Consider the following 68,230-nt stretch of genomic DNA (forward strand, 5'->3'; position numbering starts at 1 on the left):
ATTTCATTTTACATATTAGATAGGTTACCATCCTCATCTAAAGTGAAGATGAACAACCAAGTCCCCCCCCCCCCCCAAAGCAAATCCAATACATAAAGATTATGATGCTATTTTTTGGGATGTCACTATAAACCACTCTACTGTAAATAACTGCTTTAGTTCACTCTGGTGTGTCTCCAGGGCTACTTTGTGGTCCCCGGTGCCATGACAGCAGAATCAGTTATTCATATTTACAACACGTGTTACATGACATGAATAAATTTGGACAGCACTGCTTGAAGACTTTCAGAGCCGAGTACCTCAGATCTTTGAACAAAGTGCTTTGTCACCCGCAACATGTGTGTGTACTCTGTCAGCTCCAGAAAGTTTCTCTGTAACTTCTCCTTGTTCTTATTTACTTCTCTCAGCTCAGATTCCAGCTTCTGCAGCTTCTCCTGGAAACAAAGGGGACATGCACACTTGCTATATTATTCCTGTTGTGACCATAATACAGTAAACAGCTTTTCCTTTAGAATACATTCACTTCTGCTTTGTTAAAAACAAAAAAACAACTATTTACTAGTCCTGGTAAATTGCAGCAAATCATACACGCATGTGTATATAAAGCAAATCATTTTGGTGGAGATTGCATTCGAATAAATTTGTTATGGCTTGAAACATAGTAAAAGTTTACAAAGAGCGAATAGCCTTTATGAATGTCTTATGTAAAATCAAACAATTTCAATGCATTGCAGTAAAGTGTTACAGAGCTATAATGATCTACTTGTTGTTGCTGATTTGGGAGGAGGCAATAAAAGAACATTGGTTATAGTAAACCAAGTTCAAAGGGCAGCTATTTACTTATTAGTTCTCATAGAAATGAGATACAAAGCTTGGATCAGGACATTTAAAGCTGTCTTGGCCTATGAAAAATATGCTACGAATGTGGTATATGAGATCTAATGATAAGCAGAAAAGTAATGAAACAAAAGCTGAACGTATTAAAAATCAAAACACAACAAAACACGGATGCGGAAATGGAAAACAGGGATAGAATCATTACAGATGTGGAAGCAATTCCCATTCCAAAATCTATAAAAATACCCTTTTGTTTTTTCAAAATTTATCTCATTCATATTCAGTTGATAAGATGACTTGGAATATGTTTAAATGCGTTTTCCTATAACAGATCAGCAGAATTTTTATTTTTTTTTAAAGATTTTCCAGTTATTAATTGGGGAGGTCAAGGTGTTGAGATTAAAATAAAAATATTTGTAGTTCATTCAGGCCCAGACTTATATTAAAGATGACCTGCCACATGATTGAAAACTTTTTAATGTAACTGCATATCCAACTACTTATCATAGAAGCATTTTATTCCAGAAAGACAAGTATTTTATGCCTCCACACTCACTCTTTTGCTGAAAGCAGCTTCTTATTGCCAGATTAAAAAGCGTAATGGCACCAAGCCAACTCTATTGATGTACTTTACAGTACAGTAACAGTATGCAGCCCTCTGGTTAATCCTGCCACCATCATGTCATCAGGCCATTCAAAAAGCTTTTATTACAAAGTTTAAACCAAATGATGTTGGATATTGTGTGTTCCCCCACTGGCTCATCACATCTCTAACCAGGCGCGGGCTGGGAGAGGCGTGGCCGGGGGGCACACAGGCGGCCGCATCACATGAAAAGGGATGCGGCCGCGTCATTGATGACGCGGCCGCATCCCCTGTCATGTGATGCGGCCACCTGTGCACTGACACGGTCGCATCTGATGTCATCAGATGCGGCCGCGGGGGAAAGCATAGTATTTTGCGGCCGGCCGGCCTACCCCCCGGCCCTAATAGCGGCCTGACCGAGCGGCCCGGGGGGCCGATGCCCCCCCGGGCCAGCCCGCTCCTGTCTCTAACCCTGGAGAATAAGATCTAACGCAGAGAGATGCTGAAACACAGTCCTTAAAAACTACCAACAGCTTATGCTATCAGGATTTCCATCTGTAGAAACAAGTGGGATAATTACTGACCCAGAAAATTAGATTAACTTACCTGTTCAAGATTAAAGAAATCCTGAAAACATGGACTGTTGGTAGCTTTTGAGGGCTGAGTTTGGGCACGGCTGATCTATAAGGTACTTGTCTCATAAACTACTCTCTAACCAACAGTTAGATATAGACCCTGTTGGGTCTATTTTGCACATTTAACCAATAAAAGAAAATCAAATAAGAAATATCATTTAAATATATCAATGGCACTTTAAACAGAATTACCACCTATACTTAATGACAGGTGACCTGACTCTAGATGATTAACTATACACTCATTTGTGTAAGTCAGGTGATCAGTTTGTAGTCTGATAACTCACATTCCGGACAGGCAGAGTAAGAAGGTACAAGGACAAATCTCCTAAGGTAGAATTACCTGAATTTCCAACACGTGCTTTGGAAGTGGGGCTTCTGGCAACACATTTCCTTCTGGGACAGGAATGTCAGCTTTTTGGATTTCATGGACTAGATATCCTAGCATTAGCATAAAAGAGCACATTTAAACATCTGATTCTGAATAAAACAAAGAACAGCTCTTTTTAACAGATCTTACAACTTTATTACTTCAAAGTTCAGAAAGGACGTTAATAAGCAAAAGAAAAGCACGAAGAGTTTAACAAATAACCAGGGCTCGATTACAAGAACATACTAGGAAAACGGATAAAAACAAATGTAAACAAGTGCTTTAGACATGTTTTATACATACTTCTACCAATAAAGTCTATTGTACGGGAAACACGTTCTAACACATGAGAAACGTTGGGGTCATTTTTCAGGCTTTAGTTATCCAATCAGCACATTAACTGCAGATACGTGTGAGCAAGGCCTCAATGGTCCTGGACCCACTAGTGCATTCTACATTTTTTAGACAATATTTAAATGCAGCATCCATACAAACGATTGTATTGGTAAAAAGTGCTACATATGAAAAGTACACTATAAAAATGCTTCACTAACACGTCTAAAGCATTTTTTTTCATTTATTTTTTTTACCCATCTTCCCATGGCACGTGTATGAATGAGCCTTAAAATATTGCTTTTATTTTGTACAACCTTTGATCCTCAAACACATCCCAGTAAATCAAGAGTCTGGACCAGTCTTGGCAGTGTGGGCAATGTCTAATATTTTATACACTGCAACTTGTCTAAAATGAAACGTGCCCTCTATTGTCCATGATGGGAAACAGGGAAGTTGTGGTGAGCAAATCTACACCAGATAAGATGTAGCAAGGTCTACTTGGATTTATGCCTGTATCTGGGGGATGTTGGGTGGTCCTCTCATATGGAGTGATATTACTGGTTAAAGTCTTATATGATGCTTTATCTACATATTAGTTTGTGGTTGTATGGCATAAAACGCTTGCAAAGTTAATATGTAATCACCATTGTTCTTAATGAATTGAATGGTCTGTATTGCGCATACAAGAATAAACTGAGCAGATTCTGAAGAGACTTTGTCTTTGAATTATTCCTGAAAAACCTTCATAACACAGCCGGCTGGAGCACCCGGTAAATAGGTGCTGGGAAGAACACTGCATGTGTTAAAGCTAATAAGCCCTGTATGTTTTCTTTAGATTTACAATTCTTTTTTTTATCCATCTACAAATACCTGCCAATAATGAATGGGTAGTTACTATTTCCACTGTTTGATATGCTCAAATTCCAATCAGCGCTTTACTATTTATCTCCCTTCTGCTGCACTGTATAAATAAATGTTGACGATGGATGATGATCATGTCCTTTTATATGGAGATAAGTAGAAGTAAAAAAATATAAAAAAAATAGCAATAATCCTGGTCTAGACCTTATTTACACGTTGTCAAAAGCTTCTACACAAATACATTCCTATACTTACTATGTAATTTCTAACAATTATGTGAATTACAAACATGTACCTTACTAGAAGTTTGATCTACAAACTAAACAGAATGGCAGATATACAAAATAAATAAATAAATAATTTTTAAAAAAAGCGTGTACATGTGTGTCTCTTCTGTTCTGTACTTTGCAATGAAAAGGTTTTTGGGCATGCTTCCCATTAGGAAACAATTTTTGAGAGGGAGCTACACAAGTACACGTGAACGCTCTTTAAGAGAAGATTAGAAGAGAAATCTAAATACTGTCACATGGTCTACCTTTAGGGATCATAGAGTGGTTCTATGCCTTAGTACACTAAAAAGCTCCCCATCAGACGTAGGAATCCTGTCTATAATTTTAATGGGGTATTCAAATGATGCTCTAATACAGCAACATGTACAGAGCATTTTATATTCATGATCTAAGGAATGATACCTTTTAATGGTTCCCAGCCATTGCACAGGAACCAGATCTCACTTTGCACAGGGTTGTGCAAAGTCAGGATGTTTCCATATTTCTGTTTTGAGGAGTAGCGAAGGGAGATATGCAAGTCAATGGGAGGGCAAAATGAACTATATTATTGAAAAGTTCATTATTTTAAAAACAATACCAGTATGTAGACCTGTTATGTAAAAGCAACAGTCCTTCTGTTAATATGTAGGTTTCAAAAGTAAATGCTCTAAAGATGCATGCAAACAAAAATGCTAGTTGCTCTAAAACCAGTTAACAATTATCCTAAAGATAGAACTACTGCTTTAAAACTTGCTTGATTTCCATATGCTCCCATTTACACAATAACTAATATCTTATAATTGCTTACAAGTTGCCATTCACAAAGGAAGCAATTAGATAACACAGGTCACGAGTTTTCTTCAGAGATTAAGTTAAAACTTGTGACTAATGATGTTGAGAGAATCACTGAAAGAAATATTTCAAGCAAAGCTGCATTGAAAAAAATGTCGAGAACACTCAGAAAAGCAAAGTACTTTGCTGAAATAAATAAATCTCTGAAAACATTATTGTGGCAGCGCTGAACAGTGGGGAAAACGAAGCAAATATAAAATAGACATATTATACAAGGTAAACTGTTTAGAGACAGGCCAGCCTCCCTTTTGCGCATCATACAGAACAAAAAGATAATTTGAATGGTGTACATCTTTTGTTCTCTGAATGTAAATCTGTAAGGCAGGTACCAGCCTGTCAGATGAGCTATTCTCAATTTTGGGAATATCTTGACGAAGAGCTGAAACTACAACTTCCTTGTTCAGGTTGGACCTGGAAACGACCTTCTGTTTAAATAAAGGTTTTATTCTGACCACCTCTCAATCCTCACGGAACACCAAGAAGGGATATTTGCAAAACAATTCCGAGACCCTGTGAGTTGTAGAGATCACTAGGATGAAAGCAGTCATCAAGGAAAAATATATTAAATCAACAGATTATAAGGACTCAAAGGATGGCTGTTTTAATGCCCTGAGCACAAGATCGAGATCTCACAGAACCACTGGATGGATGTAGGGACGCTGTACATGCAGTACTGCCTGGAGAAAAGTTTGGACCCGAGGCAAGGATGTCAGCTTTCTATGAAGAACACGGACAAGGCCGATACTTGGCACTTTAAGGACTAAAGCCCTTACCCAAAGCTCCCTATAAAAAGGAGAGAAGATGTGAGCCTAAAAAATGATGTTTGGAATGCTTTCTGCTAGATCAGGAAATGAAAGTCTCCCAGATCCTCCAGTATTTTCTGACAGAGACTGGCTTATTGGCCCTCAGCATGGCCTGCACCATGCTATTTGAGAGACCCTTGGCTTTTAGGATTGCTGCTGTAATAGCCACCCATGCTAAATGTTAATGTCGGAATGGGCCTTGAAAGAGAAGGTCTGGACGCAACAGAAGTTTCCACAGAGGAGCATTTAGCACCAGATCAGGTCAGAGTAACAAGAGTCCTGGCCGTCTCTGTTTCATGGTTGAGGAGTAACACTGGAGAACTAACCTTTATCAGAAGGTCGTCCAGGTATGAGATCACAATTATCTCTCTGGTTCATAGCAAGGCCATCATGACAGCCACAAATTTGGTAAAGACACTCAAGGACAAAGACAATCCAAATGGTAAGGCCCTGTATTGGAAATGCTGACACTGAACAGCAAACAGAAGGAGACACCGATGTTCTCTATGCTCTTCCTCTATTGTGGGATGAGAGCACCATCCAATGAACTCTCCCCTTGAAGTGATTGGAATCGTGTGGGGCAAACAAAATGGCAGTACCCACTGTACAAACTGCCCTGTGGTGCATCTTATGGCCTTAATATACACCAGCTCTGCCCTCCATGGATCCTACAAACATCGCTGCAATAACTGATCCAGGTAATGTATGTGACATTTTGGGGGTCAGGGGAGAATTTTCTTCCCTCTGTAAGTCTACATCTGTAGCTTTCATACTGTGGATTGTTTATTGCTTTACCCTGGAGTAACAATTATAACGTAAGAAAAGATGCCCTTGATCAGAGACTTTTTTTTATGCAACTTTACTAATTATGTAAATTTGACCATGCTGTTTAGTATGTTAGTTGTCCAAGCCACAAAGTAAAACTTTCAATGTCTCATATGGAAAACGTAACTTTTGTAGTTTAGGTACTCTTTAAAACGCTGGTGCCTGTGTGACACTAGGTCTCAGTTTATTAGCCTGTATATATGTGAGAAAATGATTACTAACGTTGTAGCACTTGCCACCACCAACAGAAAATCTTAAAGGTATGATTAAAAACTGCAGAGAACACATTTCAGACTAAGCAAGTAAAACGTAACCAGTACAAGTCATACTGGACACGCACCATTTACATTACACACACAGGAAAAAAGAAAAAACAGTGTTCCATTTACATACCTAATATTCGCTCCAGCTCCTCACACTTCTTTACTTCACCAACAAATTTTCTCTGGAAGGCACTTACATGAGGGTTGAGCTGTATTAAAATAGGTACCCGTTAATAACAGATACAAGTCTTTTTTATGGATCAGTAGAGTAAAAATGCACATATTAAATGATAGATGGTATTCTCAGCCAACAAATACACTGTTAATAGGACATTGCTTAACTAGAGAGTATCCCACCACTAGATTGACAGCTCTCACAAACAGGGCCCTTCCTACCTTTTGTTCTCACATTTGCACTTTTGTCTAACCTGTATGCCAGTTTTATGTGTGCTCCATTTTGCACAATGTCCGACACTGTAACAATAACAGTACTAATCTTTTGTCATTTGGTATTTGAACAATAACAGATGGCCTAGGTGAAATATTCTGCTGGGTCAGAGATTCTCAAACTGTGAGGTGGGCTAGGTATTACTTTAGGTGAAATCCATTTACCTAAAGTATAAAGTGCTGAACCAAAAATGGAATTAAAACTTATAAACAAACACAAAGCCACCAGTAACAAGACAGAAGTATGATATGGGGATACAGGGATGTACAGCCCATGTCTACTGTCTGCACAGGAGTAGGCACTGACCAACAGCCAGGTCCAGCACCATAGAAGACCATAATAAATACTCACATCTCTGAACTCTGCCAGCCCCATCTCCCCCAGCTCACTGACACAGTCATACGCAGAGCCGGACTGGAGGAAGAGCTGTGCCAGGCACATAGTCTCGCTGCGGAACAGAGAGCCCATTCTCTGAGTGTACACCCGCTGCCAGTACCATCAGCAGAACTGTCACAGCTGCCTTTACACGTCGCTTCCTCCCAGCGCTGTATTTCCGGGATCAACGAATTTACGAAGTTCCGGGTTTGCCGCTCACGTGTACGAGAAGCAGCCAATGGGAAGTGGACACTGTGCGGGTGCCCCGTTTGTGCAGAGGGTGCTGTGTATCATAATGTGCCAACCTGTCACTGGCAGACAGTGTTCTGGGGCTTCTTTTTACAAACATTTTCTAATTGCCTAAACTCGGTTGAGTTTAATGTTACAAACATAATTTCAACCTGATGTTTGCATGTTATAAGTGTAGTACACCTGTCGTCAGATGATCGTTTTGTGAAAGTGGTAAAACCTACTTCCCAACATTGACCTAGTGCAGTGTTGGCTAACCTGCGACACTCCAGGTGTTGTGAAACTACAAGTCCCAGCATACCCTTCTAGCAATAAGCTGCTATATATTAGCAAAGCATGCTGGGACTTGTAGTTTCATAAACACCTGGAGTGTCACAGGTTAGCCAACGCTGACCTAGTGCAATCACACTGTGTTGGAACATGTTCCAGTCATTGTTACAGGACGTGTTTACTAGGCCACCCACAGGGCTGCCAAGAGGAATTTAGAGCCCCTATACATCAACTTTAGTAAATAAAAACATTATTGGAAAGAAAAAACGTGCTCTCTTGTACTGTTATTGCAGCTTTCACAACCTGCTGTTTGATTCTTCTCTGGATCCTGGAAGGTTTGGGCCTGTTTGGAAAATATATCGGTACATGAAATATGGAAAGCTGAGCAATAAGTAGTGAACACAGTATATAACACAGATCATGCAGTATAGAACACTTAATATAACCTATATTACACACAGTCTGTATAAGCTCACATGGACAATCTGTATTTGCTGCGTAATAAACATCTGGTCCATTATTTAATAGGAGTGATGGAATTATATGTTATTATGTGATAAGCACTTATTAGATGGCTGGTGATCATGATCAGAAAACTGCTAATCATAAGGTCCTTCTAGATGCTGTCAGGCTACTGATGGGTTAAATGGCATGGTAAGCAAAAGCAATGTGCATATGATGTCTCATTATAAAAGGGGGGAGTAAATGAATAGAATTACAATTTGTAAAGGGCAATGAAATATCCAGAATATGTTCTATCCCCAATTACTACAAATCATTTAAAACTACTAATATAGAACTTTGCAGTATGTGATCATATAAATAAATGACAATGGGCATAATGTATTTATTTTAGTTATCAATATGAAGAATTGCAAATTATAAACTAACAGAATGGAATCATTACAAAAATACATAAAAGTCAAAATATCATTAAACCCATTTGTGATTAAAGTGTTTCATGACATGTAAGTCTCCTAAAAGTGGATAAATGGGTGAAATTGTCCCCTTTTGGTGATCTCGGGCCTGATTCATTAAGGATCTTAAATTAAGAAATATCTTATTTAAGTCTTGTGGACAAAACCATGTTACAATACAAGGGGTACAAACTAGTTTTCTGTTTTGCACATAAGTTAAATATGGACTGTTTTTTCATGTAGCACACAAATATCAACTTTACATTTCAGTGTACAAATAAGCTATTAAGTATTTGTGTGCTACATGAAAAAACACAGTATTTAACTTATGTCATCACTCAATGCATGCGACGAGCCATCACTGAAACAACCAAAGCTCTTGCTACTACCATTACCATATCCTTTGAGACATAATATATGTTGTAATTAGCCATGAATGTGAGATCTGGAATATTGATGTCTACTGGGAATTAATCTGCTGACAACCTTGTGTCGTGATTTGTAAAATGCAAGTCTATTGAATTGCTGGTTTCAAAAAAAGTGGCTGTTTTTTGCTAACAGAAAATTCCCTTTTAAGAGTACAATAAAGTTTTTGTCCATGGAATCCTTCAAAGATGTAGGGTTGTGAAAATAAAAAAAACTTATTACTTAGCTCCCTAAGCTACATAAGACACTATATGACCCACCTGGGAGACCTATCGTCTCAGGGATAGGGTCTCTTACGAGCAATCTTTCAAGGTATATTGACTATTTCCTGCAACTGTTGGTTCAGAAGCAAAAAAGCTATCTGAGGGATACTGGACATGCCCTGAATATTCTTAAGGACATAAAGTGGGAGCAACACTTCACACTTATAACTTGCGATGTAACATCGCTATATACTATTATTGACCATCACTCTGGATGTAGTCATGTTAAGAATATCCTCTAGAAAAAATCTGACCTTGCTCAGAAGCAAATTGATTTTCTCCTTGCCAGTATCCATTTTGTACTACAGTATAACTACTTCTGGTCCAGTGGTTCATATTATAGACAGGTTTGCGAAACGGCTATGGACGCGAAGCTCACGCCCAGTTACGTGAACCTGTTTATGGCCTACTGGGAAGAGAATACCATCTGGAGTAACAATCCTTTTGCAGAAAAGATACACACATGGTGTCGTTATATAGATGACATCCTGTGTATATGGACAGGGACATCATTAGAAATGGAATAATTTATTAAATATATCAATAAGAACGATCTGAATATTTAGTTTACCTCCCCTAGTTAAGAAAATGAAAAAAAAACGTATTACCTGGCACATAAATAGAAACAACGGTATATAGATAGTGAATATTGGTACCAACAATATGGGTAGATACAAGTTGTTAAATTTATTCAAAGGAAAAGATCAAACATATAGTCCATACATGGTCCGAGCCAGTAATAAATTAGAGCATATACACTCAGGGATTAAGGTACATAAATCATAAATGCAATATGGATGAGCTAAAATAGTCCTCATAAAAATAAATACATATATTGCCACTAATAGTGGAAAAAATAAATCCTCTAAGTTTGTTCAAAAAAGAGTCAATAACCACTGCAGTGTAATAATAAAAAAAAAAAAACATACATAACAGAAGACTACAGTCTACAAAACAGAAACTGTTTTGTAGACTGTAAAGCAGAATTAGTCATCTTACAAAAAACAATATTTGTGTTGTCGACAAAGAACAGCAGGAACATCAGAAAGTAGGAACAAACTCTTCTGAGCCATGAGATATTTCTCTTGATCCTTACTAGGCTTAAGCCACAAGCTGAAAATCCATATGCATCAACAGCGTCAGCTGAGTTTAGCACCACAAAACCTCTCCTTGCCATGACTGGAACACAAATTACCACATTTGTAAAGAGATGGGACCTGGTCACATTTAAAAATTTCAGACCACAACTCCAATTACCTCACAGATGAGGGGAGGCAGAGGAAACTGTATAAAGAAAAAAGCTAAAGGAAGGTAGGTATGAAGCAATAGCTCACCATTAGGTGAGAGGATTAGGAAAGAAGCGGAGCTGTCAGAGTCCCTTTGGAACGGACATCTAGAGGTGATACAGGCTTACAGGTGTGCAATGTAGATAGCTCCAGGGAGACAGTTTTTCTCCATACTACCTGAATATACCTCAGAAAAACCTCAAAATGTACCCCAAAGAACCAACTAAGTGGGTGGCACTGCCAGGGTGAAACAATGACGGGAGCCTAGAAAAACAATTCAATAACTGCAGGAAAAAAGTAGCGAAGCAGTCAGCACAGAGTGTAGACACTGGGTTATCATTATTCCAGGTATATAGGAGACATAATTGCATGTCAGTTGTGGGATGCATGTAACCATGTTAAAGACCAATCCAAAATTATAACTATTTTATTCAACAGTAGCCTTATAATTGAAATTAAACTTTTTATAGTAGAATTAAAGACAACTCTTTAAGCATTAAGCATATTGGTTCTTGACAAAGGTGAAATGTAAATGAAGATTCAGATCGCATTGGAGAAAGATGACAACTAATTACAGAAAGACCCGAATCATATGAATTTGAAGAGGTAGTACAGCAGTAGTCACCTGATGATGATGATGATGCTATACTCATTAGAAATGATCATGTGATAGCTGGGATCTTCTACAGCAATGATATCCTTAGATCTGCAGTGAGTAATTAGTGTTTACCATGCTGATTAAGGAGTACTGTGACTAAACACTGAAGCCACTGAGGATGACTGATAGTTCAGCATGAAGTTGAACTTCCAATACTGTGAAGTGTGGAGGAAACCAAAGTGGGAAGTACATAAAACAAACTAACATCACAAATGCTCTTTCTTTGTGAAATACTGCATATACTTTTGCGCAATTTCACTGTGTTTTATAGGGAAACACAGAAATTGATGGGCCTACATGACAGTATCTGCCGATGTGCTTTTACTTACTACAAGTTAGGAGTGCTCTTACTTCTGCACTAAAATACAAAAATTATATTTAATTGAAATGAGATGATGAGATAAAGGAGTTAAGAGGAGACATTGACTGAGACGTTCCCGGATTTGCAGAGAGTCAAAGCCTTTTTTCTCACTGTTAAAAGACTAGACTTTTCTGGCACCTCTGATATGTCAGAGGTAGGGTCTCATCCTAAACTTTAACATTTTGCAACTTGCAAATGCACTTCTGCATTAAAGAGTGTTCATAGGTTGATCATAAATAATGTGATAAGCTTCAAGCACGAAGATGTGACATATAAAAACAGTGCTGATGTCCTTCTACTCTCATGATTAATTTAAGCCATAAATGAAATAGAAAATAAAATTAAAAAAATAAACAGAAACAGTATTTTAGGATGAAAACATAAAAGTTCAAATTTATGAAGGGAGTGGTCCTAGCAGTTGAAGGTAGAAATTTGAAGTGACCTTTCACTCTTTCCACCATTAACATTTTTATGTGTACCGGCAAAGCCAGACACAGATTGTATTCTTCCAAGAACATTGAACATGTATCTTGAAATGTGCTAGGAGGACAAGTAGGTGCACTTGTGTTCATAAAGAGGCATCTTTGAGGTTCATAAATGACTCTTATAGAACACTTCATGCACAAGGCACTATTGGCTTAGTGCATCAAGGAATGCAAAGTGAACGCAATTTGCGTTTTTTAAATTGGACAGAAATTGAACGCAGATATGCCAGCTTTCAACCAATAGAGGATCCCAAGAACCGTTTCTATTTGAATATGTCCTGCATCTTCCACTTCACTATGCCCTAAAAAGCTAATTCCTCTTTATAAAAAAGTTTTTTTAAAGTTGTTCTGAAAGTTTCCATCATTGGCTAGTTGCTCTGAACAGTGCGGAAGGAGTTAACAGGATTCAGGTAACTACACAGATTTAAAAAGGTGTTATTGTACATAGCATTGAGAAAAGATAAATAAGGAGTGTCAGGGGATATGGCAGAAAATAGGAAGTTACATTTTCTTTCCACTTGGTGCACTCATGATCACATAATTTAATCAGTTACACAAAACACTAATTAAATGAAATATTACCCACATGGTATTTATATTTTCACTAACCAATAGAGTTATGTCCTAGCACTGTTACATTTTATTCAGTTGGCATGTGATACATGGTTTCTAAACAGATGTTGTGATAGAGGATTTTTATTTGATGTTTTAGTCTGGTTTTGCTGCTGGGATCTGTTTTCTTCTTTCAATAATGTTTTGCAATTTTTATATGCCTTTGAACCATAACTTGTTTGTTTGATACACCAGATTTTTACTCACCGTAAAATCCATTTCTCTGACTCCATTGGGGGACACTGTGAGACCTTGGGGTATAGTAGTGGGTCCAGAAGTCTTGTCACTTTAACAGCTTGTTGATTTGCAGTCTCCTCTCCTACTAAGCCCCTCCTCCATTACAGCCTCTTCAGTTTAACTAACCAAGAGTGAGAGGAGGAATAGAGAACCCACAGGGTTACCATCAAACAAATAACCTTCACACATACAACTATATACAGAGCAAGGGAGGGTACGCAGTGTCCCCCAATGGAGTCAGAGAAATGGATTTTACAGTGAGTAAAAATCTTATTTTCTCTATTCTGCCATTGGGGGACACTGCGAGACCTTGGTGATATACCAAAGCTTCCTCAAGGGTGGGATTGCTCTGGCACCGCTGTGCGTAGAATTCTACGGCCAAAGCTCGCATCAGCCGATGTGAAGCCTTGAAATCTGTAAAACTTTGTGAAAGCGTGGACAGAAGACCACATTGCTGCCCTAAACAACTGTTCCGCCGACGCTCAGTGGCACGCCGCCCAAGAAGTTCCCACTGCTCTGGTAGAATGTGCTCTTAAATTGGGCGGGACTGGCTGAGAAGCCCCTATGTAGGCCTCTCAAATAGTAGAGGTAATCCAGTGAGCAATAGACTGTTTTGACGCAGGCCACCCCCTCTTATTCACCTCATAAAAGGACAAAGAGGTCCCTAGTTTTTCTAACGGGTCGTGCGATCCACATAACACTGAAGTGCCCTACCACGACCAGCAGCCCCAAGGATTCCTCATGAGAGGACTGGGGAGGATGGAACGCTGGAATAACAATTTCCTGATTTAAATGGAATCTGGAAACCACCTTCGAGCAGAAACCAGGCTTGATCTGAAGTAATGCCCTGCCCGCATGAAAAATGAGGAAAGGGGAATCGCAGCGAAGCGCTCCTAATTCCGACACCCTGCGAGCTGACGCTAGGGCCAAGAGAAATGCTGTCTTCCAAGTAAGATGACGTAAGCCCACCGAGTGTAATGGTTCAAACGGTGGCTTGGCCAGTGCATTAAGCACCAAATTGAGATCCCAGGGCTCCACTGGGTGACAGAATGGAGGTTGGACATGAAGAACTCCTTGAAGAAAAACTTGAATGTCTCTATAGGTTGCAAGCTTACGCTGAAAATAAACTGAAGCGCTGATATCTGCGCCTTCAAAGATCCTAAAAGAAGACCCTTTTGTAGCCCTACTTGTAAGAAGGCTAACAGGCGGAGGAGAACAAATCTTGAAGTGTGAAATTTTTGAGTCTCACACCACTGAATATAAGTCCTCCAGACCCTATGATAAATGGCCGCAGACGAAGCCTTTCTAGCTTTGATCATGGTAGAAACGACCTCCTGATAGAACCCTCTAGCCTTAAGGATTAGGGTCTCAACAGCCACGCTGTCAAAGCCAGACGATTTAAACCTTGGGAGAAGAGAGGACCTTGAACTAGAAGATCTGGTCGTATGGGGAGCCTGAAGGGAGGGGCTGCTTCCAGTCCCAGAAGATCTGTGAACCACGCTCTGCGTGGCCAATACAGGGCTATCACAATTGCGGGAACCCAGTCTCTCTTGAGTTTCTTTAAGACCTGAGGTAACATAGGAATCGGAGAAAGTATGTACACCATTTGGAACTGCCATGGGACCGACATGGCATCCGTGAACCTCGCTTGTTGGTCTTGCGCCTTTGACCCGTATACCGGGAGCTGATGGTTTAATCTGGATGCCATCAGATCAATGTCCGGTACTCCCCAGCATTCCACCACAAGGGTGAAAACTTGCTTTTTCAGAGCCCGTTCGCCCAGATGGACAGTTTGTCAGCTGAGAAAGTCTGCCTCCCAATTTTCTACCCCCGAAATGTAATTTGCCACAATTATGGGAAAATACTGCTCTGCCCATGATAGAATTCGAGTCACCTCTCGCATGGCAGCCGCGTTACGAGTGCCGCCCTGGTGATTTATGTAGGCTACTGTGGTGGCATTGTCCGATTGAATCTGTAGGGGTTTCCTTGAGAGGAACCCTTGCGCTCTTGTTAGAGTCAAGTAAACTGCTCTGAGCTCCAGAATGTTTATCGGAAGCAAGGCTTCTTGGGGGGACCAAAGGCCCTGAAACATCAGAGGTCCTAAAACGCCTCCCCATCCTACCAGACTCTCGTCTGTCGTGACCCTAGTCCATGCCCAGGACTGTAGAGACTGTCCTTTTTCCAGGTTGTCTCTGGATAACCACCAGGCTAGAGATACCCGAATCTGAGTGGACAGGTGAATGAACTGTCTGTCCAGATGATTTTGAGATCCCGACCATTTCCGAAGGATTTCCCTCTGAAGCGGGCCTGCATGGAACTGCGCATAAGGTACTGCTTCGAATACCGAAACCATCGTTCCCAAGAACTTCATGCAACTGAGGATACTTTCTTCCTCGCCAGAAGGAACCTGACCTTCAGACGAAGGGAAACACCTTCTCCTCCGGGAGATATATTTTCTGGGTCTGTGTGTTGAACATGAGTCCCAAGAAAGGCATCTGCTGTGCTGGAGTTAGCGAAGACTTGGGAACATTCACTCAACCGTGAGCCTGAAGAAACTGCATTTCAATCTGAATGTGTTGAGATATGAGCAATGCGGACGGAGCCTTCAGTAGAAGGTCGTCCAGATAGGGGATAATAGTTATTCCCTTCTGTCGTAAAAGTACCGCCATGATTGCCATTATCTTGGTGAATACCGGGGGAGCGGTTGCCAGGCCGAAAGGGAGGGCCCTGAACTGGAAATGGGATCTCCCCACCGCAAACCAGGGCAGACACTGGTGTTCCTTCCATATTGGGACATGCAGATAGCCATCCTTGATGTCTATCGAGGCGAGGAATTCCCCCTGCTCTATTCTGGCAATAACTGATCACAGAGATTCCATTTGAAATTTCTGAATCTTTCTATGCTTGTTTAGTAACCGAAGATTCAGGATTGGCCTGAAGGTAGCATGGTGAAAAATCTTTGGGGGAAAGACTGAGCTGGGTCTATCACATAGCCTCTGGATACGATCCCCCGAATCCATAGATCCCCCACTGGTCTCTGAACCGAAGAAGACGGGCCCCTACCTGCGTTTCCCCGAATGGGGGTCTGTCAAGCAGTTGGCTTGTCTGTTGGTCGCGAGGACCCACGCAATGCAGGACCTCTGTCCCCTTTTGCTCTGTTAAACGCTCCCCTAAGAGCCGAGTACTGGGCTCTTGGAGCTGGAGTCCTGCCTCGGGCAAAACTCCGAAAGGAGCAAAACCTACCCTGCCAGGGTCTATTGTTTCGAGTGGGAAGGGAGGAACCTTTACCGCCCGTAGCTCCCTGTATGACCTTCTCTAGCTCTGAGCCAAACAAAGTTATACCGTCAAAAGGTAAATTTTCCACAGCTCTTTTGGAATCCAAATCTACTGACCACGACCTTAACCATAGACTACGGCGGGTTGCAATAACCAGTGCCGATGCTTTTGCATTGACAGATACAGCATCCATAGCTGCATTAGCAACATATTCAGAAGTTTCTAGAACATGTTCTGCTAATGTTAAAAGCTCTGTACGAAATATGTTTTCCTGTAATCCCCTTACCACCTTCTCTGTCCACAGTTGTATGGCCGTATTAGCCCACGCTACAGCCGTATAAAATCTAAAAAGGCTCCCTACTGCTGTATAGGTAGAGCGTAAAGCCAAGTCACATTTTTTATCCGTAGGATCCCTAAGGGATATCCGTTCCTGCTTGGGAATAGCTACTAGGGTATCTACCCTAGGTAGCGACTCCTACTTAACAGAGTCTTCTGATGGTAGGGGGTAAAGAGTCTTGAATCTGCCCGGCATCATAAACTGTTTGTTTGGCCTTCTCCAAGCCTCAGCCAACATTTCAGGAGACTGAGGAAAAGCCGCTAATTGCGCTTTAAACTTCTTAAATAACGAAAATCCTGAGGGTGCTGTGGGTTCAGGCTCAGCGACCCCCAAAGTGTGTCTAATTCCTAAAATGAGGCTATCAACGCTATGAACTGAGGAAGCCTCCCCTTCAAATCGAGATTCCTCTTCTGGATCTAAGTCCACCTCCCCTTCTTCCTCTGAGGAGTGTTTAGACTCCCTATCTAGGTCCAGTACCTCATTAGAGATAGTCCCCTTTCCCTTGCGAGGCATAGACAATAGTCTGTCCTCCCTGTGGGTGCACTCAGCTTGAGAAGCTGAGGCCTCGTCCAACTGACTATGTGTCAAAGTGTTAGAAGAATGTTCACGTACCTCTGCGGCCTTTAGCATCACATTTGTGAGTTTCTCCATGGCTGAAGACAGGTATCTTACTCAGAGAGGTTCCTCCAGAGCTGTAGACACCGCCTGGGCTGCGTATTGTCGCACCTGGGTATTATCGGCACAGGTTGCACAGAGGGCTTCACGGTCTGTCTGTCCAACAGGTAATTTAGAATTACATTTGGTACAGGTAAAATATATCACAGTAGAGCTAGAGTGCCCCTTAGATTTAGATGTCCTCTTCTCAGCCATAATCTCATATATATATATATCTTATTTTTTTTTTTTTTAATAAACAGATAAGTAGTTATATTATTTTATTATCTGCTGGCTGCTGAGGTAGGAGGTCACCTAGTCTCTGAACTAGGAAATCCTACAGTAAATACCACTCTCCTTCAAAACACTCTATAAAAGTGCTGTATGTGAAAGTTATGAGGTACAAATCACAATAACAAACATATAACCCTCTCTCACTGGTCTAGGAAGCTAGAAAACTCAGAGAGGAGAGACAGAAGTGACAGTTTAGGTTTAGCAGCGTCCCTGCTTAATATCTCTGCCCTACAAAATGTCCGCCGGAGCTCCAGTTTGCGTCAGGAAGTGCTTAGTGGGTGGGTGGAGAAAAGGAACTATCCGTTTGCCACCTTCTCCAGCTCAATTAACAATATGGCCGCCAAATATTCTGCCGGCACATACCTTACATTAAAGTGCCCAGGTGTGTGCGCCGCAGTTACAGACGACTCGCCTCCTCATCAGTGCGAGCTCTGCTTTCCCCCTTTCCGCTCCTTGACAGGGGCTTGCCTGCATATGACTTGGTCGGAGAGGAGAGGCTGCTACAGCTTCCTGTCTTGAGTGGCTTGTCCATCAGGCCAAGATCAGTGTCAGCTGCATCTTTGGCATCGCTATCCTTTGTAGATGTATGCACCTATACCTGGGAGGTGAGTGCATCTGATTTTAACTACATTTTAATGGTGTTTGAAGCATGTGGGTCAGTGTAGGACCTGCATAAAATTAAGTACCCTTGAAGCTGGGACGCAGGCTTAAATATTTTAATCAAAATATGAACCAATAGCTCCTGTTTTCATTTTGCTAGATGCACACAGATTTGCAGTGTTAAGAACAAACACTGACAGCAGATGTCTTTAATTCCCAGGATTTGCACTGAAGTGATAGTAGTTGAGTCTAAGAAGTCCTTGCTGTTGCACAAAGCCTGGTCACCATAATACTGATCATTCTTGCTGGGGTCTCATCCACTTTTAAACTCTCACTGGTTCCAAATTTCCGTTGCCACTTTAAATAGCAGAGAAATAGCATTGACAACATTATTGACGCCCTAATTCAATATTTGGTAGGCTTAGCAAATTGCCTGGTAATGGTAACAAACATCTAGGGGGTATATTTAGTAAACTGCGGGTATGAAAAAGTGGAGGTATTGCCTATAGCAACCAACCAGATTCTAGTTATCTTTTATTTAGTACATTCTGCAAAATGACAGCTAGAATCCGATTGTTTGCTATAGGCAACATCTCCACTTTTTCAAACCCAGTTTAGTAAACCTCCTGGAGTTCAATCAGCATCCACAGATGCCTCCTGGCTCTCAGCTGGTTACTTAGACAATGGCCCTGCTCTGTTCACTGATTTGTCTATGTCGAACTGGTTTCTAAGCATAGCCTTTCAATTCAGCACAAGTGCAGGCTAATTAAATGTATGAGCATGCCTGAGTCCTATTGGTAATTCAACCTTTAAATACATCGTACTCCCTACTAGTTGTGCTGGTTATAGCTCTGTCTGACCCAGTGTGTGAAGTTCGTTCCTGCAAATCTTGCTGTGACTTCTAGGAACTCTCTGTGTTTGACTGTTTACTGAGCGTGCTTTTGACCGCCGCCTGGATTTGAACATTAGCCCTGTTTAAAGAATTTTCCTTACTCCGCTGCCAGCCCTAACCTACCAGATTTGAAGGCTGCCTTCTCCCAACTGCATTTTCACATCTCTCCATAAGTGTTCTATGGGATTTAGATCTGGACTCATTGCTGGCCATATCAGAACATTGCAGCATCTTGTCTTGAACCATTCCTAGGTGCTTTTTAAAGTGTGTTTAGGGTCATTGAGCTGCTGGAAGACCCATGACCTTCAATGGAGACCCAGCATTTTGACACTCGGTTAAACATCATGCTCCAAAATGGCCTAGTAATCTCCAGATTTCGTTACACACGTTCAAGGAACCCAGTGCTAGATGCAGCAGAGCAACCCAAAACATCACGGAACCTCCTCTGTGTTTGACTGTAGGGAAGGTGTTCTTTACTTTGAAAGTTTTATTTTGCTTTATGTAAGGGATGTTTAGGGATGATGTACTGTACCAAAAATCTCTCATTTGGTCTCATCTGTCCACAGGACATCCCCTCAGAAGGGTTTGTTCAGGTGTAGGTTTTTTTTTGTATTTTTTTTTTTTTTTTAAGTTATTACATTTTTGTAGTGATTGGGGGTACAGAAAGATAAAAATGGAGGGCTAGGGAAAAAAAATGCTGGGGGGGTACAGCAGATAATAGTGTTCAGGTGTGTTCTGGAAAACTACAATCATTTCTTATGCCTCTCTATCAGTAGTGAGGCCCGCCCGGGCCTCCTGCCATACAACCCCCTTTTATTGAGTTTGCGATGAATGGAGAGCGTTGACATTGTCGTACCTTGTTCCTGAATCTGTTTGGTAGTTGACTGAGGTGCTTTGTTCACAATTTTAACAATCCTGTGCTTCAATCACGTTTTCATTTGCAGCCACGTCTAGGGAGGTTGGCCTCAGTGCCATGGGCCTTAAACTACCCAAGAATATTACGTACAGTGGAAATAGGAACATCAAGGTCTCTGGAGATTGATATGTAGCCTTGGCATTGTCCATGCTTGGCTAAAATCTTCTGTCTGACCTACTTATACAATTCTCTGGCGTTTTTTTCCCTCTAGGCTCACTGCAGTACACACAATGACACAAAACAGGACACTGAGTCCTTTCTCTATTCAAGCTCATTTAACAAGTGTTTTTGTATTACAGGCACCTGTTACTCACCACCTCTTTCATTTTTAGGGTAGGTCTACAATACAAATATGTAGCCAGAGCCTATCTTCAAACTCATCTGCCCTGACTTGCAGAGCTAACACTATGAGGGTAGCTATTTTTGAGATACAGAACTCCCAAGTCCGCGATACAGTCCCAGACATTAAATATTTCATGCCTTAATATCGCAATGTCTGTCCTTACCTCCTCAATTTTCACAATGATCATATCCTCTCCTTAAATTAACTTCTTTTAAACTTCTCTAGTGTAAGTAGATCTAACTTGGGCTAACTTGCCTTTGGACTTAACAGCTATCTGTTAATGTAGTTCACTTTCTCTGCAGAAAATAAATGAAAATAAAAAAAACCTACAATACCCTGGATGCACATAAGTGTACTCACTTCTAAACGAATACTTTGTGGAAGCACCATTAGCTTTTATTATAGCAGGGAATAAGTCTCAACTTTACACACCTGGCACTTACTACTGTCACGTTTCTCAAACCTGCATGACATATAAACCTTTGTGTTACAATAACCTCTAATGAATTAAAAAAACAAACAAAAAACATTACACTAAGCCACCGCACAACCCAATTGTAAATATAATAAAAAAATGTTGTGAGTCTTTATAAGACTGATGTGGCAGCCTGAAATATTGGCTACTTACCGTAGTTATGCTGTCGTATATTAAGTTCAATGTGTTTATTTAATTTTATTCTTACTATAAACTTCTAAAAACAAAAATGGCCCTTAAAGGGAACTGGTGAATGAACCCTAACAATATTTTGTGACACAGATCCCACCACCTCCAAAAGTGAAATAAAAAGCATTACATAGTTTAATTTATGACTGAAATATAAAATATATACTTTTAATCTGTGAAAATGGACATTATAAAAGGATCCAAAACATTAAATATATTTACACCTTTACCTTTCCAAAATGAAAAAACACACCAATATTTACATATAAAATATTAAAGTGGTTCATTTACAGTGTAATACTATTCCATGCTTTACGTATTCTGTTCCAAGGACTTCCCAGGACTGCAGCACTTATGAAGAAGAAGACCAGGATCATTACTTTAGCCAGAGTCACATGATGCGGTTCTCCTATAAAAATAAACCAAAAACAATAGAAACAGGTTTACAGTACAAGGGATACAGAAATACCACAACATTTGAGAAAACTGACCTAGAATAAAATCTATCAAATATCTTAAGATCTCATAAGCTCTGGAAACATTTACATTGATATTTAAGATGTTTGGAGATTTCTTTCCATATATTTGCATAGCAGCTTGCATTTCAGCAGGGCCGCCGAGAGGAGGGGGGGGGGGTCGGGTACTAATTACCCTGGCCCGGGCATGTCAGGGGGCCCCCCAGCCTGGGCCCTTGCGCCGACGATTTTTGTTTTTAAAAAAATACATTTATTTTTTTTTCTTCGCGGCGGGGGGGTTTGGTCGTTGGTGAGGGGAGCAGGGTAGTTAAAAAAAACCAAAAACCATACTCACATGATCGCGGCGCCAGCGTCCCTCCTCTCTGCTGCTCTGTGACTGTCTGAATGCCGGGTGTGACGTCATCATGTCACGCCCAGCATTCAGTCAGTCTGGAGCAATGGAGCACAGAGGAGCAGAGAAGACCAAGAAAGAAGAGAGAAGAAAAGGTAAGTGAAGGGAGGAAAACGAGGGGGGCACAGAGGGGTTAAAAAACGGGGGGAGGGGGGGGGGGCTGGGCAGCATGACACAGAGGGGTTAAAAAACGAGGGGGGGCATGGCACGAAGGGGTTAAAAAACGAGGGGGGGCATGGCACAGAGGGGTTAAAAAACCAGGGGGGCATGGCACAGAGGGGTTAAAAAACGAGGGGGGGCATGGCACGAAGGGGTTAAAAAACGAGGGGGGGCATGGCACAGAGGGGTTAAAAAACCAGGGGGGGCATGGCACAAAGGGGTTAAAAAACGAGGGGTGGCATGGCACAGAGGGGTTAAAAAACGGGGGGGGGGGGGGGTGGGCAGCATGGCACAGAGGGGTTATAAAACGAGGGGGGCATGGCACAGAGGGGTTAAAAAACAGGGGGGGAACATGACACAGAGGGGTTAAAAAACGAGGTGGGGCATGGCACAGAGGGGTTAAAAACTGGGGGGGGGCAGCATGACACAGAGGGGTTAAAAAATGGGGTAGCAGCATGGCACAGTGGGGTTAAAAAACGAGGGGGGGGCATTGCACGAAGGGGTTAAAAAACGAGGGGGCATGGCACAGAGGGGTTAAAAAATGGGGGGGCAGCATGGCACTGAGGGGTTAAAAAATGGGGGGGTGCAGCATGGTACAGAGGGGTTAAAAAACGAGGGGGGCATGGCACAGAGGGGTTAAAAAACAGGGGGGGGGGCATGACACAGAGGGGTTAAAAAAACAAGGTGGGGCATGGCACAGAGGGGTTAAAAAACGGGGGGGGGGCAGCATGACACAGAGGGGTTAAAAAATGGGGGGCTGCATGGCACAGAGGGGTTAAAAAACGGGGGGGGGGGGGGGCAGCATGACACAGAGGGTTTAAAAAATGGGGGGGCAGCATGACACAGAGAGGCTAAAAAACGAGGGGGGCAGCATGGCACAGAGAGGTTAAAAAACGAGGGGGGCAGCATGGCACAGAGAGGTTAAAAAACGAGGGGGGCAGCATGGCACAGAGACATTAAAAAATGGGGGGCAGCATGGCACAGTGGGGTTAAAAAACGAGGGGGGCATAGCACAGTGGGGTTAAAAAACGGGGGGCAGCATGGCACAGTGGGGTTAAAAATGGGGGGGAGGCATGGCACAGTGGGATTGAAAAAGGGGGGGCAGCATAGTATAGTGTGATGAAGGGGAGCCAGGTAAAGGGGGCAAAAGCAGCATGGAGGGCGCAGTGTGATCATAGGGCATGGCGATGATGAAGGGGCACATTATTGTAATATTTGAGCTGCAGGAAGGCCTAATCATTAATCGTGGGTGGTATTGATTTAACACCAGGGTTGTTTGGAATTATCTAAATGTAGCCATTTTTTTCCAAATAGGGCCCCCAGCATTCCAGGATCCAGACAAGCCGCAACTAAAGAAACATGCAGCCACAGGTGAAAGTGAGAACAGGTAGGAGAGAGCAGGACAGTATGTGAAATGTTGTGATTCTAGTAGGGACAATGGCTATTTTTGGTGAGTGCTCTGCCCAATGTAAGGTGCAGGGCAGGACTGAATTCTTTGTGTACACACTGCATTCTTTGTATACTACACTGTGGTGCTAGATGTCCTGAAAGTCAGGAGTGCTTGGACATATGTGACGCTCCGGCGAATTGAGAGCCTAGTGATTTTGATGTGTTAGCCACGCCCCAATGGCGCATTTGCCACGCCCCCAAATGCATGACCACACGTGTGAAAAACGGCGGCGCAATTTTTTTTTAGCATACTTGACTATAAGGGGGGCCCCATGAATTTGTTGTACCGGGGCCCTGAATTCCTCTTGGCAGCTCTGCATTTCAGGTGTAGTTGTCCATTAAGCTGCAGGTTACAAACACATATACAGTACCTGTGTAGTACTTTGTCAGAGGATAAGCGAGTTGCTGCCAGCACACATCATTCTTCTCACAATCATATTCTGTGTATGTCATCTGGAATCTAGGAGCACAAGATACAGGAATGGCAGTCTACTGACCAAAGTATTTCTGACCGCAATATCTTTTTAGAACAATATTCTATATGAACAAGGTAAATATTCTATATATTTAAAACTGATTATTGGATCTTATAGTCTTGTCCACAGTGGAAAAAAAGGACAATGTGATAATATACAATGGGATTGATTTTTGCTAGCCTGGTACATGAACCTGTTGGCTTCCGTAATTACCTTGTGATGGCAGGAGGCGGCTGCGCTGGAACTTTGATAAACTGCACAGAGCTTGTGAGCGGAAGTGACAAGTTACAGGCAGACACACAATTTATGTTAATCGTTGAGAAACTGAAAGAAAAAAAAAACACATGTTGATATCATCAATAATAACATGTGATTTAAAATGTAATTTTATTTTGCATATACTTGAAGAAACAATATCTCATGAATACTGACCTAACTTTGGCTGCCAGGATCTCCTCCTGAGGAATCCCCTCCACTGCACCTGTTACAGCAGTTATGATCTGAATGTTCATGTTTGCCGGAACCTTTAAACATATTACATTTTCAGTGGTACAGTCCCCTGTACACGTTGTATTGGGTTCTTCATCTAAATGGAAACAAACATTCACATATTTTATTTACAAGGAATTTACCATTACTAATGAGAGTTTTTTTTCAAGTAGAACCAGGCACTCTGAAGAAAGTGTATATAATGTTTATTAATCTTTTATATAACTACAAATACTCCTTTGATCGTGGTTTAAAAAACCTCAGTCGCTTACAGACAGTAGAGGCAACCATTCAAGAGAGCATAGCCAATGAATTCACGAGGAACCAATAAGATTACAGAGGCACTTAGTTTTATAAAAGTGGACTTAAAATTGTGTTAAATTCACTCCATATTCTTCATTATAAAAACCGGGCACTTTTATTCATAACTTCAAATTGCCAGACAAATTACCAAAGTGTGTATAGTTTTAAATTACATAAAAGAATAACTCTACCTTTATAGAACTTTTTCAAAGCATGTAGCAAAAAAAAGGTAAAATTTCCAAAGATGAAAAAGCCACCCAAAAATGCAGTAAACCAACGAAATATGTGGATTTTCAGTCTCAAAATAACTTTTTAAAACAAGCTTTTATTTAGAAAACAGCATTTTAAAACCGTTCCATAAAAGGAATTTTTTTAAACACAGTTGCGCACAAACACCAATAAAAATACATTTCCAAAAACAACTGATGCGAAAACTAGGTCAATACACTGTATATTATTTACACAGTGTTTATATTTCACCATATTTTACTTCATTTTTCCCTAAAATGTATTGTGGAATGAAATAAAATCTGAATTGTAGATCCTCATATCTAGCTGTCAGGTTTCACAAAGGATCAATTGTATCTGTCATATGGAATATCTGGACATGCCGTACACTTTCATCTGTTCTTCATCGCTGTATTCTCCCTAGGTCCAATTTGCCTACTCTGCTATCGAATAGGCTTTTCTTAAATATATAGTATTACATTCTCCCACACTGGCTAGTACAATTATGTTTAAAACTTATTTTTTTTTTTAGTATTTTGCTTATATGTAATTACTATTTTTGATAGTCTTAAATGACACTATAAAATGGTCATCCACTTTTCCTACATGATATCTGCTCATTTACATAGCCAGCTGTCGTAGTCAGCTAATTGGATAAAGTCATTTCAATTATTATCGAGCAAACTTGGTTGTCTTTGTCTGAAAATATGCGTAGAGCACGCTGCGGCGTGGAAGGGCGTGTCCAGTCGCAACACGTGGCAATAACAGTTTTTACACTTTTGTATACATTCGCACAATCACACACATTTGTAAATAGCACACATTAATTGTAGTTGCAACACATAGTTATTTATGTCGAAATATAGTAGTGTTTATGTGTAATATTATAAGTTATATGCATATTAGTAATACATATGGTACAGGTTAAAGGAAAGGTGTCATGTCTGGTATCATATTAATCACCTTTACCTCAGCAGCTGTCCGGTTCATTCGGCAAAGAGATCGCACATTGCATACTCTAGTTATTGATGTTAGGGAATAAACCTTTAATATGATGCCGACTATAAAATGCTAATGGACTAGTTGTAACTGGAGTCTTGGCGGGAAGAAAGGAGCACATCCCCTGGAGAGATGACCCCCACCTTTGGATTCTTTAGTTTGAACTAGCCTATGATCTGCAACCCCCTGGACCTTCCTGAAGCCTGGACCAATAGAAGCAAGCCACACCATCTGCATTGTTTTACTGTATCTCTGTTTGCATATAAGCAGGAGCTTTTCATCTAGTGTTCAGTCATATAGACCACAGACTTCAGACCTGAATGACTGTTCACTGGATCCAGAGCGCCTGCGATAAGTAACGGCTGTACTTATTAATATTTTGCTTGAATTATTCTGCTACTTTTTGAGAATAAATATTTGTGCGTTGGAACACAAATCAAGATTCGACAATCGTTATTGGATAGCGACAAAAACACTACCTAAACACAATTGGTGTTCTGCTATAACACAAGATGACTTACATATTATAGATACCCATTCGCTTGGGTCACTGGTGTTCGAGTTGCCTCTCATGGACACATGATCAACAGGAACAAACGATTTCAGAAATAAAGCTACATTCTCCCTGCAACAAAGAAGACAAGTTGCTGAATGTCTTGTAGTTTACAGCAATTCCTACAAGTGCACAAAGCAAACAATTATCTTTAAATAAATTATATTCTGGATGGACCATAATATCATTTACCTAATAGGGCATTTCTATATGAGTGATAAATTGTGACATACATAATACTAAAATGTAATGGTCTACAAAATAAATGCAGCACCATAAAACAGAGAAGTATATACAAAGAAAATGAAAAGAAAGGCTCAAAATACATTCATGAGATTCTACCTAGAAAAGCTTAGAGTCCATGGTACACAAACACAAGCCTCTATCTGCATTATGTTTCTGTAGCATTTTCTTTTTCCAGGGCTTTGTCTTTCACTGGGGACATTAGTAGCACGGAGCCAAGTCAAAGAATAAGTGAACCACATAAAACACTCAAAACAAGGAAAATTAGTAAGATTTGCATAGTAGTTATTGCAGACTGTATGATTCTAGAGAGACTAGACTTTCTTTCAAGGTGTTCTTAACCTTGGGAATAACAATAAATGATTTAAATTGAGCAGCATGGTGGTTAGCATTGTTGTCTCACAGAAGTACTCTATAACGGTTAACTACTTTGCAGAGTGCAGCGACATTGTTTCAAGAAAGTAAAAGTGTAGGATGATGTTGCCGGCATTTTAGGACAACCAAGTGACATCACTCTTGCTAGATCCCTGGTTTCCTGCCCAGTCCTATTCTGGTGAATAGAGTCAGGAAGTGAGATGTCAGAGCCGAGACTACCATTTATTCAGCTGAAATCCACAGCTTACAAGTAAATAGGTTAGACACAGCATTAATAGATTTATTTCTCTACCAGAAGACAGCAGAGAACTAAACACTAATATACAAATCTTGGGCCTGATTCATTAAGGATCCTAACTTGGGAAACTTCTTATTTCAGTCTCCTGGACAAAACCATGTTGCACTGCAAGGGGTGCAAATTTGTATTCTGTTTTGCACATAAGTTAAATACTGACTGTTTTTTCATGTAGCACACAAATACTTGATAGCTTATTTATACACTGAAATTTAAAGTTGATATTGTGCTACATGAAAAAACAGTCAGTATTTAACTTATGTGCAAAACAGAATACTAATTTGCACCCCTTGCATTGTAACATGGTTTTGTCCAGGATACTGAAATAAGAAGTTTCTCAAGTTAAGATCCTTAATGAATCAGGCCCCTTGTTAATAGTTAGGGCATATGAATTAAAAATAAATAAAAGGTGAAGTTATATTAAACATTTTTAGAAGCTTTACAAGTTAAGGCATTAGAGCTCTATAATTGTCAATCATATCATAACGAGCTTGTAAAATGACAAGATAATGGTAGACCTTAGCTGTGAGCAATTCTCATTGACCACTTTTAAGAGACATCCAGAAAATGAATTTTGTCCAAACAAAACAGGAGTCTGAGTAACTGCAGAGCATGAACTATCTCCAACTGAAATACACAAATATTATTCACAATGGCAAAAATGTTACTTGCAATTTAATAAAAAATAATGAAAGTAAAAAGCAAAAACAGAACCTTAAATATATAAGACCTGATTCATCTTCAGACGAAAGTCTATTTGCGTGCCGTATCTTGTTATACGACAGCTACAGGGACGGTGTAAGTGCCGACTGATAGTGATGACTACACGTATACATGCTATAACATGTGTTTGCAAACAAGAGAAACAATTTTTAAAAAATGCATTTTATGTGCCGTAGACACTAAGAACATCCTGATTTACGTATTTCATGTGAAGAAAAAAATATATAGAAAAAAATATAGAAAAAAAATATATAAAACAGATTTTATTAAAGAGTATAGCATTAAGAGTTGTAAATAAAGTGTATAAAATATTTTTTTTTGCATGCGTTCTGATGGGACTTTATGTTGCACATATACATGTGCGTACCTTGCACTGTGTTCTGTCTATCTACATACGGCAAGTGCATACTTATACAAAAGTGGAAGCTGCTCAAATCAATTTATAGGCCATAACAGGTGCTGAAAGGGTGGGGTTATCCTGCAAGGAACATACACACAACATTTTTTCCCCCAGCACACTGCTATAGCCTTGGCGTGGCAGGATGGCTTAAACATACATTTGCAAATGTGTGCAACAAAGACTTTTGCATTTTTATCTACAGTAGAAATGGCAGATCTGTTGCTGGCTATAGCAGTGTGCTGGGGGAAAAAATGTTGTGTGTATGTTCCTTGCAGGATAACCCCACCCTTTCAGCACCTGTTATGGCCTATAAATTGATTTGAGCAGCTTCCACTTTTGTATTTGTCTGAGAGGCATGTTGGTGTCAGTAGCTGAAGGGGAGTGCTGACATTGGATTGCTATTTGGAGGCTTCTGGGGTACCTCTTTGGTAAGTTAGCTCTCAATTTAAAAACACATATGTATGGCCCATATATAGGGACTCTCATTGTTTAGAGTAGGACCATCCTATATGCAAAAGCGCCTTGGCGTGGCAGGATGGCTTAAACATACATTTGCAAATGTGTGCAACAAAGACTTTTGCATTTTTATCTACAGTAGAATTGGCAGATCTGTTGCTGGCTATAGCAGTGTGCTGGGGGAAAAAATGTTAAGTGCATACTTATACCCAGATAGAAATGGAAGGTGTCTTGAGATCTACTTGTATTTGAATACAAGTGTACAAGTTATGTGCGTTCACACTTCGTTTGAAGATGAATCAGGCCCATCATTTGTATAAAACATTTAGAATACAACAACTACAGAAGACTTCAGCTTACCAGGTTTGAAGACTTTCAGAGTACTTTTAACAAATGGTACACTTCCATTGGCGGCTATTACAGGCTTTCCAACTTGGTACCCTGCGAAAGAAAAAAAGTGCATTTTGCAGATTTAAAAAAAATATTAATATAGTAATACAAAAAAACAAAAAACAAATACTAAACACTTCACAAGCTTACATGCAGATTCTCAGTCTGCAGCACCAGCAATGCACAGCATCTGCTGTAGTATACTAGTACCTCATCACTCATATACCGGCAAACAAAAGTGTATTTAAATGAGCTTGTCTTGGACGTCTAGTATGTGGAAATGTCACATACGTTACAGTCCACACTATAGCATCGGTGCAGGCTGAGATGTATCTAACAATGGAGAGGTACGGGACAGGTAAAAATGTAAATAGCCACAAAAGTAAACATTACTGGAAGTAGTTTTATGTACTATTGGATGAGAAAATGAATAGCGATATGGTTACAATAAAAAGTAGATAGCAACTAAAAACCACAAGTGTTTGCTATGAACCCCATTTTCTACCTGGATTTCCAGAGAGGACATCTGATGTATTGTTGTTGCTGGTGAGAAATGTAGCTGTAAATCTTTGTGAGAGTTTAGCTGTAGAAACAAAGAGAGAATAAATTTTATTATACATAATGGAAGGTCGTTAACTAGCATGGGTGCCAAAGGGGCAGAAACTCATAGCCAATCAGATACTTGAAACATACTGAGCAAAATTGCTGATTATTTAGTATGGGTTACTGCACATTTGCAACTATGTTGAAAAGGACAAAAGGTTCAGATTCAGCTCTTGTGGCCGCCGTAGGCATTTTTTAAACTCTTTTCTCACTTTATTTTTTTTTTTAAAGGAAAGTGGGGGGAACCCACAGCCCTGGTTTGAGCCGCCCAATACTTCACGCCAAAGCATATTTTTTTCTCTTTCATCCAATTGGGGGGCACTGCAACCTTGAGGTATAGAGGCTGGTTCAGGAGTTAAGCACATAATTTGAATCTGAACAAAGTCAGAAGGCTTCTCCCCCTCTAGATCCTCTCAGGGAACCTCAGATTAAACTAAGTGCCCAAGGAGTATAGGTGCTTCTGCATGGAGCTGCCGTGAATCAATGCATGTGATATATGTAATAACTAGACTTAATTACTACATTATCAGGCACCATATTCTCATTCCCTCCTAGATGTATTTTGTTATTTAATACTTTGTATAGTTTACTCTCCTTCTCACCGTTCCTGCAGCAGTGGCTTTACCGCAACAAACTATAATGTGGCGCTGGCTGAGGAGATACTGTCTCTGGCACCTCCTTCTGCTGCCCTACTGCATCAAGGAAAGGCCTCTGGAGGGGGAATCTGGTCACTATCGCTGATGTGTCGCTAGTGTCTGTCCCATCATGGTGGAACATGTGCAGAAACTCTGACACAGATAAAGTGGCAACTAGTGTATCAGTCCCACACAACCTATGGCAAATTAGGGGAACTGTCCTACTAGAAAGTGTCCATGTCTGGACTGGGGGACTACTTATCCCCCACTGCCAGCACCTCCTTCTCACAGGCTTTACCTCCCAGAGGAAAGCCAGCCTGAACTGAAAGATGCTGTCTCACGCTGCCTTTCAGACCTTCAGGGAAGTATATGTGGGGGAAGTTTTACTTTTTGTCAGATTTCTCACTCACATTAGTATTAGGTTTGTCTGTCACTTTTGTCTCTATTAAATTTTGCACTATGGTTGTCAGCCACTGGGTAGAAGCAGCACTCTTGAGTTGCTGATATGGATCAGGTGACCATATCCAAGATGGCAGCTCCCAGGAACTGGTTTTGGAGGGAGACCTAAAGTGGAGGCTGCTATCCCCTGATTGGCTGGTAGGAATCATGTGACCGAATCCAAGATGGCAGTGCCAATACTCTGATTCTGGGAGAATCTCTGGAGTGGAGACAGACTGGGCAGCATCTTGCAGAGAGATCTGAAATCAGCAGAGCCTGAGGATCGCAGGGACAGCTTGGAAAGACAGCGGAGAGGTAAGTGACAAGACCTGAGAGCCTGGTGTGTGACAGATTGGTCCTGTAGGAGGCCATTCATTTTTTGTTTAATCAGCTGTGGTCATCCTAGTTCTCAAAGAGAAGAGGGGTTTGGTTTTTATTCCAATCTTTCCTTGGTCCAAAAACTAGACATGACCTTTTGGCCCATCTTATACCTGAAATCCCTAAACACCCACCTTCGGGTGTACAGGTTGAAGATGGAGGCTTTAGACCTAGTACCTACCCAACAAATGGTATTCTTGGAACTACTGTTTGATACCAGACAACATAGAGTATTCTTGCTGGTAGACAAAGTCCTTGCACTACAGAGACTACGAAGATCTCTCCTGACATTAAAGCAGACGATAACTCTTTTATGCATCAAGGATCTGCGGAACATGGTTTGCATGCTTTCGCTCGAGGGCACTCCACATGGAGAAACATTTTCAAAATGTAGTTCATATGTCTCTGGCTTGTCAATATGTCTTCTAGTCGCCGATGGTCGACAATCTCAGCAGAAGTTGTCACTTAAGTCTGGACATTAGTAACAACAGATGCCAGCTCGCATGGATGAAAAGCTAGGGCTCTTCAGTGTTGTCTGCAGGAAATTTGATCCCAGGAGGAGTCAAAGCTCCCCAACAATGTACTGGAACTAAGAGCAGTATTAAATGCTCTAATAAAAGGGACAGACTCTTCTATGAGGGAAGGCCATAGAGATTCAAATCAGACAATGCCACAGCAGTGGCATATATAAACCATCAGGGAGGCACCAGGAGCTCTCCAGCAATGAAAGAGACTACCGAAATAATGCATCTCCAGCAATCTCTGCTGTGCTTATGCCAGGGGGGGAAGAATTGGTAAACAGATTCCCTAGGCAGAAATGCCCTACCCACCAGGGGATGGTCTCTATACCCAGATTTCTTTCTCCAGTGCAAAAGTGGGGTTACCAAGATGTCAATATGATGGCACCTCGGTTGAACCACAAGGTGGATCATCTCTGCTAGAGATCTGAAGGCATTTTTGGTAAATGCCATGCTGGTCTTTTGTAGTTAGTAACAGATTTACCTCTACCTCCTATAGTCGTGCTTCACAGGTTTCTAAAAAAAGGTAAAAAGATAATGTGCTCTTGTCATCCTAGTTGCAGTGGACTGGCCAGTAAGCTCTTGGTACACAGACATTCTAAAGATGACAGCGAGCCTATTATGGCACCTTTTGGTTGGCTTTAACGGGTGGCTGTTGAGGCCATGATTCTTAAAGCTAGTAGTCTCTCGGACACTGTGGTTGAAACCATGCTTAAGGCTATAATACCTATTTCAGTAAGAAATTATCATAGAGTATGGAAAATGTATATTTCTTGGTGTGAGAAAAAGGGTTTTCATACCTCTTCCTTTAAATTGGCCCAACTTCTGTTGCTTTTGCAGAAAGATTTGACAGCGGACCAAGAGTTCTGGGGGTAAATATATCAAGCTGAGGGTTTGAAAAAGTGGAGATGTTGCCTATAGCAACCAATCAGATTCTAGCTGTCATTTTGTAGAATGTACTAAATAAATGATAACTATATTCTGATTGTTTGCTATAGGCAACATCTCCACTTTTTCAAATGCACAGCTTGATAAATCTACCCCCTGGTCTCTAAAGGTTTAGATCTCTGCCCTATCAGTCTACTTTCAAAATAAGTTGGCTCTTCTGCCAGAGTTACAGACTTTTGTGCTGGGAGTACTGCATGTGCAGCCTCCATACATTCTTCGGATAGTTCCATGGGACCTAAATTTGGTCATGACAACTTTACAACTGCCTCCATTTCACCCTATGGAGTCTGTAAAATTAAAAATGCTTACATGAGTGAGTGCCTCTTGTACAGCATGGCACGGAGCTTTGGTTGAGTAGCTCTGTCGGGCAGCCACCTGGTCTTCATTGCATATGTTTACAAGAAATATTCTGCTTTAATGTGTTTGCATCCAAAAAGGCCAGATTTGGCCGAAATGTTTTCATACTGCAATTTCTGAACGTACCCGCCCCTATGAGCAGCTTTGGAATGTCCTGAAGCTTACAGTACATCCCAACTGAAAGAATGAGAAAAACAGATTATGTTTTTTAACTTCTGTTAAATCCATTTCTCCGATTCCACTGGAAGACCCTGAACTCCCACAATTTATTCTCTTGTTGTTCTGTTTAATATTCATGTGTTTTATTTCCTTCTAGGAAAATTGTTGTTCTGGTTTGTTTGATTATTTTCTATCATGTCTTAGTTCACGAATATTGGAGGTTCTATGTGGGGAGGAGATATTGAGGGGGAAGACCCTTCTAAATTTGTGCAGATTCAAATTAAGTGCCTAACTCAGCGGTTCCCAAACTTTTTCAGTTCGCGGCACCCTTAGAGTCTCCATCATTTTTTAAAGGCACCCCTCCAAAATAATTACCGAGCAGTCCCGTTTTTTAAGTATTTAGGTCAGGAGAGAAATACTTAGTAAGTTGTTTGTAAAAATAATATACATAAATCCAAGGGAAAAGAATATTTTTATATTTTTTTTTTCAATTATATTTCTGTCAAAAAATAATTTACAGCTAATATTAAGAGGAATAAGACCAAACAAAATAAAACAAAAGTACAAAAATCATCACACTGTGCCCCTTCACCTTTACGCTGTCTGCCCCTCTTCATCCAAGCACACACTGTCTGCCCCTCTTCACCCATGCACACACTGTCTGCCCCTCTTCACCCATGCACATACTGTCTGCCCCTCTTCATCCACACACACACTGTCTGCCCCTCTTCATCCACGCACACACACTGTCTGCCCCTCTTCATCCACACACACACACTGTCTGCCCCTCTTCATCCACACACACAGTCTGCCCCTCTTCAACCACACACACTGTCTGCCCCTCTTCAACCACATACACTGTCTGCCCCTCTTCAACCACACACACTGTCTGCCCCTCTTCATCCTCACTCTGCCCCCTCCTTTATTCTTTTTCCCCTCCATTGCGGTTTCCTTTCACCTTCCCCTCCATTTCTTTACTTACCATACTTGGCCTTCTTCTATTTCTTCTATCTTCTCTTCTATCTTCTTACCAAAGTGGCGGCGCCCGGGACCCAGCATCCTCCTCTCTCCTGCTGCTTCTCACTGAATATGTCGGGCGTAAGAGAGGAGGATGCTGGGTCCTGGGCACCGCCGGATTGGCAAGTTGTTTTTTGTTTTTTTTGTCCCCTGGCCGCGGCAACCCGAGGAGCTGCGGCGCACACTTTGGGAACCGCTGGCCTAACTCCTAGACCAGCCTGTATACCCCAAGGTTGCAGTGTCAACCAATAGAATTAGAGAAATGAATTTAACGCAAGTTAAAGTTTTATTGGGGATATACAATGAGCATAAGACATTTAGGGGGCAATTCAACTGACTGCGAGTTTTGCCTTTAAAGATATTGCCGTTTTAAATTGCCCCTGCAAAGTTGCTGAATATCGGCGACTTGCAAAATCCGTAGTTTAATACATTTACACCCTGGTGTTAATTGCTATATTGTATCAATTTCAGATTACATGTTGTTATAAATAAAAATAGTAAAACGTATTACCTTGATGAGTTAGACTAATGTTAGCAGTTACAATGGTGACCTGGATTTCTTTTATAGTATTGGTTTCCCAAATGAGTATGTAGTCAGCGGACACAATCACAGGACACTGAACAGCTTGAGGCAGGGCAGGTCCTGTAATGAAAATAAGTGTTACAAATACTAATACAAAATAGATCTAAAAATTAATACACAATAAAACTTTTCCTAATTATTAAAAACAGGTGTAAATAAACAAAATGCAAACCTGTATTAGCAATATCCAAGGTAATGTTTTGACTGTGTCTTATGAGAGGAATAGTGCCTGAAATAAATAGAATAGATTAATGTTTAAAGAGCCACTATATATATATAGTATAATAAAACAAGTTAAACTAATATGAAATTGACAGCAGCATGTACTTTATGCTTACTGAATTAGTAAAGGAAATGCCCATGTTTTCAACTTCCTTTTCTCCCTCTAAACTAGTTTTATCATCATCAACATTTATTTATATAGCATAAAACTCCGTAGCGCTTTACAATTGGAAACAAACAGCAATAAAACAATACTAAGTAATACATACAGAGAGGTAAAACCCAAAAAGTAAATGTTGACAATATAAGCCCATACTTAAATTATATTGTAAAAATCAATTGATTTGATGTTTTTTTTGCAAAAAGAACGGCTTGTCTGAGTTGGGCTACAAGCCTTAAAAATGACAAGACCACTCATACTCAAAATATATACAAAAATGTTTAAAGAAAGTAACATGCATTATGATTCACAATTTGGATGTCATAATGTCCACCAAAATACCTGTTCTGTTAATAAGGAATGTATTGGCAATTATCTCCAAAGTTCATCTTGTACACAGAGTTGCACAACCTATTACAGGGTACAGAAAGGAGGTTATCCCTGAGTGCACCATGAGACCAACGTGAATCCCTTATGCAAGTGTGAAGTATATCAAATGCATGTACACCTTTCTAGTGCAGGGTTGGACACCCCTTCTAAGAACAGACTGCATTCTTTATTACATGGATTCAACCAGGAGCTGGAAATATTCCTTAGAGATTCTGGTCCATGTTGACAAGATTGTATCATGCAATTGCTGCAGATCTGTCATCTACACATTGATCCTGCGCATTTCCTATTCCACCACATACCAAAGTTAGTCTACTATTAGACTGGAGGCCAATGGAGTACACTGAACTCAATGTCATGTTTGTGGGACTAACTTGAGAGGACATGTTGTGGTATCCTGCTAGAAGTGGTCATTGGAAGATGGGTACACTGTGGACATACAGGGTTGCACATGGTCAGCAACAATAATCAGGTTGGTCATGACATTTAAATAATGCTCAAATGCTAATAAGATGCCTAACATGTTCCAAGATAACATTCCCCACACCTTTACAACATCACCACCAGCCTGCACCATTGACACAAGGCAGAATGTCATGGGAGCAGCACAGTGGGCAGCACGGTGGCTTAAGTGGTTAGCACCTCTGCCTCCCAGCACTGGGGTCATAAGTTCAATTCCCAACCATGGCCTTATCTGTGTAGAGTTTGTATGTTCTCCCTGTGTTTGCATGGGTTTCCTCCGGGTCCTCCGGTTTCCTCCCACACTCCAAAAACATACTGGTAGGTTAATTGGCTGCTATCAAAATTAACCCTAGTCTCTCCCTCTTTGTCTGTCTCCCTGTCTGTCTGTGTGTGAGTGTGTGTCTATATTAGGAAATTTAGACTGTAAGCTCCAATGGGGCAGGGACTGTTGTGAATGAGTTCTCTGTAAAGCGCTGCGTTATTAGTGGCGCTATATAAATAAATGATGATGATGGATTCATGTTGTTTATGTCAAATTATTACCCTACCATGTGCCACAACAGAAACTGGTCTCACGATATTTGTGAGACCAGATGATGTTTTCCAACTGTCCAGTTTAGGCGAGCCTGTGCCCACTGTAGTCTATGTTTCCAGCTCTTAGCTGAGACCAGTGGAAACTGGTCTGGTCTGATCTTCTGCTGCTGTAGCCCATCCACAGCACGGTGGCATAGTGGTTAGCACTTATACCTCACAGCACTGGGGTCATGAGTTCAATTCCCGACCATGGCCTTATCTGTGTGGAGTTTGTATGTTCTCCCTGTGTTTGCGTGGGTTTCCTCCGGGTGCTCCAGTTTCCTCCCACACTCCAAAAACATACTGGTAGGTTAATTGGCTGCATTCAAAATTGACCCTAATCTCTCTGTCTGTCTGTGTGTGTGTATATGTTAGGAAATTTAGACTGTAAGCTCCATTGGGGCAGGGACTGATGTGAATGAGTTCTCTGTACAGCGCTGCGGAATTAGTGGCGCTATATAAATGATGATTATGATGATGATGATGATGATCCACTTTAAGTTTCAAAGTGCTGTGCATTCATATACAGCCTTCTGCACACCACAGTTGTAGTGCATGATTGAGTTACTGTCACCTTCTTGTCTGCTTGAACCAGTCTGGCCATTCTCCTCCGAACTCTCTCATTAAAAAATTGTTTTTGCCCACAGAACTTCCACTCATTGGGTGTTTTTTTGTTTTGTGCAACATTCTCTGTAAACTGTAGAGGAAGCTGTGTATGAAAATTACAGGAGACTCTCAAACCACCCTGTCTGGTACCAACAAGTCACTTAGACCACAATTCTTCTTTATTCTGGTGTTTGGTATTTACAACAACTGATCCTCTTGACCAGGTCTGCATACTTTTATTCATTAAATTGCTGTCACATGTTGGCTGATTATATATTTGCACTAAAAAAAAAGTGTGTTATAAAGTGGTCACCGAGTATACAATATAAGATTAGCATGCATATTCATGGGCTGGATGTCTAAGTATCCATTCCCTCTGCCAATTGCATAATGAGACTCAACCCACTTTGACCAAAACTGTGTGTAATTTATGCTGAGATATCCATGTCACGGTTTCATTCATCATACCCACTCATTTATAAACGTTTGAGCCACATCCACGACCTTGCTCTACAGAACTTAGGTGGATCACATATTGACAGGTTAGCCAATCCATTGCCCTATTCAAGGTCTGCCTGAATGAAGGTACCCTAAGGGCATGCAAGGGAACGTCCTCCTTAAACAGCGAGTCACAGTGAGCCAAAATCTTTGCACTACTGGACATTCCCATAATAGATGCCAAAATGTACCCACCTCCCTTACACATTTGGGGCAATTTGGCACGGAATCCCTCTTGGATATACATATTCCCAAATATTTAACTGTATGCAAGGAATGCGAATGTGGTGCAGTCCATTCAGATCAGGAAAAGTATTGACATATTATTATTATTCAGTTGATTTTGAGGCCTAAAATATGACTAAATCCCTCAAAACACACCTTTAATTATATCCAAGACCTTCTGTCACGAACAAGGTAATCGGAAAGCCTCACCTGCTGGTATCAGCGCTGCTACGTAAGGAGGCGCGGAGTCTAACCACGCCCCAGGTCTTCACCAGGGAAGGAGTTTTGGGCTTAGCTGCTGAGACGTGTCGGTTATGGCCCTCCCAGGTAGTTACCAGCGAGGTCGGGTGAACAAACGAAGTCGACAATCCGGGGTCAAAACCGAGCGGGCAGAAAGGTACAGAGGCGTCAGGCAGAGGGGTAGTCAGGAAGCTAGGGGTCGAAGCCAGGATATCAAACAGGAACCAGGGAGAATCCGAAGTAGAGTGGTCAGACAGGCAGAGGTCAAAAGTCCAGAAGGAGCAATCAATATATAAATATATGTGACTGACTGGAGCCAAGAGACAAGGCTGGGAGACTAGATACTCTGGTACCCTAGTGGTGCCAGAGTCTGGCTTAAATAGTGGCTTACCGCCTATCATTGGTAGGAGTGGAGGTCGGCGGTCAGCTGGTCTGACCGTCGACAGGAAGCGGCCCTGAACGTCTCCGTTGCCTAGCAACGGAGACGCGATGTTCGGGCGCATGCGCCCGAACATCCGGTCTGAGGAGCGGAAGTGACATCCCGTTGCTAAGCAACGGGACGAGGTGCAGAGAAGGCGTCCGTCCCGGCACCAGGTAGGAGTGCGGGACGGTGCCTGACACCTTCTAGCTACAAGCAATTGTCCAAATCTTGAGGATAGAGACTGCTGACCCAGTAAGACAGATCTCAACGACTCCACAAACAACAGCAAACACCATGGTTGATCACGTTCGAAAGAATGGCCTCTAGGCATGTAAAATGGCAAGCCAATTCCTGCACCACCAGGTCGTGGAACTACCACCATAACAGGATATATCAGAGCCCTTCATGCTCAATAAGTCTCCTGAATGACGTCTCAGGCTCTATTGATATAGCTGAAGTGCAGCTGTCTAATATCACCAGGCTTCCCAGGCCGATGAGAGGAGATCGGGTTGAAGACCTTACCATCAGACCCATATCTCTGGCTTGGTGCTGTAGCTGGAGACTGGATACCTAAATTATAGATGTATGAAGGGGGATGTAGGAGGAGCAGATATAAAGATGAAGCCAAATCAGCAGCTAAATACAGATAAAAGCAGGATATTAGGTGGGAGAGCAAGTAAAGCACATGCTATTCCATGCTCAACCGGGCCACTCCCCCATATCATCTAAAGTAAAAAGTCCAAAGTCCATTGGAAGACACTGGAACCATTGGCTATAAAAGTGCATGCAGTAGCTTGAGCACTTTAAGAAATTCTTACTGAAGTCTGAGCTCCTCCCCCTATCTATCCCCTAGCCAGCAGCAACTCAGTTATTTTATTAACCCAACCACAGGAGAGGAAGAAGAGAGGGAGAGTTGGGGGGGGGGGGGGGGAGGTGGGGGGGGGGGAGGAAGGAGAGAGAAACAAAAAGAGAAACAGAAAGAGGAAATATGACAAAAAAGGGCACAATGGACATTGAGAAAAGGATTCAATGTAAGTACAAAAGTTAATTTTTCTCTTGCATCCACTGGGGACACTGGAACCATGGGGACTTCCCAAAGCAGCCCCTAAACAAGATTAGAAATGTCTTCCTTTGATGCGCAGTAGTGCCCTCAAGAGCCTCTTCCACTCACTCTGTTTTTGGGAGATTATGGCGTAACAGGGTCAAATTCTATTGGGTTTTGTCCATAACTTTTTTTCTCCTATAAGATCGCCTGAAGAACATGTTGCAAGGAAGGCTCACTTACACCTGATAGGGATTGGGAGGAAGATTGCTGTGAGTCTCCAGTTATTTGTAGACGATGAGTGCACAAATCTCTCAAGCCAGGCAGCAGCTGTCTTTTGACTGTTTTTGTCCATGATTAACATAGGACTGTATTATCTGACTTAAGACTGTATGGCAGCTAACTTTTTATACAGTAGGCTTGAATTTTGCAAAGAGTACAGATTGTGGCATTACAAGGAATTGGGAAACTTAGTGGATCCAGGTGCTCTCCACACACATACCACCACAATGTTTTAGGTACCAGCAGTCAGTACAGGATGGTATTAGGTTTTAGCGAACGTCTAGGAACACTGTATTGTTTCCTATTGCCTTGTATTACTAAAAGGCATCAACAAAACATTCACCAAGGATAGATGCAGTGTCCGCTAACCACCCCCCCTTTAATGTTTTGGGCACCAAAAGTATCTGAAGTTGTTGAAAAAAATACTCTGTCTAAAACTAGCATCTTTGGACGCAAAAAGGTTGAAGTTCTAGAACTTTGTGAATGTATGTGCAGAAGACCAAGTGACCGCCAGACACAGCTGCTCTGCCGAGGCCCCACACCACAACAATTAATCACCTGTCTTCTCTGAAAAAGACAAACAGCTGAAACCTGTACTTTTAAGGAACTAAGCCTCAGACTGCTGTTCCTAAATTCTAAAGGAATTTAGGAACTGAAGTAACCTAGATAGTTTAAAGAAAGAAGTGGAAACTCCCTTCTGTTCACCAGTAAGAGAAAGAAAATTTCCAAACTCTATGGTTATTCTTAGCTAAAGATCGCTTCTTGTTTTTAGCATTCAACAGGAATGACATTAAGGCAAAACAAAATAAATCCTGATGAAGGACCGGCCCTTGGATTAACCTGTCTTAGCAGAAGACACCATGAAGGGCTTCTTGCCAGTTTTAGAACCTCTGTGTACCAAGACTTTTTTAGGCCAAACTAGTTACAACAATCACCTGAACACCTTCCATTGTTATCTTTTTGAGAATGCTTGGTAGCATAGCTACTAGAGTTATTAAGTAAACAAGTTGAAAATTCCACAGAACCGACATGGCGTTTTTGTCTTTTATAGGAATCCTCATCCAAATACGAAGCTTCCTGTATATCTGAATCATCTGTTAAATCACTTTCCTCCTGAGAGGAAAGATCAGAGTCAGAATGTTCCCATGACTGAACCAGCCTTGCCTGGTCTAGTAGAAGAGAAAAGAGTCTAAAATCCTTTCCAAAGATGAGAAAACATCAGCCAAACCATTAACCGACTTGGCCAGACTCTGAGCCCAAGATGGTTCTTCTGTGGAGATAGCGTGGGAATCTGATGAAGAGTCTCCACCAGCCTGGGTTCTGTAGCGAAAAATTGAGAGGGAAACAGAATATTCTCCTTACGCAGTACCCTAAGGCTATTTACAAGTTGAGCATGCTCAGTAATGGATTTGGTGAATGAGGAAAATGGACCTCGGCTTCACAAGGTGGGCAAAGGGAGTCTGCCCCAGACTGTCCACTATGTAATTTGGAGCGACATTTAGAAAATATAAAAAAAAAAATATGATACTGAGAACGCCTCACCCATGCCACTACCTTGGTCTAACATTACAGAAATAGAGACATGTGTAGAACACAATCACTACGAGGAAAGTGCACTACAACACAAACAAAACACCACAGAAAATAATGAGAAACACCACCAAAACTACACTCTATTTCCCTTTGGGTAGGAGATATAGACATCACAGTGGTTCTGTACTTTGTCAGTTAAAGGTAGGCTTTCCTGGGAGAGGAAAAGCGGACCAAGAAAGGGATTCAAACTTAGGCTCCTCCCTCTCCTCAGACCCAGCAATGACTAGGCTATCACCATTCAATGAATAGATCCCTCCCTGTCTTACACTGTCAGTGCTTGGGGAGAGGGTTTAATCATACAGCCCTTCACCCGACCCCTTAGCCAGCAACAAATTATGTTTGCAAACCCTAGTGACCGGGGACAGATGCAGCTCACCACAGCTCTCTCCATCCAATGTGGAGAGAGAGAAGTGGACCTATAAACTGCCCCGCCTCCAGAGTAGGATGCAGAAAGACTGTCTGCCTGAATGGCAGCAGCTGCATTGGGGTTGCATCACTACTTGTGGCTGTGTGGGTCCCCACTCTGGAGGTGGAAACAAGGGAAAACGGGTTGTGGAGTTATGAGGTGCTCTCCAGCACCTTGTCCTCATTTATAGAATACAGTGGGACTGATTTGGAGTTAGAGGTACACCTGTTTGTGTAGTGTATCTCTGTGTTTTTTGAAAGTTGACGTATGCAACAGCTATTCAGACCTGCAACGTTTTGCCACTTACCACTCCTTATGCCTGAAGTGACATGATGGCAGAGGAAAGGAGTGTTTAAAGGAAAGTCATGTACAGTAATAGCGAGTTTGAAAGAGAGATTTTATTTTCAGCTGGTCAGGAGCAGGTGTAAGTAGCGGATGATGATGATGATAAGCACCTAGACTAGCGAACTGCTTATAGTTAGAGGTTTGAAAAGGATTTGCAGATGCTTATTTAGACTTTAGTAGTCACTCAGCCACAGATTAGGATGTGCTGATTGTGTTGTAGGAAAGATAAAAACAAAAATAAAAATAAATGTGTTTGTACTATGCATGTTGTTCCTACTGTATTATGTAAGTTATTCAAGTTTAAATGACACCTTACGTACGTATGAAATAAAAGGTTTGTGTACACGTTAGAAGGTCTGAGGGGCGTGTCTGTTGCACACTCATCTGCTACTTAAAGTGCCCAAGTGCCTACACACACCTCTAATCTTCCAATGTCCCACAATGGATGCAAGAGAAATTACAATATAAAGAATTATTTTAGCAGTATGCATCTAACAATACATGGATGTGAAGAAATATAAACATTCTTCTCTCTTCATCGGGAGTGCCATCTTATGCAGCACTCTGCATATGTCCAACCTGCACTCGAGAGTCACCTGCTTGATGAAAGTGGTTGGTAAATCTCCAGCGCACTGAAGATGTAAAAATGCTGACACTAGCCGATGATTGGTCAGGAGGGCCGCACGTAGGCAGAGGACGGCATGAGCGTCTTGTTATTGCTGAAGACAAATCCTTCAGCTGCTAGTTCCATTAGATATATTCTGCTATGGAGCATATCAAGCCAACAAAATAAATTAGGAAAGGACACCCATTGAGAAAACGGACCGTTTGAACCCATTAAATCTATTCTAGGGAGTAAAACCATACACATTTTCCGGATTTTTTCCCGTTTTGTTCATATGAAATTAGATAAGTAGTAAATTTCGAACTTACTTCCATTTCCAGCCTTAATCATCTGACCCAAATCAAGTGTTAGAACATCTGAGCATGTTGTTATATTAGTAACACATGTAGTGTTGAAATCTTGAAGGTAAGCCACAGGGGCATAGCTTACACATGTCCCAATCGTAGATTGCTGGGGGGGAAAAAACAAATTTTTTTGTACAATCATTTGCAAATTTACAGGGTGATTAATTAAAGCCTGTAACTGTCACCAGAATGGTGGATCCAAGTTTGCCATAAACTTGTCCAATCAGGTGTATGGAAAAGAGAGGAAACAGTAAAAAAAAAGAAAGAACAAGAAGAACTGTTTTTTTTAATTCTACACCTGATGGAACAGGATGGGGGCAAACTAAAATCCACTGAGCGCGTGAAAGGTTAATTTAAAAGTCTTAAATGTTTTAAACTCCATAATGGGGTGGACTGACTTAAAAGCAATAAGCAAATAACCCAAATATACTGTATCCCATAGCAACCAATTCAATGCTAACTTTGATCATTTCCTATTGTTACAGCACATTTATTGAATGTTATTAAATAACAGAGCACATGTATGAAATATGTTCAGAGAGGAAGTGATGTGGAAAGACAGGTTGTATTGTCACACAAGTGATGTATGATGTACTTCAGGAAAAAACTGTAGCATTGTCATACCGTGTCCATTACATCTGTCCATTGCAGAAATCACTGCTAAGATTACTAACCCTTTGCGCTCCTATTTTTTTAACAAATGTCTCAAAAGTGTACCTTTCTGCCAACAGACTGTGCTAAGGTGTCTCGTTCCAAATGGGACTTTGACCTCCCAAAACATTACGAAGAAATGCCAGGAGGAACAGCATAACCATAAACATTACATTGCCAGAGCAATAAAATTTTCAAATTGCCAAGTTAGTAAAGAGTATGTTTGTTTGCATTTGCTCACACAATGTGTTTTGTTCTTGCCGGATACGTCAGTGTATTGACCAGTATGCTTTGAGGAGGTACATGATACAGTACCTGTGGGATTGTAAAATACTCATTGAAACCATTCACATCTATTAAAATGGCATTCCCTTGTCTATAACCACTGAGAGTTCTTTCATAAATAGTCTGGAAGCTCAGATTGAAAGATGGAGTCTGGGAAGGGATCCTGTACACAGAAAGGAAACAAAAGATTACTCAAGAAGAAAATTGTTAATAAATAGTGCAGATTTGGTAGAATAGTATAAGCCTTCACAGTTCGCTTAAAAAAACAATCAACAGGCCACTAAATTTAAAATATCAATATGAAAACACATTGTGTAATATTCTGACATATATGAAATATATGAGGGATCTTAAGAACACTGACAATTTAAAGTTGCACAACCACCTACTGAAAGATTAGACTAAGATACCGTTGCCTTAAACGCCACCATTTAAAGTCGATGAATGAATGCAGCTTTATGTAAACTTAGGGTGAGGTGCATCAAACGGTCTCCTGTAATTCCTGAGCTCCTTGGAAATAAAAAGCTGACGGTGACATAAATTTAGAGTAATAATAATATCTGCCCTAGTACCGTGGTCTCTACATAATGTTTCTTCCTAATAACAACTGAATAGAAACTGTTGTACACTCCATCCCTCAGGCACCCTGCGTCTATATACATCATGACACCAACTTATCGATGCTTACTGTGTATATCCCTGGTAGAAATAGCCCAGAAATGGGGAATTGTCCATGGAGGACTGGACACACAGGAACGGAAACCAGTCAGGAACTCGCTGCTTTTCTTGGACACTACACAGCTGGTCAAAGGGCGGCGCCACATTTCCACCAAAAATCCCCGAGTAACAGGATCCATTAAACAGCGCTTTCATGTTTGAGTTGCATTCCTTTAAAAAGATTATTAATTGGGCATAAATTACAAACCGTATCAACATTACTGATAAAAGATTCTGTCAAATATTACATTCCCCACATTAGAGAGAAAATGGTAAAAGCACATGTCACATGAGTAGGTAAATCAACCAAAATTACTCAGCAGCTTATTCACTGCTGATTGCTCCGTGTGACAGATAAACGGATTGAATCCACAATGGCATAGCTGCAAGGTGTCCCAGAGCAGCCCAATGTCCTCCACTACCATATCACAGTATATGGATCACACAGCAACGATTAAGAGTTGCTATTTTTCATGTAGGTAGATAATTAGTGCACAGGAGCAATACTCAGTAATGCAGCCTGGAAGTATTAGTCCAATTTCTGGTTGCACTAGTATTTTGGTATTTTCATTGATGATGGAGAAGTGTCTATTGTCTGAAAACTCTCTGGGTAGACATAGTTGCAAGTATATATGCATTTTACCATTACCCGTCATCTGTTCACAGCACACTAAATTATTATTATTCAAAATAAACATTTCAGACAAGGTAAAACATAATAACTATTAAATTACACTGCAACTTGTTAGACCCCATCTTGTATATGGGGTCCAGTTTTGGGTACCTGTGTATAAGAAAGACATAGGAGAGCTTGAGAGGATTCAGAGATTGGCTATCTAATTAATAAAACAATGATGGAGGGGAAAAATGATAATAAAAGATTTGATAAATTAGCACCTTGTATGCGACCAACTTAATGTCTACAAAAATATACTTGGATAATACAAAGATATGTCAGACAAGTTTTAGATTCACCAGACTGCACAGATAACAATGGGGCATTCACTGCGACTGGAGTAACGACATTTTCAATATCAGGAAAGAACAGGAGTTTGAGGTGAAGGTGGCAAGATTGTTTTACTCACTGCAGAAGAAGCAGTCATGGCAGATACACTGGATGGATTTAAGAATGGACTGGATGCCTCTATTACAATGAATGGTAGCAATAGGTATAATGATCAAGTTAAGATGATGTGATGAATCATGTATGTGATGAACTTTTAGTACTGAAGCATTATTACACTATAGTGGGCACATGTATTACCTGATCACAGCAGCAGAGGATATCACACGCCCCACTAGTGAGGTTACAAGGACAGGATCCTAGTGGTTGGTATATTTGATTGGGTATCACTGTTTTATTGTCTGTAAAATAAACATATCCCTGTGGGTTTCAAGTAAACCGCGTGTGCTGTTCAATAAAGTTAGATGCTCATGCTTTGAATTTAGATTTTAGATTTTCATGACAGATTGAAATTAGGTTTGAATGTTATTCTTAAAATCATGAATATCGAGCTAGTGGTCCACAACCCGGTACTACAGATTGTCTTATTGCCTCAAGACTCTAAAGACCAAAGAGTGTATGATGTGAATATAATTTTTTTCTTCTGGAATACAGTCTGCAAACATATTTATAATGACTAGAAGTGGTCTAGAACCTATCAATTTTATTTACTTGTACAGAGAAGCCCAACAACACAAAGGTGAATTCACCCTTTACCTGACACAGCCCCTACAAAAGTAGTATTGACATAAATTTCTGCGTGGATTAGTAGACTGGCGATAGGTGCGTTATTCTCACAGGCAGTGACTTGGAGAGTTTCCACCACACACAGATCCTTAGTGAAGCAATTTGTTGCATTCACCGAGCATAGAGTCAGATTCTTGTTGAAAGTCACCATGACTTTTGATACATTCTGCAAATAAAATGCAAACATGTTGTGAGGATAGTATTTATTTCCATATGTGCTTCATCGTTATATCACTTGTACTTGAAGAGATGTACAAATAATGTAAATTTCCAAATTTATAAAAAGCAGTAAAATAAACCGAATTAATAACATATTTTCATATACTACAAAACACATCTACAACTTAGATACCACGATTCTGCCTTTATTACAGGACATACCAGAAACTGTAATTGGAAGACACTGCTTTCCTTCCTATACAAGCTTAAGGAGGACCTGTCACCAGTCTAACAGGGTTTTAAAAAATAAATAAAAACAAAGCGATGATTGATTAACTTTAAAAAAAAAAAAAAAAATACATTTCCTCCCACTACCCAGTGTTCTCCCCAGAAAGGCTGCCATTAAGAAAGGTGGTGTTGTTGGAGGGGCTCAGATCTGCCTGGCAGCAACTTTCACATGTCAGCTACGTTTCAGTTGCAGCTGGGCAGAGCTGTATCTATCTAGTGCCATCTCTGTCCTGAACATCAATGCTCTGAGATTTTGTCTTTACCAGCGCAGTGCGCTGGGGTTTGTGACATGCAGACGCAGACCTAAAAAGGCAAAGCGCATCCCAGTAACATTAAGGATTAATTTTAGTGAATTCTGGTGTACGTGACATATATCATCATCAACCTTTATTTATATAGCGCCAGCAGACTCCGTATCGCTTTACAATTGGGATCAAACATTAATAAGACAATACTGGGTAATACATACAGACAGAGAGGTAAGAGAACCCTGCTCGCAAGCTTACAATCTATAGGACAATAGGAGTTTGAAACACAAGGGCATGTGCTACATCATATTGCACAATGGACCAGCTCGAATGCAAAGGTAAAAGTATTGAGTGTGCTGTGTGTGTTGCAATGTTGGTCAGAGGGTTGTTGTCTTGCGTTAGCTGTGTAGAGGATGGTAATAGGGTAATCTAGGGAAATTAAAATGGTGGTTGAGGAATATCATAACCTTGTCTGAAGAGGTGGGTTTTCAGTGAACGCTTGAAGCTTTGAAGACTAGAGGAAAGTCTTACTGTGCGTGGGAGGGAATTCTACAAAGTGGGTGCAGCCCGGAAAAAATCCTGTAACCGTGATTGGGAGGATGTGATGAGAGTGGAAGAGAAACGTAGATCTTGTGCAGAACGGAGGTGTCGAGTTGGGACATATACGGCTTACATGCAAAAAACATACAGCAATCACAAGATGAATATGTACTAGAGGATAGGTGCAGGCAGATGGAATTTACAATGTCTGGTTGACACATATTTTGTGGTATACCACAGAATGTGGCTTAACTTATATTTACGCTAATACGTTAATTAAAGGGATTTTTCTATTACTGTGACATTATTTCTAATTGGCTATGTCGCACATGTTAAATTAGTACATTAAAGTATATAAATAGAAGGAGCAGCCCCTATTTCAGAGCTTCACCATGGACTGCAGGGGAGCAGAGTGAGGCTCTTATCTGTTCCTCAAACTACAGACTTTTATGCTGAGACAAGGGCTTTCCATACCATTGAGACTGCTTACTGCTTCCTCTAGATTGTAAGATCTCATCAACAGGGCCTTATCTACCCCATGTATCTTGTCTCTCTTTCATTGTCTAACTCCATGTACCTGCTATGTCTTGGTTTATTTTATATTTGTGTGTCTGTTATAACTTTCCGTTTAAATTGTACTTGTGTATTTGCACTTCTCCAATTTGTATTTCCACTCCCATATTTTGCTACTGTGTTTACTGGTTCATACCCATATCATTTGTATGACAACTGTCAGGTACTGCGTAATTTATAATAACCATTGATGATGATATTGCAATATGCTGCTTCTTTAATAACCAAAGCGAAGTAAAACATTTTCTTTACATAACTTTTAATATGTAATTCTTTCTTCAAATATCTTACTGACATATCATTTTGTAACCTAATACAATCCCAGTTTTGAAACTAGGATACAGAACACTTATTTCAGGAGCCTCTCCAGTGGGTATATTTATTTACTAAGCTGCGGGTTTGAAAAAGTGCAGACATCCTCTATAGCAACCAGATTCTAGCTATCATTTTATAGAATATACCAGACTAAATGCAGGTAGAATCTGATTAGCTGCTATAGGCATCATCTCCACTTTTTCAGACCCACAGTTTAGTAAATATACCCCCAGGGGTGGGAGAACAAATACACTCCTATGAGGCTCCTAAAATGCCTCTTCCTTCACTTGATTAGGATATGAGAATTTTTTTTATTTTATTTTTAGAAAAGCACCAAGTTTAAGCATGGAAAATGAGGAGTGTATCAATCCCATGCTCTTGAACACAGGATCATTAATTTTCCATAAAAGGATTAGCAATCCATTTGTTGGGACTATCAATACAAGGAAATTGGAGACTCAAAAATAAATGTATAGAAATAAAATACAGCTCCAAAATATTACTTTTAATTCTACTCACCGGCTGCATCACAACATCCAAAGTCGAGGACCAGTTCTCGGTGCTGCTATTCCCATTACAACTTTGTGCTGGTACAGAATCTAAAAGAAGAAATATAATAAACACTGTACACATGTACCCAGAACCTACATAAAATATACAGCTTATGATTACAATTGTTATTTGTTACAGTTATGACAGATTATACAGAACACCAACCATTTAACTTACTGGTATTTGTAATGACAGCAAGAGATAAACTGACTGCTGATGAGTTTGTAACAAGGAATGATGTCACATTTAGTCCAGACAAAAAGATTGTTGAAGGGTAGAAACCTGGAAAAGGGTACAAAATGTCACATCTCTGAAGGTCATTTTGTGGACTGAAGAAAACAAAATCACACTTTAAGAAGTGTAAATTAAATAAGAATTGCGCTTTACAGTGGACTAGTACAGCACAATGTGCGGGCATTAGAGAAAGAAGCACACATAGGCCTCACATCCTACGGCCACCATGACCCTTCTTTGCACACACTCACCTACAAATGTCTGTGCCCTCACCACCGCCATCATCACGACCATTCTTATCATTAGAAGACTCTGAGCCCTGAGAGGAGACATTATCCCGGCCCTTCTCCGCACATAGACAAGGAGCACTCACGTTGCTAAGACGCCATGTAAGTAAGAGCTGTGCGTTCCACGGTAACCAGGCGGGGGATTGTCCAATCAGAGAGAGAAGAGAAATCACGCGGGTTACAATTGCACTTGACCTGACAGTCGATTGGCTGACGTCTCTCTAGTGCCAGTTGAGTTGGCTATAGGTGGGTAGCGGCTAAATCCCCTTCGGTCTAGGTACCCTGGCACGTCAATATGACGTCGCAGGGTCATGTGATCGCAGCGGTCACATGGTGCAAAGTGTTAGGCGGGCTGCTGAAAGTGAATGGTAGTCGGTGCAGGAGCGCCATCATTTCTTTCCGATCTTGGCTGCATTCCTGTAAAAAAAGGTAAGTAGAAGGGGTGCTAGTGTGTGAGGGGCATGTGTGGTGGATGCAGGACTGGCACAGGGGGCATGTGCGGTGGATGCAGGACTGGCACAGGGGGCATGTGTGGTGGATGCAGGACTGGCACAGGGGGCATGTGTGGTGGATGCAGGACTGGCACAGGGGGCATGTGTGGTGGATGCAGGACTGGCACAGGGGGCATGTGCGGTGGATGCAGGACTGGCACAGGGGGCATGTGTGGTGGATGCAGGACTGGCACAGGGGACATGTGTGGTGGATGCAGGACTGGCACACGGGGCATGTGTAGTGGATGCAGGACTGGCACACGGGGCATGTGTAGTGGATGCAGGACTGGCACACAGGGCATGTGAGGTGGATGCAGGGCTGGCACAGGGGGCATGTGAGGTGGATGCAGGGCTGGCACAGGGGGCATGTGAGGTGGATGCAGGACTGGCACACGGGGCATGTGAGGTGGATGCAGGACTGGCACATGGGGCATGTGAGGTGGATGCAGGGCTGGCACAGGGGGCATGTGTAGTGGATGCAGGACTGGCACACGGCATGTGTAGTGGATGCAGGACTGGCACACGGCATGTGAGGTGGATGCAGGGCTGGCACAGGGGGCATGTGTGGTGGGTGCAGGGCTGGCACAGGGGGCATGTGAGGTGGATGCAGGGCTGGCACAGGGGGCATGTGAGGTGGATGCAGGGCTGGCACAGGGGGCATGTGAGGTGGATGCAGGACTGGCACACGGGGCATGTGAGGTGGACGCAGGACTGGCACAGGGGGCATGTGTGGTGGGTGCAGGGCTGGCACAGGGGGCATGTGAGGTGGATGCAGGGCTGGCACAGGGGGCATGTGAGGTGGATGCAGGGCTGGCACAGGGGGCATGTGAGGTGGATGCAGGACTGGCACACGGGGCATGTGAGGTGGATGCAGGACTGGCACATGGGGCATGTGAGGTGGATGCAGGGCTGGCACAGGGGGCATGTGAGGTGGACGCAGGACTGGCACAGGGGGCATGTGCGGTGGATGCAGGACTGGCACAGGGGGCATGTGTGGTGGATGCAGGACTGGCACAGGGGGCATGTGTAGTGGATGCAGGACTGGCACAGGGGTCATGTGTGGTGGATGCAGGGCTGGCACACGGGGCATGTGTGGTGGATGCAGGGCTGGCACACGGGGCATGTGTGGTGGATGCAGGACTGGCACAGGGGGCATGTGTAGTGGATGCAGGACTGGCACAGGGGTCATGTGTGGTGGATGCAGGGCTGGCACACGGGGCATGTGTGGTGGATGCAGGACTGGCACACAGGGCATGTGAGGTGGATGCAGGACTGGCACAGGGGTCATGTGTGGTGGGTGCAGGGCTGGCACAGGGGTCATGTGTGGTGGGTGCAGGGCTGGCACAGGGGGCATGTGTGGTGGACGCAGGGCTGGCACAGGGGGCATGTGAGGTGGACGCAGGACTGGCACAGGGGGCATGTGTGGTGGACGCAGGGCTGGCACAGGGGGCATGTGAGGTGGATGCAGGGCTGGCACAGGGGGCATGTGTAGTGGATGCAGGACTGGCACAGGGGGCATGTGTAGTGGATGCAGGACTGGCACAGGGGGCATGTGTAGTGGATGCAGGACTGGCACACGGGGCATGTGTAGTGGATGCAGGACTGGCACACGGGGCATGTGTAGTGGATGCAGGACTGGCACACGGGGCATGTGTAGTGGATGCAGGACTGGCACACGGGGCATGTGTGGTGGATGCAGGGCTGGCACACGGGGCATGTGTGGTGGATGCAGGACTGGCACACAGGGCATGTGAGGTGGATGCAGGACTGGCACACGGGGCATGTGTAGTGGATGCAGGACTGGCACACGGGGCATGTGAGGTGGATGCAGGACTGGCACATTCATTGTCTTGAGTGTCATCCAACCGTCTGTGAAAAAGGTGCACAATAATCCAGAATGTACATTAACTTACACAGGTAGGATCACTGGCCATAACTTGGCCGGACACTGGTTTATATGTAGCACATTCTCTTTTGTGTTAAATCCACCAGACTTGGAAAAGTAGTCTTAAATCAACCCTCCACCCATCCCATGTAAAGTAGATATTTCTTACATGTGTATATGTAAGCCGTGTATAAGAAACCTTCACACTTTCCGCTTGTGTCCTAAAAACATGTCAAAATATTAGATAAATGCATAAAGTATAACAGTTCTACCAAGCAGTGTACAACAAAATATGTACATCTATAAGTTCTCTTAATTATCTTTTAAAAAAGTGACAATATAATATGCCTTTATATTTTGAGAACTAGTTGGGACACTTTCGAGTGTATTCTTCAATGCCTACATTACTTTTGCCTGTCAATAATTACTTTTTCATAGCTGTTAAAATATTAAAAATTACTCAAATTTCAAAAATATTTGGGTGTAGTGCCACGTGTAGAACACCACATCTAATGACAAGAAGGACCCGAGCATAATAAACTTTAATTGTACACCTATATTGGGAATCTAGAACTTGTACAGCGTTTTTCATATGATCCAGAATAAGAAGTGTTGTGTTTTGGGGAGGAAAAAAAAAACCATTAATTGAATTCAACTACAGTTCCCAAATAGACAATGGATGGCATGACCAGCGGACTCCCCCACTCTTGTTCTGTTACTGTGGAATAATAAGGTAAGTTTCAGGTGTTTACATCAACAGTAATGCCTACCCACTGTCAGCAGTGTCTATTTCCCTGTGTTGGTGATGCATTGCACAGTGTCATGTATTAAACCTGAGTACCCCATCCCCTGTCTCAATGTTGTTATTTAAGATATGGTGGAAGTGATCATGAAAGTGCTTGTCGCATGTACTACACCACTATATTTCAATAACGGATAGCAAGCTTCAGCCCACTATCTCTGTCAATCACATTATCATCAACATTTATTTATAGATCGCAATAAAATTTTGGAGCGCTTTACAATTGTGAACAAACATTAATAAAACAATACTGGGTAATACAGACAGACACAGGTAAGAGAACCCTGCTCAAAGCTTACAATCTTGAATGTGTTAAATATTGATACCCTATATTTTATGTATGCTTTAAGGATAAACACTAATACATGTTCACAATGAAAATGTCAATATGGACCTCACACCACAAATAAATTCAGATTCAACTGCTGAATAATAAGGATGATTATGACATCCTTACAATTGAATGTTGAGCTCTTAAAAACTTTATATTTTTTGTTAATTATCTTTTGGTTTCTATGTTTTCTTTAGATGTGTTATTATAGTAATTGAGAGCTAATTTATGGCTCTTGACCTGTACCTTACCTGACCCCTCTTCACCGCACAGGAATAAATTGTTAGACGACTGAAGAATGATAAGGATTATTAGGACATCCTTAAAATTGAATGTTGACCTCTTAGAGACTTTACATTTGTTGTTATTTTTCCTTCTTTTTATATGTTTCATTTATATTTGTTTAGATAACAAATGAGTCCTAATTTACAGCTGGTGACCTGTCTCTCACCCCACCTTCTCCTATAAAACTTGTGTCCTGCAATGTCCTGTAGTGTCTTCAAATCCAAAAATAATTTTGGGGTTAGTAGAAGCTCTAAGCTGAAAGACCAGATCAGTCTTTTTTTCTGTCATAAGGTAAGTTCTTTCATTTGTTAGATGATAATTCCATGCAAAGTTATATCACATATTGCTTTATATTTTCCAAATCCAACTTTTTTTTTTTTTTTTTAAATCATCTGTGATTAGCAGCTGATTCTTATTTTATATAGGTTTAGTCTAGTGTAGAAATGCATTCGGCTACTAGTGCAGAAATACCAGAACTGGTAACACCTGCCATCCAACACATGCAAGACATTGAATCATCAAATCAATGTGAAAAAAAGGTAAAATAATTTGCACAAGTGATATAAAATCTAGCATTGGATTTCATATTTTTGGGACATGATGAGCATAATTTGTTTTGTTTTGTAGGATAAGCATTGTAAAGGTGGAGATAGGGAAAGCTGTCAAAGTGAAATCTTTCATTCATTGGACATGTTGCAGAGAGCAATATGTGAATTTGAGGAAAATACACAATCTAACTTCATTATACATCAGAAGAGTAAAGAATTTGGCAAAGAGGGTACATTTTATTTTAATATACCTAAAATTTACAATCTGTAATTTTTATTTGAAATTGTATATAGTAATAATTATGGTTTCCTTTTTTATCTTCAGTATATACATTTATATAGAAAAACGCCTAATACATTGTTGTTCATGTTTAAAATGTACAATACAATACTGTAATTTTTATCACTTCCATTAAGATTTCAAACCAAATGCAAGATCTAGAATTCAATGGAAAAGTAATGATATCCAGTATGGCAAACTAATTAAGTTTTCTGGAATTCCATACGTGGTGGTTGGGAGAAAAACTCTACAGTGTCATTTGGGTAGAGACTTCAGCATTGTGAAGAAAAAAAATTATGGAGATCAAAGACAAATCACCCAGGTATCTCTTATTTTTTTAATTATAAAATGTTTTCCACGCATTGCCTGTCTTTTAATAGTGCTGGCTAATATCATTTATTTGAAGCGCTGCAATCAATGCCTTTGTGCCCTCAAACGAGCAGTATTTTAACAGCATTCAATTAGCTGAGAATGAACTAGGGAACAACTACACTTAACACTACGATAGGCAGTACAATAAATGTGAAGAATGAATGTGTAGAACATTGCTGAAAGATTGTACTGTGGAGCCATCAAACAACTCTCTGTCTTACATTTTTAATGGGGAGAGGTATCCTCATTAGCATGGTCACAGCTAATGAAGTCAAAGAGGCGTTATAACAATAAAATACAACATACATATATTGTTTAATATAGTGCTCTTTTCAATTATTCTTTTAATAGGGAGAAGATCATACCTTCACCAAAAGGAGGCGTATTATACAGCATACCAAAAAAATGGGCTGTCCAGCTGAAATCAATGTATTGCACATTATCAGATACCCAGATTTTATGGTAAAATCGGTGTTAAGCACATTACATTGAATTACATTGTTACAACTTAATTGTCAGACCAATAAAATGTAAAACATTGGTAAAGAAATTTTGCAAACATATTTTTAGAAGGGCAAAGGTAAACTAATTTGTGGATTTTTATGTATATATATATATATATATATATATATATATATATATATATATATATACACACACACAAACACACACTCTACATATATAGTATGTAAACATAAAAACAGTGATTGAGATAGGCCAGTGCGGGTATGCACATACAGCAAATAATTATCTTTTTTTTAATAGATCCAAAGTGATACACAAAAAAGAAGACGTAATGCATCAAAGAAAGTAAAAGAAGCCTTTCAAAGTGACACAATACAAGGCAATCATGCCTACGTAATTAGATTTCCACATTTATCTGAACATAAATTCCATGCAACTAGTGGAGAGGTAAGATTGTAATAAACTTATCATGTTATTTTGTTTTAGTAAGAATGAAATGTTTTTATTGATATGGTTTTAATGTTTAACATTATTTCCGTCAGTAATATTTATTGTGTTTTATAAATTTTAAAATTAAATTATCATCTCTAACAGTTAGCAAACCTACAGGAAAAGGTCGACAGAAGAGTTCAAGAAAAAGTAATCAGTTTGCACAGAAATGGGGTTAGAAAAATAAATGAGATGATGAGTCACATTAACGCGTTTGTAACACAAGAACTTTTCCCGGGTGATGATCCCCCTGTAGCTTTACGGAGACGCTTTTACCCCACAAGAAAAGACCTAGCCAATCTCATGTTTAAAGCGAAACAGGAAGGTCGAAACTCAAGTTTGGATCAGGAAAATGTTTTGAACCAGTTAAAAGAATGGAAAGAACAAATCCCACAACTAAATATTTTTTGTCGTCCTAATACAACCTCTGAGGAAATGACAAATAAACAAAGTTTTATATTATGTTACCAAGCTGAATGGCAACAAAAATTATTGCAAATGTATGGAAACCAGATCACACTGTTAGATGCTACATACAGAACAACAAGGTATGCGCTTCCACTGTTTTTCCTTTGTGTTCGGACAAATGTATGCTATGCAATAGTTGGAGCATTCGTAATACAACAAGAAACATCAGCATGCATACAGGAGGCCTTGGAAATTTTCAAAAAGTGGAACTTAAACTGGAATCCAAAATGTTTTTTGGTCGACTTTTGCCTAGAGGAGATAAATGCAATATCTCAGTTATTTAAAGGTTAGTCAAATTACTGTATAATTATTTTTGCTATGCATCTTTTTTTTTTTTTTTTTAAATATCTATATTTTTAAACAGCATCAATTACATTTCATAAAAATAATCTCGCAAAAATGCATAGTTATCCCAAAAAATCAAGGTAAGTGTGAGACAAAATAAACAAGTAACCATATCCAATTTTTTTTTTTCTCAGCTAACACAATCCAAACATTTATTAGTTTTGGATGGAATTACCCTTTTAAGTAGGCTAAAAGTACCAGCAAACCTTTTACTAACTTAGTAAACTTCACAACTAAAGTTAGCTTTAAAACATGAAAGCTCTAATTAAGTTTTCATTCAGCAAATCTTAGCAAATAATAATACAAATAAAATGTCAATATCAACTAACTTTAATGATTTTTGAGTATTAATTCAAAGGGTATATCTGATAAATTCACTGCAATAAACAGTATTTTTACATTTTAGATACACAAATATTACTTTGCGATTTTCATCGTGAGAAAGCTTGGATGGAATGGGTGACCAAAAAACAACATGGAGTACACAGTTGTCGCAGTGTTATATTGAATATGCTGCGTAGTGTAGCACTTGCTACAAACATAGAGGAACACAACGTTGCTCTCAATATACTGACTAATTGCCAGATTTGGAAAAACTGCGATGCACTGCGGCAGTGGTTCTCAAACAAGTGGATGCCTGAAATAAAGGTAAAAGTTTTATTGTTATTTTTAAGGACAATACATGACGAGGGGGGTTTAACAATCATTTAAAAATTAAAGGTGGAGGTATTGCCCGTAGCAAAACAAAAACTTCAATCTTTTACTTTCTAGAAAGTAGTAGCTACATGATAGCTAAAATTTTACCAATTGCTATATACAACACCTCAACTTTTCTGTTAGAACTGGCCTTTACATGTTCTGTGTATTTTAATAAACAAGTGACAGGATAGAAGACACATATTAATTGAACTCCTGACAGTTGACGTTAATATGAACGTTGGAACACTCTGCATACATTGTTAACATTCCTCATAAGTTGATAATGGACCATTTCAATAACAGTTCTATCCTTCACTTGTTTGGTTTCATCTTTTTAATAAAGGTTATATTGTTTGGGGGGAAAAATAAAATATTTTTTCAATTTAAAATGAATATGATTTGTTTATGATGTTTCTCTCTCCCTCACTACAGAAATGGGCACATGTTTTCAGGTCTGGATTACTACATATTGCAATTAACACAAACAATGGACTTGAGCGCCAAAACGAGACTCTTAAATATACATACCTGGATGGCTACAAGAATTGCACTCTCAGTGACATGATTACAGTGCTTCACAGTAGTTTTTTTCCTAATACTTACAAGAAGTAAGATTTGTGTTTTCAGTACATTTTGGGTCTGCTATTTATAGTAATGGCTTGTGCCACAAAAATGTAATACATCTTTTTTTAAAGTATATTTGGAAAATGTATTTCAAGGAAGAAATACATTAAGAAAATTACATCTTGCTTTGTAAAATGTCATGGGTAATTTCTATTATGTTATGTGCAGGCCTGTCATCCTAAATGTGGGGCAAAGTGCTATTTAAACAGGCACTCCTCCTTGTAATTAAATGCACTAGCAGAGGAGGTGTATCCACAATGTGGTGGGCACGTCCACGTCACTTACCCAAAAATGACCTTACTTTGTATGAAATTCAAACACACGCCACTTACACTTCATAAATGCTGAAAAAGAGCCTGACATGACCTCAGTTGTAAATTTTTGCAAAACATAATTAATAGTTGTAATAAGATAGATTTTCATTTGTTTTTACATAGGTATGTACAGTTAAATTTGAGAAGTTCCGAAAGTTTCCGGAAATACCATGAAGATGTTCCAAATTTTCTGAAAAATCGTCCAAGAGAATTTATTCACCACGTTATGAGGAGATTGTCAAGTAACCTCGATGGAACACATGTTTCCTGTATAGATCACACAAGTGGCATTTTCAAAGTCAACAGTGAATACGATAAAGAAAAGTATTATACAGTAAATCTGGGAGCAGAATGTCCAGAATGTACATGTGAAGATTGGATCAAATTTCTATTACCTTGTAAACACATGTGTTGTATTTTTCAATTTGTAGAGGGATGGGGATGGGAAAAAATTAACCCATCTTACTCAAACAATGCATTATTTATACTAGACACAGATTGTTTTTCTGACCATACTGTAAGAGGGGGAGATGAAGCTGAATACCCCTCTGAAGGTATCATGCACACGATGTCACCACTTGAAGATCTTCAACACTTTGAACCACGAAGGAGGACCAAAAGAACAACACTTATTATTAATTGTGTACAGACACTAAAAAATATTACAGACACAGTTTATCTGTTGAAAGAAGAAACATATCTGGAAAATTGGGATATAAAATTTAATACTTTACTTGAAGAAATTAAACTAGACATCCCAAAAGATCAAGGCTTACCATTGATAGAAACACCCAAAAAAAGAAAAAATATTGAAAAATTTGAGCCTTTGCCAAAAAGAAAATAAGGAAAGCCTAAGCATCCAGCGTCCCAGAGAGTTGGATCAAGAGCTGATATGCTTAGAGTAGATGTATGGCAATCGGTAGAAGTAGATCCGCAAATTGCTGAATCACAAGATTTTCACACTGTCCACTCAGGCACTACAGTTAATGAGAGTCCATGGGTCACAGTCAATGGGATAAAATTAACTACTGCTGATAAAGAAGCTGTATCCAATGACGCCTGGTTAGATGACAATGTCATGAATATCTCCCAGTATTTAATATCAAAGAAATTCCCTTCTGTTGCCGGTCTGCAGGATACAGTGTTACTGGCACATGGGAGTGTTTCTAAGATTGACTGTGAAAATATTCTGCAAATACACCATTTGGGTGCTCACTGGGTGGTGTCACACAGGTCTCAAAATTCAGTGACTGTTTATGACTCCCTAAAACCATCAATACCAGAGACTCTTAAAGAACAGATGTTGTGTTTATATGCTCCGCTATTTACTGGTGAATATTCAGTACTTGACATTAATTTGGTATGTTGCCAAAAACAGGATGGTGCAAATGATTGTGGGGTATTTGCCTTGGCCAATGCTGTGTCACTGGCAAATGGGTTGAATTTAAATAAAATACATTTAGAACAAGACAAGATGAGGAAACATTTAGTCAAATGCATTGAAGAAAATAACATTACCATGTTTCCACATATTCAATTAAACAAGGCCAAAACAATGTTAAAAAAAAAAATACAACTCACAACACATTGCCTCTGCAAGATCCATAAGCCTAAAGAAGGAATGGTGGAGTGTGACCTTTGTAAACAGTGGTATCATTTCACTTGTGTTGGCTTAACAAAGGATGACAAATGTGTCACAACAAAAAGAAAAATGTTTTACTGTCCGCAATGTAAAGACAAAAAAAGATAAGCTACAATGTATAAATTACGTTGTCATTATTGAGAATAAAAATTACCTTGCAATTTTGAGTTGAAAGGAACATTGTATTATATTCCATTTACATTTTTTTGTGTATATATTGCAAATTAAAAAAAAATACGTTTATGACTGTTATCATTGGTTTTTTTTAAATTAAATTTATATATAGTTAATATTTGTTATGTCGATGGTTTTCTAATGCTTTATATTACATTGGAATAGTGGAATGCTGTGAGTTAAAAAAAGTTCCTTGATATTACTGTGTAGCTATATCACCCAGGTGGGAAAGCCAACATTACAGGGATTGCCAGGACTGACATCATACAGGATCCCATCCTGCCCACTTCACTAGGAAGCGGAAGGATGCGGGAAAACAAACTGCTTTCCCGGGAGTGGAAGACCTATTCAGAATTAGGAAGTCTCCAGGACAAAACGGGATAGTGTGCATGTATGATTAATACATAACCTAAAGCATCCAGTACAAAGCATACAAGTATAATAGTCATCTCCTGTAAGCAAATCTACATGCTCCAGACATAGAGAATAATAAGTAACACCAAACAAACGAGCTGCCAACTATAATTATCTGCTAGTGAAAACAAGTTCTGTGAATAGAGAGGAAAAATTGTGCTCTTCGTATATATCTAATGCATTATAATGTGCATTAAGGTTCTAACATACAATAATAATTGTAAATAACTTTTATTATGGCCTGATATCTACACATTATCCTTTACTTTGAATTGACCTTTCAATTTGCATTTCTTGCTGTCATTTCCAGAAATTTATGACCCTGTATCTTAAGTTTATCTCTTTTTCATTCTAATATTAACTTGTTTTTTAGATCTCTAAACATCCATATAAATGATTAAGGAGTAACCACAAGAGAAATTAACTATTAAAAGGTTCTCACATTATGTACATTTTTGCAATAACAAGAAAAAAGGCTAAAATAAATATTAGTTTTTTAGGGTGACTGCCTAACTAATTAAAAAAAAACAAAATGCACATATTATACTTTCGGTTTTCATATTATTTAGTACTGATATTACCATCACCAAAAAAAATAATAATAATATAAGACAGTATAAGTGTGGCTAAGAGCTGGCTAAATGCTATTTCCCATACAGTCAATGTACCAGGTACCTACACTGAAGGGGATTTAGACATTTCACTGTGAGCTGGCTAAATCCCCTTCCCATTCATGACCTGGCCAGCAGGGGGCCAAAAAGGTACCTTCGGTGAAGGGGATTTAGCTGTCTCACACTGACTGTGCTATTTCCCATGCAGTGTAGGTACCAGGTACCTACAGTGAAGGGGATTTAGCTGTCTCACACTGAGCTGGCTAAATCCCCTTCCAATTCATGACCCGGCCAGCAGGGGGCCAAAAGGTACCTTCGGTGAAGGGGATTTAGCTGTCTCACACTGAGTGTGCTATTTCCCATGCAGTGTAGGTACCGGGTACCTAAGCCGAAGGGGATTTAGTCGCAACCCTATAGGTGTGTGCTTTATGTAGGACTGTGTGTATATCTAGATCTCACAGATCAGGTATATGCAGGGTCGGACTGGCCCGCCGGGGGACCGGTCTATCCCCCGGTAGGCCCCGACCCTGATCGCTCCCCTCTTCGTTGGTGGGGGAGCGAGTAACTGAAGACAAAAAAAAACAAAAAAAACCTTGCGTGTCTGCGGCGCTGGCTCCGTGCGCACTGAATGCCGGGCGTGACGTCATCACGCCCGACATTCAGTGAGGAGCGCCGCAGACAGAAGACAGAAGACAGAAGAGAATAAAGAATCAGATAGAAAAGGTAAGTGAGGGAATGGAAGAAAGAAGAGAGCATGAAGGCAGAGCATGAAGGCAGAGCGTGAAGGGGGAGCATGAAGGGGGAGCATGAAGGGGGAGCATGATGGCAGAGCATGAAGGGGGAGCATGAAGGCAGAGTGGAGGGGGAGCATGATGGCAGAGTATGAAGGCAGAATGAAGGGGGAGCATGAAGACAGAGTGGAGGGGTAGCATGAAGGGGGAGCATGAAGGGGGAGCATGAAGGCAGAGTATGATGGCAGAGTGGAGGGGGAGCATGAAGGCAGAGCATGAAGGCAGAGTGGAGGGGGAGCATGATGGCAGAGCATGAAGGGGGAGCATGATGGGAGAGCATGATGGCAGAGTGAAGGGGGAGCATGATGGCAGAGTGGAGGGGGAGCATGATGGCAGAGCATGAAGGGGGAGCATGATGGGAGAGCATGAAGGCAGAGTGAAGGGGGAGCATGATGGCAGAGTGGAGGGGGAGCGTGAAGGGGGAGCATGATGGCAGAGTGGAGGGGGAGCATGATGGCAGAGTGGAGGGGGAGCATGAAGGCAGAGTGGAGGGGGAGCATGAAGGCAGAGTGGAGGGGGAGCATGAAGGCAGAGTGGAGGGGGAGCATGAAGGCAGAGTGGAGGGGGAGCATGAAGGCAGAGTGAAGGGGGAGCATGATGGCAGAGTTAAGGGGGGCCAGGAGAAGGGGGAAACAAAAGCAGCATGACACAGGGTGATGAAGGGGGGGCAAAAACAGCATGGAGGGCGCAGTCTGATCATAAGGAGGCCCAGCATGGTGATTAAGGGGCACAGTAATGTGTGTGTGATGGCACAGCGGGCTTGTGGCAATGTAATGTGTGTGTGGTAGGTGGTAGCTAAATAATGGGTGCTATTTTCTTTGTAGGGTGAAGGTGGGACAATTTAATTTAAGATGGGGTGGTTTGGGGGCTTTTAATTAAATGTGAATATGAATTATTTAATGGCAGTGACGGTTGCGGGAAATAGGTATATTTATTATACGTATTATACATAAATGCGATTTATTGCAGGGGCTGTCTGGGGGGAGGGAAATAGGTTTATTAAATGGGAATACTATAACTTTAATGTTGTGGCTGGAGGAAGGCCTAAGTATTAATTGTTGGTCCTATTGATTTAATGCCAGGGCTGGTTGGAATCTTCTAAATGTACCCATTATTTTTTCCAAATAGGGCCCTCAACATTCCAAGATCCAGACAAGCAGCAACTAAAGAAACCAGCAGCTGCAGGTGGTAAAAGTGACAACAACAGGTAGGACAGTCTGTCAAAAATTCTGAGTCTAGTGCAGGCTTGGCTAACCTGTGGCACTCCAGGTGTTGTGAAACTACAAGTCTCAGCACACCCTTCCAGCAATAAGCTGCTATATATTGGCAAAGCATGCTGGGGCTTGTAGTTTCACAACACCTGGAGTGCCACAGGTTAGCCAAGCCTGGTCTAGTGGGACAATACCGATTTATGGTGACTGTTCTGCCCAATCTAAGGGGCAGGTCAGACTGTGTACTCTTTATACACACACTGCATTCTTTATATACTACACTATGGTGCTAGCTGTCCTTCGTGGGCTGACCACTCCCCCTCTAGCGTCTAGTCTCGCCTCTATGATGACTGGCCACACCCCCTCTGGTGGGCCCCTAGCATTGCAGTTCCCCGGTGGGCCCTTCATGCCCCAGTCCGACACTGGGTATATGTAAAGGTTGGGAACATGGAAGAATGTATTCAGAAAGAATCTCGGACTCTCGTGTAATTTTTTTTTTAATGGAGTTGCTCAAATCATTAACATTCATTTTCATTTATTTATATAGCGCCTGCGTATTCTGTTGCACTTTACAACTGGGACAAATACATAACAGCACACACAAACTCTGTATATATAAGGCCAATGTAACCCAGTTATTATTATAACTTAGGCAATCCTCTGATGTACCCATAATAGACACATCTACTGCTCCTAAAAAAAGAAGTACCTGCTACCTCCAAATATCAAACGAAAGGTGCTCAGATAGTGTGTCAAACATGGACCAAATCTCTATATAAAAAACGAGTTATTAAAAAAAAAAAATATTGCACTGTCTGTAATTAAAAACAAAGCATACATTTATTATATCTGGGGGGGAAATAGTGTGTGTCAAGCATGCACATTTTAAGTGAAACTTATTTGGACTGGGAATGGATTGGAGTTAAATATCAAATCAGTACCTATATATTATAATGAACCTACGTAGCTGGTTACTGGACATTAGCGTTATTATTATAAGTTATATATATTTTTATATTTATTTATATAGTGTTGGCATACTCCACAGCATTTTACAATAGGGAACATACACACTAATAAAACAAAATTAGGGGCATCTGGTATGGCTGCAACCTAGCATCGCTCCGTGCTCATATTTTCAATTCTCCACTATCTAACGCCTTTTGGTGACTCACATTCAGGGCCGGATTAAGGGAATGGAGGCCCCTGGGCTAAGGGGGCCCCGTGAGCCCCCCCCAAGCGCAGCGGAAGGACAACAGTGACAGGCTCAGCAGCATTGATCGGGCCCAATCAATAATGCTGCTGAGCTCTGTCAAGGGCCCCCTGGATGCCCGAGGCCCCTGGGCTGTAGCCCAGTTAGACCTCGGGTTAATCCGGCCCTGTTTATATTACTAATAAACAGCTGATGCAGCAATGAGAAGGCTTAGAACAGAAACAGCAAAACATTGTGAGTGCAGAGGACACAATTCATCCTCGGAGTCTGGCTCTACTATGGGGCCTGAGAGAACATCATTTCCACCAAGCCAACATTGGTATCTTAATGTGGGGTGAGTGGCTGGAATTGACTTGGTTGTTTTGCTATAACCCCTTACTGTAAGGCCTGACCTATCTTGGTGAGACACACACGCAATGCATTGCAAGGCTTTAACAACTTTTACCCGCGGTTACCATGCACTTGTGGCTTGGCCCACTCAGCTGGAAATCAATCCATACTGGGTGCGGAGGAGCTGTGTGAAGCCCTGGTCAATAAATCCCTCAGTCGACACAAGCACCCAATTGAAGCTACCTTGCTTGGGGGGTGACTGTGACTCAGAAACTACACCTCTGCCTGATCCTGGTCATGGTATTTTTCCAATGCAAATAGGGGAGCAGGAGCTGACACTGCGGGGATGTCCTCACATCATTGCCCTTTCTGATCTTCTGAGTTGGCATTGACTCGTTACTGCTAATCGTGGTCTCGGCTTGGATAATTAAAAATAATTTTCAGAGCACTTGACCTCCATTACCCTCTGGCTGTCCCGGGCCTTTCGCTTCACAATCAAACTGTCTGTTAGGCAGAGCAGATCGATCCTGCACCGAGAGTTGCACCCAAGATGTTCTTTAGTGGCACAGCTGTAGATCAAATACATAATTTTCTGACTGCCGTTCGTTATTAATCAGCAGGTAACACCACAACACCTCCAGTTCCAATGTGGCTGTGTCTAACTTTGTAAAAAGCTAATGAGCTGAGAGTTGCATCCTAAAGTATTGCATTGGAGTGGCACCCTAGAAAATTTCAGTGGTACGGTCGTAAACTTCTGTCACAGAACAGCAATGCATTCAGCTGCAGGTTGCACTACAGAAACTTTCTGTTCAGCTGGATAACATTGTTCCCCAGCTGAGTGGGTTTAAATCTTCTTGTCACAAGCAAGCTGACATGACCTACCAGGTATCCCATGTTCACCCTGCCAACTGCGGACTACTTCTTAGTAGAATTAGGGGATCTAGAGACAGTGTCATCAGACACAGAATCTAAAAACCATATTATACAGACCATTAAACTGTGTGGATTTCCACCTCTACAAGTATGAATACATACACTGATTTCACTTTGTTTCCATCTGCTGCTGTCAGGCCTGAATAGAGGAGAACACTAACCGGTATTAGCGCTACTGAGCTCAGGCCCGGCGCTCCCATTAGGCAAGGTTAGGCACTTGCCTAGGGCGCTGGGCTCTGGAGGGCGCCACAGAATTCTAAAAGACTTTAAAACTGTGTGGCGACCGCTGACCATATATTTCACGGCCGCCGCACAGCATTCAGATGCACGGGGTGGGGGGGGGAAGAGGCTATTTTGTCACCACCGCCGCCTCTCTGCTCTGTCTCCGCCCCCTCCACTTACTAGTGTCAGTGAGTGGAGGGGAGGAGACGATTTTTTTTTGGGGGGGGGGGGGCGCCGCTTTTTTTAAAAATGCCTAGGGCGCCGTGGACCCTAGCACCGGCCTTGACTGAGCTAATAGGTATGAAGTCTAACGTACTCCTGGTTTTCACCAGGGACCCCCGCAAGGAGGTTTGGGCTTCGCTGCACAGGGTACGCAGGTCGCGGTCCTATTAGTCAGTTGCCGGTGTAGTGAAAGAAAGGTCAGACGGTCCGGGTCAAGTCAATCGGTATGCGTGGTACAAAGGGAGAATCCAGGAGAATAGTCAAACAAGCCAAGGTCACAGGAACACAGTGGGGCACACAGAAAGGAGAATGGTCAGCAAGCCGGGTCACAACAGGAAGGCAGAATCCGTAGAAGGGTCAAGGAAGCCGGGTCACAAATGGAAGGAGCAAACACTTAGGAAGCTAGAGGCAGATAACCTGTTACTCTGGCACCCTAATGGCGCCAGAGCCAGGTTTAAATAGGAGGCAGGAAGTGGCAGTGATTGGGGGAATCAGGCACTCGTGTGCCGATACTAGCGTCCCATTGCCTAGCAACGGGACTGAGCTGGGTGCATGCGCCCGACGGAGCTGGAGGGCGTGGCATCCCTGTTGCCAAGCAACAGGCTGAACCGAGCGGCAAGACAGGCGTCCGTCCCCGCCAAGTGGAAGAACAGCGGGGACGGCGCTTGACAGCTGCTTTGTGTTTAGAGGCAGAGCTAGTTCCTCGAGCAACAAGTCTTTCTATATTACAATTGTCTCAGTTGGATCGTTATCATTACTAATCTAAATTGCTATTCATTTTGTAGCATACTCCACAAATACAGCTTCAACTTTAGCGTTCCATGTAGTGATCTTCTGTGGGTCTACATCACCACCTTGTGGCGACATTAATACTGTGCTTACATTTATTTACCTGGTATAATTCAAAATAAATGTCGAAATCTCCAGTAATGCACAACAGTTATTTCTTGTTTTATCTTAATTACTGTAAACTATTACAAGGTATTATAGATAGTTTAATGTCAATACTTTTATATTTGGGTATGTATATGTGTATATATATATATATATATATATATATATATATATATATATATATATATATATATATATATATATAGAGATAGATATATATATATCCTGTTAAACCAAAAGATTTTTTCTAAGCTTGACCTTCATGGGGCTTACAATTTAATTTGTGTCTGAGAAGGAGATGAGTGGAAGACCGCCTTCAATACCCGTGACGGACATTACGAGTATTTAGTAACGCTATTAGGTCTTTGCAATGCTCTGGCGGTGTTCCATTCCTTTGTGATTGAGATCTTCCGGGATCTTTTATACAGTTCGTTGGTAGCATATTTAGATGACATTTTGATCTTCTCTCCAGATCTTACTTCTCACCGTTTCCATGTGAAGAAAGTATTTAACCATTTATGCCAGAATCGGTTATAGTGCAAGTTAGAGAAGTGCGTATTTGAAGATTCTCAGATTCCATTTCTTTGATATCTAGTATCTGGTTCTGGTTTACAAATGGACCAGGGAAAGGTGACAGTATATCGTGAATTTGCCTCAACCTCGCGGGCTGGAAGCTGTTCAGCGTTTTATCGGATTCGACAACTATTACTGTCAGTTCATTAAGCACTTTTCCACCTTGGTTGCTCCTATCACTGCTCTCATCCGTCATCTCAGCCTTTGCTTCCTTAAAGGAGGTGTTCTTGTCTGCTCCTGTTCTCGCCCAAGCTGATCAGAATAAACCTTTTTTCCTGGAAGTTGATGCTTTTTCAGTCGGAGTGGGTGCAGTCCTCTCTCAGAAGTCCTC

General features: G+C 41.0%; 3 protein-coding genes across 6 annotated transcripts in view; 1 reads left to right on the top strand and 2 right to left on the bottom strand.

The window, feature by feature from the left end:
• ATP6V0A2 (ATPase H+ transporting V0 subunit a2) overlaps positions 1-7,630 on the bottom strand; it is a 49,978-nt gene extending 42,348 nt beyond the window's left edge. For 3 of the 4 annotated variants that reach the window (XM_075177235.1, XM_075177216.1, XM_075177206.1), the window contains exons 1-4: positions 7,434-7,630; positions 6,765-6,843; positions 2,399-2,496; positions 300-434 (exon numbers count right to left, since the gene is read on the bottom strand). In XM_075177235.1, the coding sequence (XP_075033336.1) occupies positions 300-434; positions 2,399-2,496; positions 6,765-6,843; positions 7,434-7,550 (429 nt within the window). In that variant the 5' untranslated portion in view covers positions 7,551-7,630. The remainder of the gene's footprint in view (positions 1-299; positions 435-2,398; positions 2,497-6,764; positions 6,844-7,433) is intronic. The other variant, XM_075177226.1, reaches the window with a different exon arrangement.
• A 13,690-nt stretch (positions 7,631-21,320) lies between these two features.
• TCTN2 (tectonic family member 2) lies at positions 21,321-50,399 on the bottom strand. Its single transcript, XM_075177247.1, has 18 exons — positions 50,236-50,399; positions 49,928-50,032; positions 49,718-49,797; positions 47,046-47,241; positions 46,590-46,690; positions 45,297-45,496; positions 44,639-44,771; positions 43,637-43,778; positions 35,411-35,467; positions 35,167-35,298; positions 30,108-30,185; positions 29,573-29,653; positions 28,152-28,260; positions 26,689-26,792; positions 24,581-24,734; positions 24,362-24,472; positions 24,044-24,132; positions 21,321-21,606 (listed from the first exon to the last, which is right to left on the bottom strand). Exons 1-18 carry the CDS (start codon positions 50,315-50,317, stop codon positions 21,485-21,487), a joined length of 2,076 nt encoding a protein of 691 aa, XP_075033348.1. The 5' UTR covers positions 50,318-50,399; the 3' UTR covers positions 21,321-21,484.
• A 4,636-nt stretch (positions 50,400-55,035) lies between these two features.
• LOC142108856 (uncharacterized) lies at positions 55,036-60,419 on the top strand. The gene is made up of 7 exons (XM_075192790.1): positions 55,036-55,215; positions 55,617-55,727; positions 56,031-56,177; positions 56,325-56,973; positions 57,439-57,680; positions 58,164-58,339; positions 58,793-60,419. The coding sequence occupies exons 2-7, from the start codon at positions 55,671-55,673 to the stop codon at positions 59,511-59,513; spliced, it is 1,992 nt and encodes a 663-aa protein (XP_075048891.1). The 5' UTR covers positions 55,036-55,215; positions 55,617-55,670; the 3' UTR covers positions 59,514-60,419.
• The last annotated feature ends 7,811 nt before the right edge of the window (positions 60,420-68,230 follow it).

The sequence above is a fragment of the Mixophyes fleayi genome, chromosome 1, assembly GCF_038048845.1.
Source record: "Mixophyes fleayi isolate aMixFle1 chromosome 1, aMixFle1.hap1, whole genome shotgun sequence".
Taxonomy (NCBI): domain Eukaryota; kingdom Metazoa; phylum Chordata; class Amphibia; order Anura; family Limnodynastidae; genus Mixophyes; species Mixophyes fleayi.

What these genes read in the sequence shown, in the direction of transcription:
- TCTN2 (XM_075177247.1), bottom strand. Translation starts at nt 50,317, where the DNA reads ATGTCTCCTCTCAGGGCTCAGAGTCTTCTAATGATAAGAATGGTCGTG. An exon ending in TGGATGTTGTGATGCAGCCG is followed by an intron (nt 47,242 to 49,717) that starts GTGAGTAGAATT and finishes TTTTATTTGCAG; the next exon opens with AATGTATCAAAAGTCATGGT. An exon ending in TTCTACCAGGGATATACACA is followed by an intron (nt 44,772 to 45,296) that starts GTAAGCATCGAT and finishes TTCTGTGTACAG; the next exon opens with GATCCCTTCCCAGACTCCAT.
- LOC142108856 (XM_075192790.1), top strand. Translation starts at nt 55,671, where the DNA reads ATGGGCTGTCCAGCTGAAATCAATGTATTGCACATTATCAGATACCCA. An exon ending in TCCATGCAACTAGTGGAGAG is followed by an intron (nt 56,178 to 56,324) that starts GTAAGATTGTAA and finishes CATCTCTAACAG; the next exon opens with TTAGCAAACCTACAGGAAAA. An exon ending in AGTGGATGCCTGAAATAAAG is followed by an intron (nt 57,681 to 58,163) that starts GTAAAAGTTTTA and finishes CCCTCACTACAG; the next exon opens with AAATGGGCACATGTTTTCAG.